Source organism: Sinohyriopsis cumingii, chromosome 1, assembly GCF_028554795.1.
Source record: "Sinohyriopsis cumingii isolate HCF-2022 chromosome 1, ASM2855479v2, whole genome shotgun sequence".
Taxonomy (NCBI): Eukaryota; Metazoa; Mollusca; class Bivalvia; order Unionida; family Unionidae; genus Sinohyriopsis; species Sinohyriopsis cumingii.
In genome coordinates this window covers 125,316,461-125,388,549 of record NC_142961.1, presented here as the reverse complement: position 1 = coordinate 125,388,549, position 72,089 = coordinate 125,316,461, and the positions used below count along the sequence as shown (strand labels likewise).

Below are 72,089 nucleotides of genomic sequence, written 5' to 3'. Positions count from 1 at the left end.
GTCTGCTATTGACAGTTCACGTTTCGCTGGCGTGCAGGAGGTTGGTGAGCACTGCAGCACGGTACACTTTCAGCTTGCTGATAAGACTGATTCTTCTGCGGTCTCATACATTCCGACCTAGTCACCCGAAAGCCGAGCTGGCCTTGGCAATTCTATTGTTGTCCTCAGTGTCAATGTTGACTGCCCTTGAGTTGTTGCTTCCCAGATAAGTGAAACTGTCGACAGCCTGGAGTTTCTTACCTTTCGCTGTGATACTCGGATCGAATAAGGCTTCCCATAGCTGATTGGTACATGACCTCATTCTCTTTCTGGTGCAGATGGTGAAGACTTAGTTGTTGCATGCCTCAGCGAATCGGTCTGTTTGGCCTGAAGGTCTTCTACTGATCTGGCACTGAGGACGCTGTTGTCGTGAAAGAGGAAGTCTCTGATGAATGTTTCCTTCACCTTTGTGACTGTCTGCAGTCGCCTGAGATGAACAACTTCCCGTCAGTCCGGTATCTGATATAGATACCCACACCGCTGTTTTGGAACGCACTGGCTTTCTGGGAGTATACCCTGCTCAAGATAGCGAATGAGACGATTAAGCAGGACGCGAGAAGTATATTGACCGAAGAGAAATTCCTCTGTGTTTGTCTTAGAACTGAAGATTGTCTTTTGCTTGTAGAGATGGACTATGTAGATGTCTTTAAATTCCTGTGGGACCACTCCTTCGTTCCATAGTTCTTGGAAAAGGTCTGTTAACCTCTGCGGCAGTACAGGTCCCCCGAGCTTTGTACACCTCAGAACAATTAGCCTGTGGTCCGTCCAACAATCAGCACCACACATGGTCTTCGTCACTCGTACGTCCTTTCTGTCCGGTGAGCTTGCGCACTACATCAGATTTCACCGCGATTCCGACATTTGGCTCGCGTTTTCTTCACTGCCACTGCCACTCCAGAAAGACGTAGCGCTGTCAATCACTTGTAACAGATGACCCTCATCTGCTAAGCCAATCTCACTCAAAGCTGATATGTACAGATTGTATTGTGTCAATTCCCTAGCAACCAGTGCAGTCCGTCTTTCTGGCAAATAAACCTTGGCGCTGTCCAAAAGAGTTCGAACATTCCATGTGCCTAATTTGAGCACCATCATCTTTATCTTTTTTTGTTGATGTTCGAAAGCAAGGATGTGATTCCCGCCATCCGCGGTGAACTGACCATGGTCAAATGAAGCAGGCAATGTTTAGGGAGATGAGCAGAGCGATATTAAAAACGGCATACGAGTGCGACTGCTGCTTTGGTCCCGTATAAAGCGACTTTACGCTCTGAGCCGCCTGTGTGCAGGTTCTTGGCTGTAGTTTAAGTTTTATCCTCACTTGTTGTTTCGTCATTTCTCCACCACCACAGGAGTTGAAGGTGTGACTTGCGTTGAACTTTAATTATAGTGAGGGAGAGTTATTCAGTTCGTCAGCCTCACGTTCTGGTCCTGGTCTATCTGAGGTTATGTTGACATCACTTACCCCCATCCCATCATATCTTGTAATGGCCTTGTAAGTGACGCCTTGTGTTTCTAAAGATGTACATATTTTTCAGAATAGATAAAAGTGTTTTCCTTGTCCTTCTTTTGTTGTATTGGTGTGTATAAAGATAGTAAAGTACAATTTTAATTACAATGTTTTGTCAGGTTTGTTTATTGTTCTGTCTTCTCAAAATCTATTAGTTTTATTATCCCAAGATTCTTAGACTGGAACAATACTCCTTTCATATTGCATACATAACAGCGGGCCTGGTTTTCATAGTTCATACCTTCGCATATTAAACATGGGTTTGTACTCTCCTTTCTCTTGACACAAGGTCAGAGAGCCTGTTTCCCCGCCGTTTCCATATATGAGAAATTTATTTTTTTAGTAGTGCTTTCTGCAAGACTAGTTGTTTCGTCTTTGAGTAGTACAATTTTGTTTGTAAATGTTTTATGTTCTTCTCTTTGATGTAAGGACTGGTACTATCTAAGTCTTATTCCGTTGGTTTCATTCTTATCTATTGCTAATTATAGTTAAGATAGATATAGGTAATAGTATGGAAGACTGTATCAAATTCAAGCCAAATATTTGAAGATAAATGAAAAAGAATAATAATTGTATATATATGTATGTGTTGTTTCCATGCGTGCGCGTCTGCTTTCTATTTAGTGGGGGTTGTATTCTGTGCGCCTTAGCGTGCGCCTTAGCGCACATCCTTAACTGGTCTGGTCTGAGCTAGTCACCATCATTGTCATACCTCAAGTCTGTTGCAGGTTCTAAATGAAATTTATTCTATATTTGAATTGACGTTAGATATTTTGGTGCATCCACCTTGTGTGACTTTGGTGGTTCCTTTCTTAGGTAACTCTCCTATGTAGATCACCTTTTTATCACTCTGTCTCTACGTATTTCTGAAGTAGGAAGGTATCTTCTATATTTAATAACGGATTAGGCTTTTTAATATGTATTATATTAGAATATAGGTTGAGTTTCTCGCGCGGACGTGATAGAAAATTATATAAATGGAGATTTATGGCTGGCATGGTGATGCGGGTTGCATATTGAAATAGTTTTCATTTAGACCATAATACTCGTTTATCGGGCATAGCCCTTATTATGTTATTGTCTTCTGTGATCCGTGTGTTTTTTCATCTGGTGTCCGTAATTAGAAAGATGTAATCTACTATAGTACAAGTAACATGGGTCATGTATACACATTTACTTATTTTAAATTAAACATAAATTGTTCTTTTAAAATTTAACACTAATTTTCTTTGATTACTGAATGAGCTGCACCTCAACTGTCACCGAGAAACTTCCAGACTAAAATTATCTATCGCAATGGACTTTTACAATAGTGGTCATGTACTAAACTTGGGTCAAAATAAGAGCGCGTTGAGTGCAATCGTAACAATCGAGTGTAGTACGAATTTGTTTATCAATATGCGTAGCTTTCATTGTGACATCACAGCGCGCAACATTCAATGAGGATTGTACTGCATAAAACCTTAGGCTCATTTCGTCCAAAAATGCCTACTTACTTTAACATTGATTTTGCCGTGTGCACCTCTCGGGGCGTCTAAATAATGACCTTGCAAAGGAATATGGATGTATACGAATCTAAATGAAGTGAATACTTGTCACTTAAAGGTATATAAAATCAAATTCTAAAAAGTGACACCCATTACTGAAATAGTCGGTGTTGAATGCCTACATGACCCGTGTGACTTGCACTATATTTCATTACATTTCCATATTGTTTATACCTAAGTCAGACTTCTCTGCGCATGCAAAGTTTCCGTCACCAATATTGGCGCAAAATGCATACATAATTCGACCAATTGACGAAAATAAAATACTGCGATGTTTACCATTTGAGTGTGATTTGAACTGAGTGTGATTGTGTGATTCTGGTTTTTAACGTAGTTGTAACAATTTTTCAGTCATATTGCTACGCTTTCTGCAGTTTATTTTATAGTGATGTCTAGAACTGGGCCATCATGCCACAGACATGTAGCACCATGTCCCACCCAGTCATATCATCCTGACGCCAGGGCGACTAGTCCTAACACTAACCTCTTAATGCTGAACGCACAGCGAGGCAGCTGCTTGTACCATTTTTATAAGTCTTTGGTGCAATTCGGCCAGAGTTCGAACCCGCGACCTTCCGCATCCGAGGCGGACGCTCTAAACACTTAGGCACCGGGAGCGGTGCTTACCAGTTGAAAAACAGCAATTCTTACCAAAATATTCTATTCCAAATAATACTAATTTTGGACACACTGTGTTTTTATGATTCGCGATGTGTCGGCCTATTCTGCGCATTGCTTTGAAAAGATGTAATGCTTATGCATCGAGCTATGAAAATTAAATGCATTTCTTTGGACTCTTTCTGTCATCATTTCGACTAATTAAAATGTCATTATGACGACAATGTGCGTCTAGAACCAACTTAACAATTATACATCGAACCTAAAGATAATATTACGAAGAACAATCTTGACACAACTCAACGCAAGATGTATTATTTTTAAACTGTGGCGATCCAGATAGTCTGGCCGTAAAGGAATTTCCTTTGCAGTCATATTTCCATTTAGTTCTAAAGGCAGATTAACCCCATTCAGTAATGTCTGTCAAATTGATTATTTGTCGGCTTCTGGTTCCAAATGTGTTTTGTGTGTAAAAAGATTCCGACACTTAAGAAAGATATTTCTGCAAAAGAACTGCTGTCATAATTAAAGTTGTTATGAACTGAGTTCATATACTTAAACAAAACAAAACATTTTGAAATGTGCCAACCGTGTACGTGCTATTTAAAGAAAAAGTTCAAAGTACAGCTTTTTCCTGACGAATGCATTACATTTTCAAAATGGGCCATATTAATAGAATGTAAAAAAGACAACAAAAGAAATTAAAATAATAAAAGTAAATTGCTAAGAAAAAGATATAGTCGAAATCTTTCTTGGCTTGCTAAATATATATATGGTTCATCTTTCTTGTTTAGGGTTTCATGAACTAAAAATAAAATAAGATGAATATTGTGCCAATATCGAAGTTGTCGTATTAGTAGACTCATACTTATATGTAGACTCGCATACTTATATGTAGACTCGTATACTTATAGGTAGACTCATAAACTTATACGTAGACTCACGTACTTATATGTAGACTCACATACTTATATGTAGACTCGTATACTTATAGGTAGACTCATAAACTTATACGTAGACTCACGTACTTATATGTAGACTCACATACTTATATGTAGACTCGCATACTTATATGTAGACTCACATACTTATATGTAGACTCGCATACTTATATGTAGACTCGCATACTTATATGTAGACTCACATACTTATATGCAGACTCGTATACTTATAGGTAGACTCATAAACTTATACGTAGACTCACGTACTTATATGTAGACTCATAAACTTATAATTGTACAAACACGTGCAGACAGATGAACATAGGAAAGAACTGAACAAGCCTTTATTTTCAGTTTATATGAAACAAAGTCTATTTTAAATTTGTTATTGTCAACGTTTTGGGTTTAAATCATGATATTTTTTGTATATATTTCTGTCATTTTAATCTATTGATAATTTAATCATCAAATAACAATTCAGAAAATACATATGCCTTGTTATCATTAAATTTTAAGAGAAAACATTGAAGAAAATGGTTCATCTTTACATGTATATCTGGCAAAGAAAGTTAGATGCAGTACTGCAGGGATAGTCGTCCAGTTTGCTTGGAAAGTAGTTGAAGAGAGCACAGTGTTCATTGTCAATTGGATTGTTTGGTTCACCAGGATACCAGAACGCAGAGACGATCTTTTCTCCATTCAGCCAGAACCATGTTCCCACTGATCCAATGTCTGTGGCTCCGACCCACACGTAAGAATTAAAGCAAAACCCTTTAGAAGAAAAAGATAATTAAAATAAATTTTAACACACAATCACAATCGGGTTTTAATTGTAAACATAAAACACAGTTTCAGTCTTATCAGAAATGAAACACTCTGGTTGCTATCTTTTTTGAACGTCCATATGTCGGTCTTCGTATGTGTTTTTGTGATCCAGGCTGAACAATCTTTCATTAAAAAAGATTACGTTTCGTTAATTTTCAACTTACTCTTTAAATTACAAGAATCGATGCATATTTTTATATTTTATCGTTCTGGCGGAAATGTAAAAACACTTTTAGGTGGGTGGGTGGGAATGGAGGCAAGTCAGATTGGTATCGGTGATAGATGCATTACTCCACTGACACAGGTTAGGTACACGGGTCTGCGGAACACTTCTTTAGTTTATCCGATAGAAAGTTTTCGAATTGTAAATTTTATGTCATTTCTGTTTATATAAGATACTGATTCATGTGGTTATAAATATGGAACATTGGATGAGTCGGTCTAACTATAACTCATGTTGTCTACTCATCTGGGATTTGCAGTATGTTGTTGAGTTTTTAACCAAACACAATCGTATCTATTCATCCGTGTGTTTTTCCACATTTACAAAGATTTCATATTCTTTTGATTCTAAACTTTTGTAATACTGACCAGAACATTCCATTTTCCTTGCTATTTAGCTTATTGAAAAGAAAGACTCCGTTATGGGTAATAACAAAACTCAACACGATAGATTGAAAGTGTACCGTACCAGTGTTTGATCGAGCTATTTCATTAAAGAATTCAAAATTGCTGCTTTTGAGGCTGATCAGATCCCCGCCTTCTTGTCGACAGACATCCCTTGCGTCATACCATGATTTACATACTTTGTGTACCCTGTAGCAAAACTTGTCCGGTTGGTAGTACTCGTAACCTATAGGACAAGTCCGGTTGCCTAAAAAAAACAGATGTTTTAAAACTTGTCCAAAAGTGCAGGAGAGACGTGAACCATATTTACATATAAAATATTGAATGTAGTGTCGTGTCACATTCAGTGATAGAAACTCTACATAATTTTAGTATACAGCATAATGAGTATATACAATCTATGAATTCTATTTGTAATGTATATACTGAAACCAATACAAAGATCATGCGATACACAAGATTGGTCTAGGACGTTGTAAAAAAAAAATCGCATGCTTATTAAAACGATTCAATAAGATTATTGTTTTACAAGTATTAAGCACATAAATACTTGGTAAGGTGATCACCCATAAAAAGAGAATTAAACATTTATTACTTTGGCACCCATCTAAAATGGTCGCTATTGTCTAAATATTTTGTTTGATCCTTTATTTACTTTATGATTCATGTACATTTCAGTTAAAAAGGAAAAGGCCTGCATTATCTATACTAACTGAAACAAAAACTTTGTTCCAATATTGTATCTCATTATGTAGTCATAGTAACAACATTCATTGTCATTTTAGCTCATTAGGTGGAAGAGTTTCTAATAAGCAAGAATGATCTATAATTTTGATTTTGCATGTGACCCATAAAATGGATATTTAATTAATACGTACAAGAGCGTGAGCCATCGATGTCAGCAGCCATTTTCTGGGCGATTTTATCAAGCGTTTCTTCGATTCTATTCTCCAAAGCTTCCAGTTTTTCAAGCTTTCCGTCAATTCCATTTGCCATGTTTTGAATCCTCTTGAACAATGTTTGGAATTGTTCACCCACATTCTCTTCACTTCTGTTCTGAAAAATGGATATGTTTTTGACAGCATCTTCCAAGTCCTTTTTGATAATGCACTGGCGTCTCGAGCCACCAAACTGATATACGATATTGCGACACCCTGGCTCATCATCCACTAATTTCGACGTAATTTCATCGCCCTTCTCGATACTGGAGAAAACACACGTGGTCCAAATCCCGCCTACAATGTGAAAGATCAGTAATCTATACCTAGACATTTCACTTTGTTAGTTCTTGAAAAACGTTCTTGCTGAAATGATGCGTTCCTGGTAAACTTTCCACTGATACTGTTGTCGAAGTATGGGGGTTACAAACTAAATCACTGTCCAGACCGAAATCTTGACTAAAGTAGGCGAAAATACTATAAATGTAATTAAAATATCTTGATAACATAGGATTTCAAAACTGTAAATCGGTGAAGCTATTGTGTCAACTTGAAAAATGGTGGTTTAACAATTGAATATGGACTAAGACAAAAGATCGCATTTTTGCAGATATATTCTTTATTAATAAATGCGTAGAAGAAGTAAATTCAGAACTCGTGTTTCCTGTGGAAACAATAAGTCTCTTGTTCGCATTGATTTACTAAAAAGATAAGATTGTATCGTTATCTTTCATCCAGGAATATTTTTAGAAGTAGGTGGGGAAAATACCTGTTGTTTCTAAACTGAACGTTTGACCAATGCCCCTTCATCGTGTTTGTGTAAATCAGATTCCAACATGTATAATGTAAAGAATGTGCAAAAGTGTATCTTTAAAAAGAATTTAAAAAAATAACCCAACAAGATTATTCATAGTTTACTTATAGCTGCATTTATAAATTTAATATGAAATTATAATGAGCTGGTACTTACCTTTTCATTTTGCAAGGATTAAAAACAAAATTCAGTTTAGCCAAAGTATCCTATGAACCATTTAATGGTTTAAATCGTGCTTTTTCACCATGAGATATTTATGAAAAGTTACCCGAAGTGGTTTTAAACGAAATTCGTCAGCAACATTAGTATAAATCCAAAAGAGAAAACTGTATTCGGATAAAGAATAGCATAAAATTCATTCAGAAAAGCCATTTATAAGCAGAATCAAAACATTAAACTCTCTGTTATTCCAATTAATAGAAAGTTCAAATTGAAAGTAAAATCGTTGTATACACATGTGTACCCATTTATCTGCAAACGGTCATTTTGTCTAATTGTGTCACAAGGATTAAATGACTCTTGCACATACATACATACGTACGTACGTACGTACGTACATACATACATACATACATACATACATACATACATACATACATACATATAATACATACATACATACATACGAGAAAAATAATTATTCTTAAGTTTTCATGTAATTGTCTTTAGTAGGTAGACCAGCCATTGTTTTTCTTCCTATTTCATGACAAGGGGTGTGCATGTTAGAAAAGGAGATTCTCATTTATTAATAAAGAATAAAAATTAATCGGATCGAAAGTATATCGTATCAGTTTTTTTAAATCTTTGACATAAGAATTTCATCAAAACGTTAGATAAAAAAGATGCAGATTATTTTTTACGAAGATTTAAAATTTTTATTGATTATTTAATTTAATATTTTTACAGGAAGAACTACTTTAATTGATATTTTGAAAGAGTATTGTTATCATTATTATGAAGGCTGTGTTTTAATATTAAAAATGGGCTTAATGATACGTATTAGCATACGCGTATCAATGAGTACAAATAATGTTTTAATCTTATTTTGATGTGAATCAAAGGAAATACTAAGTTAGAATTAAAAAAAACAACAACAGAATTGCCATTTGGCTTCATTTGTTACTTAATAAAAACTGTATATCTTAAAAATTTTGAACTCCGTCTGTTCAAACTCTAGAGCCAACCTAGTATATATCAAAGTTTAATGCTATTCACTTCATTTTCTTATACGTAATTTTTGTTACGGCTAGGAAACTTCCAGACTCCTCCTTATTCTCTCTCTGGTAAACTTTTCTATATAACCTGGAATGTATTGAATGGCCGTTTAATAAAGACTAGATTAACTTCAGAAAGAGCATACATATGTGGGCTTAAGGTCGAATCATTAAGCCCACTTTAAATAAGAAAACATATTCTTTTGAAATATATGAAGAACAAATTGTTTTCAGTCGAATCAACAAGCCACTTGTTACCACTGATTTATCAATAGAATGTTACCTTCAAAGACGGCACTGTTAGCTTTCATACAGGAATAGTGTTGGAAGGAGTTCACGGAGAATATATCTTGTTTCTGAACCTAATGTTTAGACAAGTTCCCCTCCCACGTGTTGGTTGGACGTAGCCTTATGAGATGTATAGTGTGCGAAAGAGTATTTTTTGGGGGTCAATGTCGAGGTTTTGTTTGGTAAATGTGTCGCATTCTTCTTTGGCAAATATTGAGTTAATTGTTCGGTAAATGTGTCGAGTTTCGTTTCACAAATGTTGAGTTTTTGCCTCAAAAGCACTGAGAGAAAGCTATTTTTCCTGTTGATTCGGTACAAACTTTAGTCCGACGCATACGATTCTTGCCAAAATCCATAGAAAAGCACAGTATCTATAAAGTTGGGAACTGAAATAATTTCGGAGCTAAGTGGAAAATGGGATCTCTAAGATGAACTACTTAAAACAGAGCAACGCGTTTTAAGATTTTTGTTTTTGTCTAACGTTCGTGAGGCCGAAAATGTGTCCTTCAAATATTTTTCTCTGTTGAATGTGAAAAAGCCAGGCGAGGTACATTTATCAACTAGCTCGTGGCATTTTTCTACCTATCTATTCATTCTTTTATTTTATTTGAAATTCATTCTAAATGTGCGTATTAATTCATACATTCCCGTTATTGTGTAAACATTAAATATTACAGAAAATAAGCGAAAATGCTGGTTTTATACCGTGTGGAAAATCGTCCGCGTAAAGTAATTATCATTGTCATTGAAACTGGGAATCCTTGGCTGTCGATCAGAATTATCCATGTTGTATATTTTATTTTGCATGTACGTTTTATACGGAGGTTACGATTTTCAGCAAATGATGCATATATATAATCACTAGTTCTGATCAGTCTAAACACGCAAATGATAACGAGAAAAGCTTACGTCATGCTAAAGACAATGACTAGAAAATAAATGTATTGTCTCAGAGTCCACTCGTGATAATCACACTACAAACAAAATGGACGAACTGAAGACATTATCATGACACGTTATGGAATATGTTTTATGTATAAAATCGTGTTAGTTCTCTCTCCCTCTCTCTCTCTCTCTGACACGTAGAAATACATTAAAGATGATTTGGCTCTAAATATTGGAATACGTGTTATGACGACATACCTTCTTATACACTGTACGAGATGTTGATGGAGATATGTAAATCCAAAATCAAAATTGGAGAGGAATAAACACTAACCATGCATGCTAATACAAACGGAGAACTGATTGTCTCTTTGTTGTTTATCTAGGATGGAAGATTTGCACAATCCGAGAGAGAGAGAGAGAGAGAGAGAGAGAGAGAGAATCGTGATAACATGGAAAAATGTTTGGAAGCAGGTCTCGATTACAAGCGGATTGACATTAGATGTGTTTACAGTCTCATATATTGTATTGTAATCTGTACAGTTGTTATGCAAACTTTGAGAACAAATGAACCTCACTTATTACTACCACACTAGACTTAAGGCTGTTTGGTGGTAATATCTACGACCGATACCATGATGTATACTTATTGTTTTAGGAAACATGTTAAAGATTGTTTTATGCAAATAACTTTTTTCAAAATAACTTTTATGCTACTTGTATCGAATGGCTGTCGGCTGCGAAGAAAAATACATAATATATATATATATATATATATATATATATATATATATATATATATATATATATATGAATCTTTCATCTGTAAATCTGTATCGCTATCTTTTTATCTGTCTTACTTTTTATATTCCTTATATTCTCTCTATTGTAGACATATTTCTAACAATTAAATAAATTTGTGAATACTTATGATTTTACCTTTAAACCTATCCATTCGTTTAGTTGCCTACGTTCTCTACAACGTATCTACCATTCAGTAAAAGAAAATAAAAGCTATTTTCACTATCTTTGCGTTCCCACGACATACATACATGTACACTTTACTATTCACCGATCTTGGTGCAAATTTGTCTGAACTAATTTTTACATATTTTCTCGAAAACTTTCCGATAAAATCCGTGTGATGCAATGTTGATAATTCCACGACTTTAAAGATTTTAGATCGCTTTATAAATGACATCCTTTTCAGTCCAACATGTGTCTCACCTGTAATGTATGAGTTGGGATCCGTGGACATTATGTAATCGTTACCTGATGAATATCAACCACTGCGGCATAACAAAGCTATTTTGTTTATGACGCTGAATATTTTCAAAACAAACTATTCATGTCCTTCTGTCAAACCTCTTTATATTTCATAACTTTTATTCAGTTAAATAACACGTAGTTAAATTCATCGCGCAGTTTTACGGCAAAGCATCACTTTGAAGGTCATATCGTGCCGACGCAAGCAGACTGAAGTGCTATGTCCAACGTCACACTACGGTAGTCATTTTGGCCTGGTCGGATGGTGGGAATATATGAGGAGAAAATATTGAACACAGTCGTATAAATATTGACAATGCATACAACTTGAGTTGATTGATGTATTAATACATACAAAAAAAAAAAAAAAAAAAAAGCCTCCGTACACGCATTTGTTAAGAGAGGGTAAAATCTTAATTGGAATATATATTGAATCATATGCGAAAGGTAAAGTCGACTGAGTGCAAACGATGACAGATAAAAAAGTAGTGCTGAATTCTTTTCTCAGTTAAATAAACCAATGCCTTACCCAAAGAATAATTTATGTCCCAAAAGGTGAGACTTTGTACGTGCTTCTATTTTTTTGTGTGGTAATTTTCCATGACTAATGTCCAAATGAGAATTGTGCCACTTTTTCTAAAAGTATTGTCTCAGCTGTTTGGAAAATAGGGCTGGCAAACTTCGTTCATAACTTAAATCATTTGGAATAAATGTATGCGTACTTTTCAAAGATTTGCACTTACATAAGACAGTGTGTGTGTCTGCATTGTTGACTAAACTAGTTCCACTTGGGTAAATAAGGAATACCTTTTCCTTTTTATTTTTATTTTGCAACAAATAAGTCATTTTAAAGAGTGCTTTAGACAGCTGACAAGCTAGCTAGCTAGCTAGATCTCTTGATAGACAAATAGTTCAGTCCAAAGGTATTTGATGTAATGAAATTCTGTAAATGCATGGGCATTTGTACTGATCATTTGTTGTTCTCAATGTATATAACTTTATAGAATGAAAACTTCATTTCTAGAATAATTATCCTTGAAGACAAAGATACAAAAGGAAACCTTTTTAATACTAATAAAATTAATTTAAAAAACGCTGTAGTTATCTTTACTCTACTGTCATCATCATCATCATCATCATCATCATTTAAAGACGCAAAATCAGAAAAAATATACTTTTTATCAATAATAAAACAATACTTCGATCCATACTGTGTAGCTGGATGTAGTCAGTATAAAGAGTTACAAGTCCTGAGAAACACAAAGAGAAAAATGAAAGTTTGTCCACTTCGCCTTTAGACATAATTTCTTGGCACATTATAAGAGACATAAAATAAAAAGTTACAAAAATAAAGCGGTAAAAACGGAAGAGAGGCAGCAGTCAGGAGCACAGATGCGGTGAACTGATTGTGCCTTTCTGTGTAAGTAGACTGGGGAAATCTTCGAATACTTCTAATCTTCTACCAAAATGGACAGGCCATGATGTGACTGAATAGTGCGTAACGTATTCCTTGCGTATTAAGTCCAACTGGTTGTTGTTGTGGGGTTTAACGCCATTCTTCAGCACACGAAAGGCAATACATGGCGGCCATTATTAACGGTGGAGGAAGAACTCGGGAAAACCCCGGGAAGAACCACCGACCCACGAGAAGCTACTGGCAAGCATTCTCACATATTCAGGACTCGAACCCACGCAGACAGAGGTGAGATGACAATGATCCGTAACGGAGAGCGCTTTAGACCACTCTGCCACTAGAGGTCCCAAGTTCAACTGGTAAGTACTTGTGTTTGATCTGGCCCAGCCTTCCACGGTTGTGTTTAATTGCATCACATGCAGTTCTTGCTTATTTGAACAAGGCAGCATATTAACAGCTCACACACACACACACACACACACACACACACACACGTAAAAAAATAAAAAAAACTATATATATATATATATATATATATATATATATATATATATATATATATATATATATATAGAGAGAGAGAGAGAGAGAGAGAGAGAGAGAGAGAGATGTCTACAGAGACATGGAAAAAGATCAAAATGGTATTTGTAGACAGGTGGCTGGTTCAGCTCTCCAACTTGGTTCATGACAAAGCATGCACTATACACCAAACAGCATAAGCATTATTATTCTTATACTAGTACCATTAATGTTTTGTATGTATTGTTCTTAGCATTAGTAATATGATATCAAGATACATGTATGTGTTGTAAACGACAATGAAAAAATAATAAAACAAAACGTTCCACACAAGATTACTGTAATTCCTCACTCTAATTCCTCATGTACGTTACATCATCACTGATTCTTCTATCGTTGTCACATGTATCGATTTTTGATAAATTTTTTAGCAGTTCCTTTACTTCGCATCCAAACATTACCTATGATTGAGAAACACAGGACTGACTTTTTTTAGTTAGGTCACCTGATGTAATTGGGCATGAGTACAGGTGCTCACACTTAAAACAGTTGATGGAAAGAGCAGTTGCTCAAACTCACCAAGATCAAAAGTCATTTGGCTGTTATGAAAGACATTTCATGGCTATGTAATGAGAGGAAGCTTCCAGTGACTAATATATATACTCTTGGAGCGGTTACTGTTGATTACTGTTGATTCGCTCAAGAACCGTGAAGGCAGGATAAAACCACTGCTTGGATTACATAACGTTTATATAGGAAATTTGCCGGCGGGATTACACACACACACACACACACACAGGGTAATTAGATGTTAAAGTTGTACTCAACCAGTCGGTTAATACTACTTTATGAAATAAATAACTGTAGCAACTTCAATCGTAACAGCAATATAAAAAAAAATGCGCAAGAGGAAAGCCTGCAAATGTCGTTGAATCCCACAGTAAATTTTATGTGATATTTGACGGTACATTGCATGCAAATATCGTTAAATCTCACAGTAAATTTTATGTGATTGCATGCAAAGTCGTTGAATCTCACAGTAAATTTTATGTGATATTTAACGGTACATTGCATCCCACAGTAAATTTTATGTGATATTTGACGGTACATTGCATGCAAAGTCGTTGAATCCCACAGTAAATTTTATGTGATATTTGACGGTACATTGCATGCAAAGTCGTTGAATCTCACAGTAAATTTTATGTGATATTTGACGGTACATTGCATGCAAAGTCGTTGAATCCCACAGTAAATTTTATGTGATATTTGACGGTACATTGCATGCAAAGTCGTTGAATCCCACAGTAAATTTTATGTGATATTTGACGGTACATTGCATGCAAAGTCGTTGAATCCCACAGTAAATTTTATGTGATATTTGACGGTACATTGCATGCAAAGTCCATGTAATGTGGTCAAGACGTACAGTTTCGCACTTTACATAGACTTTTTTTGTTTTAACAAAACGAATTTCCCATGTTTTCCTTACTGGTTATCCTGCTTATCTCAACAAAAGACCTTGCATAGCTTACGTATTGTTCAAATAACGTTTAATTACATTTATATGTGTGTATGATTGACTGGTATTATTTGTGTTTGTCTTGTCGTTCAGTTTGCTTACATCAGTTTTGAAATAATGTTACACTGATTTATTTAATGTAGTTAAGAATCAGAAAAGATACAACAAATATCTTGAAACTTATTATTTATTTAAATCTTTACTTCACAGACACTTCGACCACGCTGAAAAAAACTGATGTAGACGAAAAAAGTTGGATATCGTGCGGAATTCTTGAACCTAATATCCCATACAAAATTATGTAAATCAAGGAAGAGAATCGAGATATTTTCGACGTCATATTGTTTGAAACGTAAGTACCGACAACAATAAACTGAAATCGATATAGGGAGTTATCGTGTCTCCACTGATTAGTCGATAAGATAGGAGTTGTATAAGTAGTAAATGGGGTCACCCTAGGGACAATGGGACTTAGCATTAAAAACACCCCTGGGTCACTCTAGGGACAATGGAAATTTAACATGGAGAAAAATCGTGGGTCACTCTAGGGACAATGGGAATTTAACATAGAGTTTGGGTCTGTCTAGGGACAAGGGAATTGAACATGGGAATAGAGTTTGGGTTTGTCTAGGGACAAGGGGAATTGAATATGGGATTTTTTTAAAAAATTTTTTTTAAAATTTAAATTTAAATTTAAAAAAGGGTAGGCAATTGAAAGGCTATCTCTTTTCGAGAAATATGGCTGGCCCTGAAAAGGGCCTTTGGGTTTATGTTAATATTAATATTAACATAGATGGCATCTGTCACATCTTCTTCTTCTTCTTCTTAAACTCCTTCTAACTGCCGGTCCATACACAAGTACCCTCTTGAGACATCCTTGTCTTTCTATGTAAACTCTCCTCATCCTTTGACTAGTATCTGTCCTATCAACAACAGTCCACTTGGACCTGACATGCATGAGCATGTCCGTCCTAAACATCATGGAAGACACAAGCGTAGAAGATTGCACATCGGTCCACATCTTGAAGCGACGAGAACAAGTGAATCAATGCACTGAACTGCGCTTATTTATAGGTAGAGGTAGGATTGAAACGGATTGAGTTCATTCACCAATCCAAACACGCGTTACAAAATTCAGTCAGCCCGCATCCAATCCGAAGAGATTAGTCTGTGACGTCAGTTGGTCTATATAGATTCGCTAGCGCTTGTGTGCAGTCAATCTATGCGACAGTGATTCAACATGACCGAAATTCAGAAAACGATCCATTGGGGTGCACCAGCAGGGGAGACCGCCCAAGGGAACCCGGACTTACTTTCAGAAGAGGTGAATTGGGATTTTGTGGATTTTCTTACCTCGCAAGAATTTGTTCCGGAACCTTCGTCTCATTCTTCATTACCGCAAGTGGAGAATTTTAGACAGAGACAGAAAGAAGAATTGGAGAAATTTATGCAACGACAAAAGGAAGCGGAACAAGCTTTTCTCCTACAGCAACAGCAACAGCAACAAGAAGAGGTAAGAAAAAAACAACAGCAACAACAGCAAGAAGTAGCAGCAAAGAAACAAGAGGGTGAAAATCAAACGGTCACGGTACTGTTGGACATTTTAGCGGAGTTAAGAAGTCTGAAACAAATGTATCAGACTTCTTTATCACGACCGAAGAGAATACGACCTTCCCGAGCTAAACACGCCAACCCTGTGACTAAGCCTATCGTACCACCCTTAGTGATTTCAACCCAATCATCAGAAGTAGGCCTTGGCCGTGGCAAAGGCTTAAGGCAGTTAAAGTTGATTGGTTAAACTCACTCCTACACCAAAAAAGGCCCTTTTCAGGGCCACCCACATTTCTCGAAAAGAAATACAATTTCAATTGCCAATAACTCAAAAATGAACCCCACCCATTTTACCCTTATAGTACGTGTCTGTGTATGAGTGCGTGAGTGTAGCTTCTTATTTTAAAATCAAAACTCAAAGACACTTACCTTGTATCATTAATGTATTCTTTTATCCATAGTTACAATCCAATTCACAATTCACAACACTTTAATTAAAAGTTCATTGACTTCTTCTGTTTCCTTGTTTAGTCTCTCTGTTTTTTGAATCTTTTCACCGTCACACTCTTTTCCTCTTCTTCCTCCTCGCTTTCTTCCCTTCTTCTTTTTTTCTCCTGTTTCTTTTTCTTCACCTGTCTTCTTTCTTCCTCAGAAGAATCTCTCTCTTCCTCTGAAGAATCCCTCTCTTCTTCTGAAGAATCCCTCTCTTCTTCTGATTCCTCTTGTTTCTTTTTTGGGCAATCTGGAGACCAATGTCCTTTTTCTTTACAATAATAACAGGTATCTTTACTTTTGTCTTTTTTAGCCCCTGTTTTCTTTCTTTTTTGACGGTCTGGACACTCTGAAGACCAATGCCCTTTCTTCTGACAAATATAGCAAGTATCCTGACTTTTATCTCAAGGAAGGAGAGTAGTCCGTCGGCTGGTCTGAAGAAAATTTTCTAATGACCCCTCGCAAAGCTCTGATGAAACGTTCCATCTGGGTAGTCTCTTCCATCGTTGTGCTCGGCTTGAGAGTGAAATGAATAATGAAAGGACAAGACACGCACCCTTTTATATACGCTGGTCTGCCATGACTATAAATTAGTTTATGCTGTTTACACTTGAGTCATTTGACGTTTTGCACTCAAGATGAAACGATCCCATTCATTCGAGAAGAAAGAAGAAGAAGAAAGTAAGAGGCAGAAACGTGATCTATCGCCTCGTACCAGAGCTGAAATCTTGGCACAAATTCATGCCAGTGATTTTGAAGAGGACACGAGTGAACCAGAATTTGAAACCTCTAAACCAAGTTCGTCACCCTTAGTCAACCCTGAAAAATACTATTCCATTCGCGAGACGGAAAAGCGCTCCTCTAGAAAATTTAGAACCACGGCTTACACCTACACGGTGAAGTTTAAAGATTTCAAGGCCGACGTACCATTGGAGAAAGCAGAAGGGTTTATCACCGAGATGTGGGATTCTTTGCTCACCGCACTCAAGCGACAATGTCAACCCAAAGAAGACGATCGCTTGACACTATCCATAGATCACGACGGTTTGAAATCCCCTGTTTGGATCGAGTTTAGCAGACCCGCAGAACTAACCCCTTCCAAAATCATGGACAAGATTCAACACGTACAACAATCTAATGACCAGTTTGACATCACCGATGGTAAAGCCACACTGAAAATGGCTCACGTCTCTCTTCCTCAAGGGACAGGACGCAAAAAGGTCTTATTGGTGGACGACCTTCGCAACACCAAAACAAGTCTCGTCCGAATTAACAACCCTCATGACCAGATGTGCTTAGCCCGTGCCATCGTGGTGGGACGAACCTATGCCAACAAGAACGACACGGTAGAATGGAAAAGAACCTGGGAGAACATTCGAAAATCGAACCGAACCAAACAACGAAACGAAGCAGAACTCCTGTTGCAACAAGCTGGCCTGTCCAATGACACACCCTGTGGCATTCCTGAGATGCAAAAATTGCAAGATGCCCTAGCTCCACGCTACACCTTGAAAGTGCACCCTCAAGAAATGCGCGGACCTCTGTTGTTTCGAGGCCAAGATTTTAAGGACGGAAAATACATTCATGTCTATCATCACGATGAACATTTCGATACCATTACCAGTATCACCGGATTCCTGGGATATGTTTATTATTGTGAGAAATGTGACTATGGTTATAATAATCGAGAACAACGTAAACATTGTGGATGGAAATGCCCAGGATGTTTAGCCTCTCCACCCTGTCTGAGCGAAGAACCAGTGCCTTGTTCAACTTGTCTGCGCACGTTTGTCAGTCCTACCTGTTACCAACAACATTTGAAAACACAAGGTTCACAGAAGAAATGTGCTTGTCAACTGCTGAGAATGTGCCCTACCTGTGGACAAGGCATACGTACCAATAGTACCAAGGCACACGTATGTCGAGGAAAGAAAAAATGTCACATTTGTCACCACATCGTGGACTTGGAACACGAATGCTACGTGCAAAAATACCAACCCCCACCAGAGAAAGAGGACGGTCACAAGAAGAAAGGCAATTTCATCTTTTTCGATTTCGAATGCATGCAAGAGACCGGCATTCACATTCCTAATTTCTGCGTGGCTCATCGAGCGTGCGAGAAGTGCATTCAAGAACCTATCTTCAGTCATTGCCCTCACTGCAGCAAGATTCCTGGAGGGCGTGAAAAAATCTTTCGGGGACCGAACACGTTAGCCGATTTTGCCCAATGGGTCTTAGACCCCATCGACAAGACGTGGAGCCAAGAGGACATCGAACGTTACGGAGATTGTCATCGTCATGCCACGGTGATGGCTCACAATTTCTCCGGATACGATGGACAGTTTCTTTTGAGATACTATACGGAACAAAGCACCGAGCGTCCTAAAGTGACTTTGAACGGAGCCAAAATCATTTTCATGCAAGTGGGACAAGTACAGTTTAAAGATTCGATGAGCTACTTGGCCATGCCTTTGAGCCGAATGCCTAAAACGTTTGGAATGACAGAAATGGCTAAAGGGTACTTTCCACACTTTTTCAATACGGTAGCCAATCAACACGCCGTTCTACCCCATTTGCCTGAGGCTCACTATTACGACCCCGACAACATGCGTACCGAACAACGAGAAGCTTTCTACGCTTGGTACCAGGCTCACGCCTCGGACCCTTTCGACTTTCAGGAAGAAATGCTAAAGTATTGTCGTTCCGACGTGGACATTTTACGACGTTGCTGTGGAAAATTTCGAGAACTGTTCATGGAACACGGAGGGGTAGATCCTTTGAAAGAAGCTTGCACCATTGCCAAAGCGTGTTCCTTAGTGTATCGACAACGATTCATGCCTGAAAACACCGTAGCTGTCATCAGCCCTCAAACGACTCACTATGTCAAGCGTCAATACTCGGTCAAAGCCCTACGCTGGTTACATTACTTGTGCGACAAGGAAGGCAAATGGATTCAGCATGCCCGCAACGGAGGGGGTGAAAAGACCATCGGAACGTATTCGGTCGATGGCTGGGACTTGGAGAACCCCAAGATCGTGTACGAGTTTAACGGCTGCTTATTTCACGGATGTCCCGTCTGTTACCCTGACCGTAGCACTAAAAATCAGTTTTTACAACGAACCATGGAAGACTTGTACCAGGACACTTGTCAGCGGCGCCTAAAGTTAGAACAGCAAGGATACCAAGTGGTGGAAATGTGGGAACACGAGTACGATCACCGTATGAAAACCGATCCCGAGTTTAAACGCCTCGTGGAAAGTTACCAGTTCATGGACCCGTTGAACCCGAGGGATAGTTTGTACGGAGGAAGGACCAATGCCACCTGTTTGCTGTACCAAGCCGACGAAGAGAAAGGAGAAAAAATCAAATACTTGGATGTGTGTTCGCTGTATCCCTACGTGTGCAAATATTGTCGCTTTCCTGTAGGGCACCCGCGATTGCTGACGGAACACATCGACCTGAAAAACATTCGCCAATACGAAGGCTTGATCAAGTGTAAAGTTTTGCCTCCCACGAACCTATACCATCCCGTCTTACCTCACCATTGTCAAGGCAAACTGATGTTTCCCTTGTGCCGTACTTGTGCCGAAACGTGCAACCAGGACCAACCTTGCCATCACAGCCAGGAAGAACGTGCCTTGACGGGAACCTGGGTCAGCGTGGAATTGTTCAAAGCTCTGGACATGGGATACCAACTGTTAGAAGTGTACGAAATTTGCCACTTTCCCAAGACACAACAGTACCACAAGGGTGACCCTACTCAGAAAGGCATTTTCGCCGACTACGTGGATGCCTTTTTGAAACTGAAACAAGAAGCCAGCGGCTATCCTTCCTGGTGTCACACTCCCGAAGACCAAATACAATTCAAAGAGAAATACTACGAACAAGAAGGCATCTCTTTAGACCACATCGAAACAAACGAAGGCAGGCGATCGTTTGCCAAAGTGATGTTAAATTGCTTGTGGGGTAAAATGGCACAACGACCGTGTTTACCCAAGACGAAATATTTGACAGAACCTTCCCGCTACTTCCAGATGATTCACGACAAAACCAAATACATGAAACACGTGGACGTAGTTCGAGAGGATTTGATCTTGGTCAATTACGAAGAAGATCTGGACTTTGTACAAGACGACCCTTTTGGAAATGTCATCATTGCGGCTTACGTGACAGCTCATGCTCGCTTAAAATTGTACGAAGCTTTAGAACTGTTAGAAGAACGCGTCCTGTACTTTGACACGGACAGTTGCATTTACATCCATCACCCGATTCAACATCACCCTGACATCGAAGGAGACCGTTTAGGAGCCTGGACAGACGAGCATCCCGACGACAAGATTCTAAGTTTCGTCAGTGGTGGCCCCAAAAATTACGGCTACGAATACCGTGACAAACAAGGAGTAGTGCACACGACGTGCAAAGTGAAAGGACTGACTCTGAATCATCGTACCAGTCGAGTGGTCACCTTTGGGGTATTGAAAGAAGCCTTGCAATCGGGAGAGGATGGAAACTTTAAAGTGACCACCTATCAACCGAACAAGATTGTACGTTTACCCACTCACCACATCGTCAGTCGACCCTTGGAAAAAGTCTATCAAATTGTATACCAGAAGCGAGTGCGACTTCCCAATCACTTTACGTTGCCGTACGGTCACGTCGGTATTGGTCTGTATATAAAAAGGAACCCTAGGCAAGATCGATAGTTCATTGTTCATTGAAGTAACTTACCATGTCGTTGACGAAGAAGAAACCAGATTGGTTTGGCTTGGACCCAAGAGGTGGCCCAGTATGCACGAGAGTTATTCAAGGAAAAAAGTTACTTTTCAACCCGTGTTAGTGACGGTGCCAGAAGAACCCGTCACCCAGGACGGGACTGTCGTGGACAGGCCTGAAAGACCCTTTCGGGAGGACACTTGTGTGACCTTACCCCCTACTATAGAACTGGTTAGAACTTTACCCAAAACATGTTGTACAGACACTTGTGTTTATTCCACGTTCATGGTTATCATGTGCCTTTTATTCTTGTACTTAAGCCTTTGGCTTTTATGTATTTTTGTCTTTCGTATTCATGTTTGAAACAATCAATAAACGTGTTCTGAAAAAGTATATAAACTCTTGTCTTGTTTGTTTTCGTGTCACAAGTGACATTTCTCACACAATGGCTACCTCTGCTGTCTCTGCTCCCTCTTCCTCTACTGTCAAAGTCATCGACGAACACTTAGATCGTGCCAGTTGGGAGGCTTTGTATCTTCGCCATCCCTTTAACATGCTCATTGCTGGACCTAGCGGTTCAGGCAAAACCGAATTCGTCAAACGTTTGATCGAACATAAACATCATTTGATCGATCGGCCACCTCAACGGATCGTGTGGTGTTACAAAGAGTGGCAATCGGCGTACAGCCTCTTGCGAGAAAGTCAAGGCGATTCCATCGTGTTTGTGGAAGGCATTCCTAAAGAAGACGACGGTATCGTCTCTGACTCCCGTCAAACCCATTTGGTCATTTTCGACGACATGTTAGGAGAAGACGAAGAAGAAATTAAACTGTGGTTCACGCGCAAAGGGCATCACCGTAATGCCAGTGTCGTTTACATCACCCAAAATTTGTTTCAACAAAGTAAAGCCCATCGCACCATCAGTCTCAATGCGCATTACGTGGTCTTGTTTAAAAGCCCTCGAGATAAATCGCAAGTGCAAGTCTTAGCCAAACAGTTAGGAACGCCTTGGCTGACTCAGGCGTACGACGATGCCACTCAAACGCCACACGCCTATTTACTCGTCGATTTGAAACCTACGACTCCCGAGGATTTGCGATTTCGTACCCACTTGTTTCACCACTGGTGCCAAGACGGAGGGTCTGTCCTGTACACGTCTCCGTCCTCGACTTCATTTCACTCCCCATAAAAAAATCTATAAAAACCTCAGACCCTTTTCGTCTGTCTCACACAGTGTGAACATGACGTCCCTTCAGTCGCATCTTCCCATCAAATTGATTCGTGCCTTGTATGGCATCAGTCGAGAAAAAAATCCACAAACACGAGCTCGTGTCTTAGAAGCTAGTCTCAAAGAAGTCTTACGATGGTTCACGGTGACGGCACGTCAACTACTCCAATGAATCATTCAGATTCCTCATCAAACCAAACGCTTTTTCGATCGAAACAAAGTCGCTTTGGTCCAACTGGCTGATCCCCGCATCGACACTCAAACCAAAAAACAAATCATTTTGAAACCTGGAGGGAGCGGTACTCTAGGAGGGGTCATCATTCGCTCTCTCTTAAGATGGGATCCTAATGCCTCCAAAGTTATCCCCAAGACAAAAGTCCAACGAAGCCCCAAGAAGAAAAAGACCAGGTCCCCAAGGAGAACTTCTCCAGTGGCAGGACCCTCCTCTGACCAGACACCACCACCCCGAAAAAAGAAAAGAAGCCCCCAGAAAAAGAAACAGAGAAAAAGTCCCTAGAAAAAGAAAAGTCCACAGAAGAAAACTAGTCGCAAGAGAGGCACTTCGGCCAGGACGCAACCTTACACTCGCAAACCACGACCTGCCACGGCAGTGACTGCGTCTCCGGCATCCTCACGTTTGTCCACTTCTCCGTTGATGACACCAGGAACTGAAGAGTACTTGGAGACGTTGATCACACCAAGAACTTCTCCGTTGATGACCCCCAAAAGAACTTCCCCAGTGGCAGGACCTTCCAATTTAGTGGCAGTGGCTGCTGCTCACAAAGTACCTTCTCCCAAAATCAAAGTTCAAGAAAGATCGGGCATGTTACAAAGTTTACTGGATTTGTCCAAGCAAGAACTGGCTCGATTTAGTCCGTTACGTACCCCTGCACGACGTGTCATGCCTGTCCTCAAACTAATACGACGTAAAGACAATCAGTGGCGACGCGTTCCAGTATAAAAAAGGCCTGTGACCAAGTCGGGTATCAGTGTTTTTTGGTGCTCCTGAAGACATAAAGATGTCACCCTCCAGAAAACCCCAAGGAAAGAAAAGGAAAGGACTGCCACCACGTTTAGCCAAACATGGGGACATGTTATCTGTCCTGTCCAAAGCTTCTCCACCCCTACGAAAAAAACTCATTCAAACAGCCTCCAAAGAGGTCATCGATACCGTGTGCGAATGTTGTTTGAACGTCTTGAAAGGCACGATCCCTTTGTCCAAACACCAGAAACAATGCTTAGGCAAACATCGTCACGTTCTTCGCCAAATGGTTCAAAAGAAAATTCCCATTCGTCAAAAAAAGAAGATGTTAGTGCAACGTGGAGGTATTTTACCTCTCTTGTTAGGCCCCATACTGAAAGGAGTCTTGGGAACCATGTTGGGAGGACTGGTGGGAGCAAGATAAAAAGGCCTCGGAAGTTCCAAGATCTCAGAATCGACCCCTGACAACCCCATGGAAGGACGAAAACTAGCTTTAGTGCCTTACAAACGATGGATGGAATACCATCGGTGGCAAGAACAACACACCCCGCATTTACCTCCCAATCCCAATTTGAGCGAGATGTCCCAGTTACAACACGAATTGCAGTCCTTGATGGATCGCCAAGATTTGTCCGAAACAGAAAAATCGCAAAAGTACGGTCAACTCTTGCAACGACTGCAACTCTTTCACCAGAAAGCTTTAGACGAAACAGCTTTACCCACTCTGAAAGATTTTAAGACCTTGATGAAAAGTCCAGCACCATCACCAGTACCAGTACCAGTACCAGTACCAGTGACCAAGACAGAAAAAGGAAAAGAAGAAGAAGAAGAAGGGTTTCAAACTCCACCAGAAAAAGTACGCAAGTTAACAACACCACCTACCTCCAGAATTGGATGGATTAAAAAGATGATGGCCACCCCTTCTTCATCACAAGAGAAAAAGAAAGTGAAGACAGAAGTGAAGACAGAAGTGAAACAAGAACCGATATCCCCCGCTCAGACATCCTCCTCCTCTTCAACACCTATTGCCGGTCGCACACGCAAAGCATTGCAATCCAAGAAAATACCCCAAGAGAAAAAGAGTAGCATCCTCCAAGAGTGGGTGCCTTATTAACACACCAACCAACACAAAAAATGGAAAAAGTCTTAGCCAGCATTTACTACGATCCCTCCCATCCTGCAGGTTACGCAGGAGTTCAAAAATTGTATCGTGCTGCCAAAACTCGACTGAAAAGTCTCCTTTTACCTCAAGTGCAACGATGGTTACAAGAACAAGCTACCTACACTTTACACAAACCCATTCGACGCAAGTTTGCCAGAAGTCGCACCCGAGTGGAAGGCATCGATCATCAATGGCAAGCCGATTTAGCCGATGTCTCTCATTTGGCCAGCTACAATCGTGGCTACAAATATTTGTTTTGTGTCATCGACGTCTTTTCCAAATTTGCCTGGGTCGTGCCCTTGACTTCCAAATCCAGCAGCGAGTTAGTGCGAGCCCTGCAACGGGTGTTGAAACAAAGCGGTCGTCACCCTCTTCGATGGCAAACGGACAAAGGCACCGAATTTCTGAACCAAGCTTTCCAAAAAGAATTAAAGAAACGTGACATTCATTTTTTTACCACCGAGAATCCCGAAACCAAAGCCAGCATCGTGGAACATTTTCAACGCACTTTGAAAGAATGCATGTGGAAATATTTTACGCATCACCACACTCTGAAGTACATCGACATCTTACCGCACCTGGTGCAAGCGTACAACCAATCTTACCATCGAAGCATCGGACGTGCCCCGCAAGACGTGACTCCCGAGAACGAAGTGTTGGTGTTTGAGCGCCTGTTTGGTACGTCCCCGACGAGGGCTGTCCCCAAGAAAAGTGGTGAGTTGGCCGTAGGAGATTGGGTGCGCATTGGCAAAACCAAACGCACTTTCGACAAAGGTTACTTACCTAACTGGACGACCGAATTGTTTCGCGTCACTGGACGAGTGCATGGCCGTCATCCTGCCGTCTATAAATTGGAAGACATGAACGGAGAAGTGCTCAAAGGAACGTTTTATTTGCCCGAGTTACAACGTGTCACCAAAAAAGAAGACGACGTGTACGACATCGAAAGCATTCTCGAACGCAGAACCCGTAAAGTGGGCAAACGACGTGTCAAAGAAGTCAAAGTACGTTGGAAAGGATATCCACCCAGTTTTGATTCTTGGATCGACGCTTCGCAAGTCATCGACTATAAAAAGAAGTGACCATCATGCCCTTTCACACAGCAGACGCAGCTACGTCGACCACTCCTCCTTCACCTAGTTCTTCTGTGCAAGATTTACAAAAACAACCCTTGTGGGTGTGGTGTGGAGAACGTGTGCCTAAAATGCAAATCGTCTTGTTCTGCCAAATCTTCGTGGTGTATTGTGTCATCGGGGCAGCCATTGCCAATTTGAGTTTGCAACAAGGAGACAAACAATTGTGGACCATTTTATTGAGCAGTTGCATCGGTTACCTGCTTCCCAATCCCTCCCTGAAATTCTCTTCCAACGGGAACCTTGTTTCAAGTGCCAGTGTCAGTGCCAGTCACCAGTCCAACCACAACCAGAACCCCATTTTGAGCGGAGACACGCCTCTGACGTCCAGTAATATCCCCTCTCGGACAGCCACAGAACTCTGGAATTATGAGTCACCAAAACCAATTTTACTTAACCTTACCCAGTGACAGTTCCATGGAGATGTTTCCCCACAACACGTTGTGCTGTTACACGGCCAAATTACCTCAAGCCATCCCCTTAGATCAAGAAGCCCATTGGGAAGTGGCTTTAGTAGAAATGATTCACCCTACACAAATCCAAAACATCACCGGAAAGCAAAACACTTTTGAGGTCGAAATCCTGAACCAACAATTACAAGAAGCCATGAATGACATCGGGTTTTCAGGGGACACAAGACCAGCCAGCAATCCAGCCTTCAAAATCTACACCTTGAAAATTCCGGCAGGGTTTTATTTTAGTGGCGAACATTTGGTGGACACTATTGCGGACAGGTTCGAGTTCGCCTTTGGCAAAGCCCTGAACATAGTCAAAAAAAGTGTCACCCTAGAGTACCATAAGGTGGCTCGTCGCTTACTGATGAAATTTCAGGATACCCAAACGTTGTCCATCAGTTTTAATCGTGACTTGTTTGATATTTTAGGTGGAGACACAAAAATGGCTCCAAAGTTTAAACCGAAGATCAACAGCAATATGGAATTTTACAAGTTTTTTAGATTCCCTGTAGAACTGAACCAAGGACTGAATTTGATCTTCGTGTACTCCGATGTGGTGGAGTATAACGTGGTGGGACACACCTCCGTGCCATTACTGCGTGTCATTCCTTTCAAAGTGGATAGTACCACGACCAGTGACCAGGAAGGTGGAAACACCTATCACGTCCACCTGGAATTTGTACATCCTCATTATTTGCCTGTCAGTAAGTCGTATTTGGACACGGTCAACATTGCTAGAAAAGGAGATTTGGGACAAAATATTCCATTCACCAAAGGAAAAGTCACGGTGAAACTCCATTTTCGAAAGCGGTTCTCTCACGACTCGTAAGTAAGTCATGTATCCAGTGTACCGAGGGGTTGCTCGACAGCGAGGACACGGTTTAGGAGATATGTTAAAATCGGCCTTTCGTTCGGTGGCCCCGGTGTTGAAACCGATGGTGACACGCGGATTGCACGCCTTGAAAGATGCGGCACTGACGCAAGGCAAAGAATTTCTCCAAAATGTCATCATCGACAAACAAAACCCTAAAGAAGCCTTCATGAGGGCAGGCAAAAATGTCTTGCTGCAAACAGGCAAAGACCTTTTGGGCCGACGCGAAACACCTATAAATGCCCTGCACGCTACCGAGTCAGGCATTCAGCAAGGACAAGGCAGAAAGAGACGACGACGAAGAAAACACCCTTTCACCAGACTTCAAGCTAGAAAGGCCAAGAAAAGAAGAACCGTTCGAGACTTAGACGTTTTCGATTATTGAGAAAGAACAAAAAATGATGCACCGAGAGTCTTGCGCCTGTTCCAAGACGGAACTGGATCTGTTTGCCATGCCCCCCACCATGATGACCATGCAAGAATCCCAGTGGGTGGAATTTCACCCCGTCTCCTCATTGACCGATTCCGCTCCCATCGAGTTTGAAATCAAAGGACAGCCGAAGATTACATCGATCTGAATAGCAGTTACTTGTACCTGAAAGTCAAAGTTGTAGATAAGAATGGAGGTCCTATAGACGATGATACTGAAGCAGTAGCTCCCGTCAACAATTTCATGCATTCCTTGTTTAGTGGAGTGGACTTGTACTTGAATAACAAACTAGTCAGCAGCAGCATGGATACTTACCCTTATCGTGCCTACCTGGAAAATCTCTTGACGTACGGAATAGACGCCAAGAACACTCATCTCAATGCCTGTTTGGTATGGGAAGCTGACGATGCAGGCCAGTTTGAAGAATTCGAAACTAATCCAAAGAGTACAAACAATGCGGGATTTGTAGAACGAAGAGACAGAATCAAAGGAGTCAACACAAGTTTAGAACTGATGGATCGTTTGCATTTGGACATGTGGTTACAAGAAAAATATTTGCTGAACGGAGTGGATGTCCGCCTGAGACTGAATCGTAGCAGTACCGCTTTCCATTTATTGGCTAATGCTGACGATTACAAAACCAAAATCCAAGAAGCCAGACTCTACGTACGACGTGTGGAAGTGTTACCTAAAGTAGGTAACGACATCAGTCAGACGTTGAGCAGAACGACCGCGAAGTATCCCATACGGCTCGTGGAAGTGAAAACTTTCACCATTCCCAAGGGACAGCGATCCATGATCCAAGATCATCTGTTCCAAGGACAGCTACCCAAACGTTTAATCCTTGGTATCGTCGAGAATGAAGCCTTCAACGGAGCCATCGCTAAAAATCCTTTCTATTTTAAACACTTTGACGTGTCCAAGATCGAAGTCAGTCGCGATGGCAAGACCTTGTGTACCCGACCTTTTGAACCTAACTTTAAAGAGAAGAATTACTTGAGATCGTACTTGTCCCTGTACGAAGCTACCGGTCAGTTAGGAACCAACACCAGTCACGGCATTACGTACGAGGATTATGCAGGAGGCTATGCTTTGTGGGCTTTCGATTTCACTCCAGACCAAGGCAGCGACGAGGGACATTTCCACCCTATAAAATCCGGCCAGATTCGTGTGGAAATTCAGTTGTGAATCAAAGACCCCGCTGCTGATGTTAATCCAACGTTGAACGTCATCCTGTATGCAGAATTCGACAATACGATAGAAATCAACAGTTTGAGAGAAGTCATTCTAGATTACTAGAAGCCATGGAAGACTGTTATCCCTCTTTACCTAGTGGAGAAACTTTGGACATGAAATGTGAGGAGACTGTGGAAAAAGAAGAAGAAGTGATCATGATGAAATCAAGATGGCCAGAACAAGAAGCCCATTTAGTCTCCTGTTTTGCCAAACACTTGGCGGAAAAAATGACGGAATTGATCAAGAAAAATTGTTATGGATGTCAAAACGATCATCCCAGTCAAATTCAACACGATAAATGCCTAATGTTAAGTCAAGAAGAAAAATTGGACGAGTATCTGGACGAAGCTTGGAGTCTCATCTCGAACAAAGACGTGTTGCATCAGTGGTATAAAGACTTGCGTGAACATTCTTGTCCACCATTAACCACTCAAGAGATCCATCGTATCGAAGCTCTCCTGAATCAAGTGAGGAAACAGAACGAATAACCGTTTATTCGTCAGACATTTTCAAGCAAAAAGTCAGGATCGAATTGACGACGTATTATTACATGTAAAGAAGAAGAAAAAACAACACAGAAAACAATGGATACCTGGGAACTTTATTACCTTTTGAGCCACAGTTCGTATACGGCTTCTTGGAATCCTGTCGTCTGTGCTAAAGATGAACTCCCTCATCGTAAACCTCAAGACCATCTAGCTTACGTGATCAACACGGACGACAGTCATCTCCCAGGAACCCACTGGGTAGCCGTTTACTTTCCTCAAGAAGGATGTGTGGAATATTTCGATTCGTACGGATTGCCCCCTTTGGAAGACGATATCATTGACTTTATGAGAAGAAATGCTCAGACCACCCGATTCAATAATGTGAAATTACAAGGCACAGATTCCTTGGTGTGTGGACAATATTGTGTGTATTTTCTGCATCATCGCAGCCTGGGCTAGTCCTTAGAACATTTAGTGACTCATTTTGATCCTCGTTCTTCTTCTAGAAATGATGTGAAAGTAGATCGATGGTTTTGTGACCATTATGCTTATCTTTTGTCTCAAGCTAGGAAACGTAGTGTCCATCAATGGCCTAATGATTTCCAACAGTGGAAATCACAATTTCATTCACAACGTTGTCAGCCCTGTTTAAAGTAGATTGTCCATTGAGAAAAAAATGTTTGTGATTTGAAAAAAATTTGTTTGATGTTATATTGTTGGATTATTGTTAAAAATGTTAGAGCTGTTGTTTAGTGTTAAGTGATTTTTGAATAAAATATGTTGTGTTTTGAAAAAAAATGCCTTTGTCTTTTGTTTAGCTATAAGAATGTTCGATTGATGCTCTTTCATTTCTTACTATCCCTCTCATGACACTCACTGAACGTTGCGGCTCGAAAACCGTGTGGGGGATGTTTTCCTTCACGTCCGCGCTTTGACTTTAAGAACCGGGTTGTTTCCAGTCTAACCATCCATTGTCGACTCATCCTCCTAAGAAGATGTGCTCCAAACTAGCTAAGCTCAACGAAGCCTACGTGAATTTGCATAGGGTCAGACACAGTCTGATACCGAAGCCAGAAGAAATAGAGAATGTGAGAATGCTAAAAGTCACTGAAGACCTAATAGAAGAGCTCTTCAGAGAAGAAATGAACAGGGAAAAAGAAGAATGGACAGAGAAGTACAGACTTCAGAGACAGCAGCAGCAGCAACAGCAGCAACAGCAACAGCAGCAGCAACCTGAAGCTGACAGAGGCTTTGTCGATTGCCGTATCGACACCAAAGAGGTCTTCTTCTCTTTCCGAAGAAGCAGACCTATTGCCAGAAAGTCTATAATCAGAGGACATCGCATTCTTAGAAACTAAAAAAAAGAATGCCATAGCAAACAAAAAAAGCCCTTTTCAGGGCTACCCAATACTCTAGAAAAGAAATAACGATCGATTTGCCAATGTGTGTAGGTAGAGTAGTGTGAATATAAACACTAACTCTTTATTGATAGTGAGAGTGTATGTGTTTGTGTTTGTAAGAGTTTACGTAAGTTTGTGAATAGTAGATTAAAATAATGTCTTTTTTGGTGTTTGAGGTGTAGATTTGGGGTTAGATTGGATTGCTTTGGGTATGTAAATAGTCTATTGAAGTGATTTAAAAAAAATTTTAAAATAGTGATGGGTAGCATAAAAAAGTGAGTGAGTGTTTCTTTTAGGTCCGCGCGTTGTTTTTTTTGGTCATGATCTAGGTAAGATGAATTTTATGTTTTTAGGGGGATGTTTTCCTTCACGTCCGCGCTTTTACTATAAATTGAAACTCGTTCGGCAGTCTAGCTATCCTTGTTGATTGATCAACACCAAAATGAACACGAGACTGTCTAAACTGTTGGAACTTCATGTGCATCTGGAATATGCCAGGCGCATATTAAATGAACTGGCCGCGGAAGCCATTGTGGAGGAGGGAAGGATAAAAGAGGAGGAGGAAAGAAGAAATAAAGAAGAGGAGGAGAGAAGATATAAAGAAGAAGAGGAAAGAAGATACAAAGAGGAGGAATGAAGATACAAAGAAGAGGAGGAGGAAAAGGAGAGAAGGAGAAAAAATTTCAGAATCCCAGAAACCGAAAATTGGGATTCTGAAGCCACATATCCTGCCTTTGCTCTCTCCCCCAAAAAGGTAAAAAGTAACTGGGGGACAAGATGTGTATGTGGCGCCAGGCCTGGAAGGTGCCACCATTAACCAGGTGTCCATGAAGTTCCAAAAAAAACCCAGCCCTTTTCAGGGCTACCCAATACTCTAGAAAAGAAATAACGATCCATTTGCCAATGAGTGTAGGTAGAGTAGTGTGAATATAAACACTAACTCTTTATTGATAGTGAGAGTGTATGTGTTTGTGTGTTTTTTGTTTGTAAATGTTCAAGGAAGTTTGTGTGAATAGTAGATTATGGGTTTCTTTATTGTTTCTTAGCGTATGTGAAGAGTATAGTTTGGGTTTGATTATATGAAATGAGAAAAGTGGGGGATGTTTTCCTTCACGTCCGCGCGTTGCTTGGTCATGATCTAGGTAAGATCAATTTTACGTTTTTAGGGGGATGTTTTCCATCACGTCCGCGCTTTCACTATAAGAACCCACCACGTTCGTCATTAGAACCATTCTACGGAATAATAAAAAACGAAGATGGTGGTTGCAAGTGACTTGTTCAACAATTTGGTACATATATACAACTGGATAATAGATGGTATCTATGTAGTGGAGAGACTAGAAAAAGAATGGAAGATAGCAGAGTACCTGGACTACGCTAAATGTCTAAACATAGCAAAAGAACTGATAGCAGGAATGATAGAAGAGGAGGAAAAGAGATTGAGAGGTATGATAAATCCCACCTATGTCAGAGTGGGAAGCCTAAAGGAAGCACTTGACAATGCAAGCAAAGTCAGGTGTTTTCTTGAAAAAATGTCACATGGGACAGAGTGCTCTTATGTGGAGAGAGGTCAGGAAAGACTTAGGAAAGGAGAGGAGTTGATGAGAAAAGTGATGGAGGTAGAGGTAAAGAAGATTAAAGAGAGATGGTATAAAGAAAGAAAAGATCAGGAAAACAAAACGAGACAGGCTGATTTTGGTAGGCTAAATCAGAATTGGATCAAAGTCCAGGAAAAGTTTAGAGCCTTGGGCCATCCAGACTGGATGCCAGAGGAGAAAAAGAAGAAGAAAGGAATAATGGAAAAAGTGAGGACTTGGTGGAAGAAGTTAAGGAGTTAGAAGAAGAAGAAGAAACCCAAAGGCCCTTTTCAGGGCCAGCCATATTTCTCGAAAAGAGATAGCCTTTCAATTGCCTACCCTTTTTTTAAAAAATTTAAAAAAAAAAAAAAATCCCCTTGTCCCTAAACAAGCCCAAACTCTATTCCCCATGTTAAATTCCCCTTGTACGTAGAGTGGCCCACAATTTTTCGCCATGTTCAATTCCCCTTGTACGTAGAGTGGCCCACGATTTTTCGCCATGTTAAATTTCCATTGTACGTAGAGTGGCCCGGGGGGGGGGGGGTCTGTAATGCTAATTCCCATTGTACGTAGGGTGGCCCCATTTACTACTTGTATAGGATCGGAATGTTTCTTTCAAATAAAAACAATTTAAGAAAGAATGTTTGATGAATATGTTTTGTTTTTAACCTAAAATACCCACATCTTCAACCGCCAATAATTATTCCTTTGTTCCATGTACAGTTAAGAGATGTTTGATGTTTGTTTGATTTGAATAGCCAGCTTGAGAATGGGGACGCATATCCTGGTGTGTAAATGCAAAAGTTATGGGATTATTATAAACACCTGGATGTGTACTAACATGTGACCCATCGGTCATCATTTGTTTTTATTTTGGGGAAAAATTACTTTGAAAAATATGTACGAAATTACCTCTTTACTACCCAAGCCCCTACCCTCTGTTAATTGACCTATGAAAAACAAAGCAAAACATTTACTCACAGGGAAGAAGTCGCAATTCTAGGCGTATCTTTTTTCACACTCTCCGTTATCGAAATTGTGTTTTTTTTCTTGCTTTATGTGTGGTATTTATTTATCTATCTATTTATTTATTTATTTATTTATTTATTATTATTATTATTATTATTATTATTATTATTACTGAATGTACGAGATTCTTTTTAATACTTTATCATATTTCAGCAGAATGTTTTTCTTGTGTTTTTTTTGTCCCTTGCGTGGGAGTACTTTATCATTTTGCATTTTAATTTTTATTGAAACGTTTTCATTTTTGCGGAGGTATATTTGCTTGCTGTTATGTAGCTAGATTCAATTAGTAAGTTGGCACTCAATTATATGTGCAAAATATTTTAGGCACGTGGTTTCTTGCACAGGTAATTAAATGAATAAAACCTATTCAGATTTTAAACTCATTCAAGACCAATCAAACACATCGTTGTTTGGAAGTTTAAAGTTGTTGTTAGTCGTAGTCATTACCCAGTTTTTAGCCTACTAGTTTTTAAATGGTTTGATGATTTTAGCAAATTAACCTCTGAATTTTATTTTTGGTACTGTGATGGATGACATATCTGCTTTTGTCACACACAAAACAAAATTATTTGTTGCTGGTTTCCTTTGTTGGTTATGTGATTTTAGTATGTTGTTATTTTATGTAATGTTTGAACGGTGACAAAAATTATAACAAAAATCACACAGAGATTGTACATAGTACTTGGTGTCTTAAATAAAATCTATACGCCCCCTCGCCTCTCTATCCGGCACAACCGTGTTTGTGCAGCTATTCCTGCAATTATTAGCTCCAACTGCCCTAAGGTAAAGTGATCTTATGGTGGTGTTCTTTGCACGTCGTGCATACTCCATCTTGAGTTGTGCGTAGTGTTTTGTGCGTCGTTCGCCATGCGTCGTTTGTCACAGATGCTATTAAGATCTACTCATAACCTGCACAACAGAGTTAGACAATATTTGAAAGAAAGCAGGTAGTCATATGGTTATTTCAAATTTATTCAAATGATGCTTATCCGCTATCAACTGTTATCCACTATCAACTGTTATTCACTATCAACTGTTATCCACTTTCAAGTGTTATCTACTATCAACTGTTATTCACTATCAACTGTGTCCGCCGTTACTATGAATTTTTTAAAGATGAATTCATGCCGAACTGCCTCAAGTTATAGACAACTAATGAGAATCTTTAAGAACGGTTAAGCATTTTTAATGTTTGTTCAATAAAAACAACTTATTTACAAAAAGGACGAATATATGAGTGACGCATGCTATTTTAGCGATGTACGACTAATAAATAATATTGATGATTTCGTTTTAAATTTACAAAATATTTAATAAAAAGCTAGTTGCTAGTTATAATTGATTGAATACTTGAAAATAATATATATATATATATATATATATATATATATATATATATATATATATATATATAGACACACACACACACACACACACACACACACACACACTAGGTTCACTGCATTTTTTCAGTGGTTTTGGGTCTGGTAATCTTTTAAGGGTGGGGTGGGGAGAGCGTCACTAAAACTGACCCATCTTTCTCTCATTTATTGACCTCATTTTAGACAGATATTGTTGGAGGACTAATTACTGCGACGAATGTCATTCAAGCTGCACCTGACCCTCGTTTGGTCCAAACAGAATTTCCAAATTACTTTGAAAGGTTGACCCCATATATAGTTTATTTATCTTTCTAGTCAAACAAACAGGGTGTGTCGACGCTGTGTAAAATCAGCTGATCAGACACCCAATTACTATAAGACGGCTAATTTAAATAAATATCTAGGATATCTAGGATAGCTTAGCGTATGACATATTTACTTTTGTATTGTTCATTACAAATAAATTTAATCAAACCTCCATAGTTAAATACTATCATGTGTCACAAGTTAGCCTAGTGTATGATGACCACACCAGTTTTATTTCGAGAGTACGTATCAAATACAACTCAGCCTAATCAGGATCAGTTCAAAGAATGACATGGATTTTCTGACAGAAATCGTATCAGAAGAAAAGTGTTTATAGTGAAGCTCGGTCGCTGCAATCTGACCAAAATGAGAGTAGCCACTGCTTTCGGGTTAATGTTGTTAAATATTTATCAAGGTACACTTTATTAGTACCATTTGTCTTATGCCTGACTGTTCCTTTTAGACATGTTCTTCTTCTTTCACAAACACCACTATCACCATCACCATTATCTCTTAGCTCTTGTAATTTCTTGTTGTTTCGCTGCTTCAACCATTTCGGTAATTATTATTATTGTTATTATTATTATTATTATTATTATTATTATTATTATACACAGCCTTTTGATTATATTGCCGCTGGTGTGTTGTTACCTGCGATCGTTACACTCTCGGGATCCTTACCCCTTTCAGTTGTAGGTCTGATTCTGTCCTAGATTATGTAGACTGTCTCCTAATTTGTGTGGTAGTGATCCTACCTTAGATGCTACCATATCCGTCTGGGTTGTCAAATTAAGTTATAGTATTTCGCCAGTTTATTTTTCTTTATTTTTGTTTTTATTTTTTGACCACATGGGACTTCTCTGATACTGCAATGTCAATGACGTAGGTCGGGTCTATCAGCACCAAGTCCCATCCTAGGTGCAGTATCTCGTGGTTGCTCTGGATGTTGAAATCACAGTTCTAAACCACATTTTCTGGTTTGGGATGGTATATTCTGGTAGTTCTCTCAATCCAGTATTTCTTGGACAGCTGCTAAAGTAGAGCTATTTATTTTTAATACCAATTATTTTGCTCATCCCGGGCAAACTATTTGTACTCATTGTTCGGGTGACTATCTAATCCTTGAAAACATTCTGCACAATGGTGAGACGTCATTTTTGGCAACATTGGCTTTCACCTTGCTGCCCATGAGTGTCTGGTCCTGTGTCAATATGACAAATCCTTTTTCTTCCTTATTACGCACCTTTAGGTTGTTGTTCTGCGTCCAAGATGAACTGTTGAAGCATATAACGTTCTCCTCCATTTCACTGTTATTTCTTGTACCTTCTCTGTTGGTAGTCCATGTTTGGTTGATTGCTTTGCGAGGGCCCTCTTCTTGGATAAAGGCTAGGAATTCTCTACCACCTTCCCTAATTTAGTTTGTTGGGATCCTTTTTCTTTGCCTCAACATACTCTTGGACACTTACCAAGCCTTTACGATCTATCTTTCTTGGCAGGTACAGTCTTTTAGCACTGGCTTTTGTGGGTAGTCTCCCACAGATGGGTTGTTGTTGTTGTTGTTGTAGGGTCTAACACCATTTTCAGCACAAGATAGGCTAAACATGGCGGCCAGAATAAATGGTTGAGGAAGAACCAGGAAAAACCCCGGAAAGAACCACTGACTCACGAGAAGCTAATGGCAAGCTTTCTCACATACCCACATTGGCCGAACCTGAGACTCGAACCCACGCAGACAGAGGTGAGATGGCAGTGATCCGTAATGGTGAGCGAATTAGACCACTTGGTCATTCGGCCACTCAGCCCCCCCCCCCACAGATGGGTACTAAGTTTATGGTATTTCTATCCATAACTTCCGATTATTACTATTACTATTATTATTATTTGTAGTGCTCAGTGTGTATATACGAACGCCTCCATCAAATGTATCCGTCATGATAGGAGAGAACGCAATATTCGTGTGTGAAGTTGGGGAGCAGGAAAGAGGGCAGTATGTTGTTTGGGAAAAGGTAAACTATTTTTCTAACTGTTTGAGATGATGATGATGATGATATTATTATTATTATTGTTTAAACTTTGCTTCCGATATTAATTTCCTTCTTTACCAAAACAAATGACTGATAAGAATTATTGAAAATGGCTGACAATTGTCTGAAAAAAGTATCCTTTTGTGACTCCGATTTGACAACAGTGTATGTTCATGATTTCACTATTTTCTGATGTTGTGACACCTTGTAAGAAAGTTTCAACATTTAAAATTATTTTTTGTCCAAACCATTCACCATACCTTCGTGCATCATAATAAAAACCATGATTATTCACGTCTCTGTTTTATTCCATGTAAATTTTAACCTTAATTGTTAACAAATTATTAGTCAATTACTAGCCACAGAATGAAGAATATCAAGACTTGAAGCCTGCAGAATCCTAAGTATATTTAAAGCTAGGCTGCACAGTAGTGCAATTCTTCAATGTATATGATTTAAAATATGGTTTTTGTTCTTTGGCTTCGATTTCTACGACTGTGGCAAGGAAAAGTCATTAGGATTAAAGACTTAAAGTGCCCCCCCCATGATCGTTATCATCACTATATATATATATATATATATATATATATATATATATATATATATATATATATATATATATATATATATATATATATATATATATATATATATATATATAGTTAGACAGATATAGACAAGTTCTTTCGAAAATCATTTTCGTTTATAACAGGAAAAAATTAAATCCACAGTTTAACATAACAAGAAACTGTCCTACCATCTTATGCCTTATCGCTGACCTCTGTACTCTTATATACAGCCATAATATATTATTTTTTCATTTTAAGCAATAACATATTTCTTCCAAACATCTTTGTTGCCGCTTTTTCCGCCACGTGACTGTTTGTTCCAATGATATACGCTTATTTATTTATATTACAACGTCATTATGAAGCATACATATTACAACGTCACTATGAAGTATACATATTACAACGTCACTTTGAAGCATACATATTACAACGTCACTATGAAGCGTAAGTATTAAAACGTCACTATGAAGCGTACATATTACAACGTCACTTTGAAGCATACATATTACAACGTCACTTTGAAGCATATATATTACAACGTCACTTTGAAGCATACATATTACAACGTCAGTTTGAAGGATACATATTACAATATCACTATGAAGCGTACATATTACAACGTCACTTTGAGGCATTATAGGTTACTGCATTCGTATGGGAAAATATGAAGAGTTTTGGGATGGAATGCTACACGAACTTGTGAGTGCAGAATATCCTTCCGACAAAACGAGTTCATATTTTCCCATACAAATGCAGTAACCTTTTTATTATATGCTCATTTTTCTATTCTACCTAAGGTTTAATTATATAAACAAAATACACTACAAGAAACAACGTAAATGAATGAATGCCGTATTCCAAACTAAATACACAAGCGGAGATTTGTCATTACACAATGACATCATTATTAATGCAAACATAACTCCGCCCAGATAAACTTGAACTTAGTCGCGCGCTCGACATAACTTTCGAAAGAAAATGGCGTGTCTAGTTAAAATTGAAATTTGCAGTCATATTGTGAATGAATGCAACAACTGTTCCATTTGATCTGGAATGAATATATTTTGGTATTTTGTTTTGATTCGACGAAAGTTTGTGATTTTGGACTGGATTCATCTGTGCAAATAATACATGAAATACATCGGATTGAAGTGGCGCGGGAGAAGCGCGTTTATGTCTGCAAATGTGTTTCTGTTTCTGTTACTGAATATTTGAAATCATAATGTGGGAAAAATATGAAGTCTTTCAATTGCAATTATCAAAAAGACGCTATGGAATTTAATGCTTATTTCATTTTTAGTGCAGTAAGGAGGATGCAATTGCACTTATCATCGAAATTACAGCACAATTTCGAAATGTGTAATCCAGATTGAAAACCGATGACATGGCTCATGTAATTCGGATTTGCAGAATTAAGAAAACATATTTTGAAGAAATTCATGATGTAAAACTGTAAGTATATTTTATTTTGCCATTCTTATCACCAGCTAAAGAAGACAGCATATGCCTTGTCACTTGTATGTTATTTGTAAGGACCTTATCTTCCGTCTTTTATATAATGTAGCTGGCCTAAATCCGTAACATTGTATCAACGCTGAATGTGCCAAAACAGTTTTTTTAGCAGTCCACGAAACATGTTTTAGTTCATTCAGAAACAAATTTAAACAACCACAACGTAAAGAGCCTCTTACGCGAGTGTACATGATTTGTGTACAAATCAAAAGTGCTGGCGTCTGCGTCATTGTTTGTTTACAATAGAAAGTAGTTCCTTTATGCACGTGAATGCTATATGTGTATTGTCGCGCGCGTTCAGTATCGGGGAATACTGAACGATTCTGACAATGTAAAGTTAACGGGGAAAAAATGAGCATATAATAATACATACTACAACGTCACTTAAGCATACATATTACAACGTCACTTTGAAGCATACATATTACAACGTCACTATGAAGCATAGATATTACAACATCACTTTGAAGCATACATATTACAACGTCACTATGAAGCGTACATATTAAAACGTTACTATGAAGCATACATATTACAACGTCGCTTTGAAGCATACATATTACAACGTTACTATGAAGCATACATATTACAACGTCACTATGAAGCATACATATTACAACGTCACTATGAAGCATAATATTACAACGTCACATTGAAGCATACATATTACAACGTCACTATGAAGCATACATATTACAACGTCACTATGAAGCATACATATTACAACATCATTTTGAAGCATGCATATTACAACGTCACATTGAAGCATACATATTACAACGTTACTATGAAGCATACATATTACAACGTCACTATGAAGCATACATATTACAACGTCACTTTGAAGCATACATATTACAACGTCACTTTGAAGCATAGATATTACAACATCACTTTGAAGCATACATATTACAACGTCACTATGAAGCATACATATTTGTCTAAATTCCGAAAATGTTTAATATCTACGTTAGTAAAATGAGTTTGTTTTTAAAATGTGTTGCAAAAAAAAAATACAGCTGGGCATCAGTTTCGAGTTAACAAAAAAAACTTCTTTTATTTTGACTCGGTATTTATTCATTTATTTTCAGATAAGCGAGGACTCTATAACTGAGATCGTAGCCTACAATAACCAGACAATAAACTTCACCAAGTATGAGGTGACGGGGACGTACAAGTTGTCCATCTTTCACACGAATCTGGATGACGAAGCATTGTACGAGTGTCAAACAGAGGGGAAAAAAGCAAACGCTACACTCAGTGTATCAGGTCTATCAGAGAAAGAGTCTTGAAAAGCGGTTTTCATTTTAAAATTTTAATTTTAATTTTTACCCCCATTTTAACACAATATCTATTCTAATTAGACGTTTTTGTTAAACGCTATAATAATTTACAATCGTCAGGAGGCGGCATAAAAGCAAATTTATGTATTATACTCGGGGTGTAGGGTTAGTTTGTGAGTAGGGATTTTCGAGAGTTTTCAACTCATATTTTAACTTCTGTGCTATTATGTGATTTTTGTATGTCTTAATTTTGCATGTTTTGAAGCTCTTCAATTTCGAAACAAAGTAAATCTTGCAGTTAGTCCGAAACTCCATAATGCATAAATAGAAGTACCTAATTTGTAAAACATAGCTACTTGTGAAATTTGAAGGACCGAAGTCATAATTATGAATGTAATCTACAGCTCCACGTGTAATCGGAAAAAAATCCTGAGTGTAGGAATAACGTCTAAGATCTCTGTTCAGTTAGACTGACATAGATTTCAGCTTTCCCATAGCAATGCTGTGTATGCGATTATGAACTAGTCATAAAGGTGAGCATAAATAAGCGCGTTTACGTTAAGTACATAAAGCACCATAATTGACAGAAAGCGAGATATATACCTAATCTCGTTCAACCACACATCTCGTGTGGCTCCATGAGATTTCCATAAACGAATCTGTTGAAAAATAAAACAAGAACAGACTTATGCCTACCTTGTAACGCGGCTTTCAAGATATTATGGAAATATAATCAGATTGGCTGATGAGATGAGATGACGTAATATATCTTTGTGATGATTAGATCATTTCACGCTCTAGTGTGAATTGGGTGATTGTTTTTCTTTTTGCAGGGCGAGACATGCCTACTGCATCAGTGTCTGATGAAAACGTGGTGTTCAGTGATATTCATTTAAGCGTGAAATAGGCCTAGTATATTCTGATAAAAACATGGTATTCAGTCATATCCATTTAAACCACAGGTTCTCGACTCAAGCATGATGTTGAGAAGAAAAGAAAAAAAAATCTGAAGGAAAAAAAGAGTGACAACAATACCTCAGATTACCCCATGACCCGTTCTGACACTGGACCATTTATATCATACTATATAAGAAATCATACTAAATTCGCACGTTTCGGAGCGCGTAACTTCAGTTTGGTGCAACGCAGGAAAGACAACGGTGGCTTGATGAATAGAAAAATATCTCAGGAGTGAAACGAGCCATGGAGTACGGCCGTGTACCTTTAAAGACGGAAATAGCAGAAGGAAGTCTAGGGTCATGAGTGGAACAAAGTATTTGGAAGTTATGAACCTTCTCTCTTATATAGAATGACAGAGAGGGTCCAATGTCAGAACGGGTCGCGGGGGGGGGGGGATCTGAAGTAGTTTTGTCACTCTGTATGGTTTATTTGTGTTTCCCTTCAGATTATTGTTTTTTTTTTCTTTCTCAACATCAAGCTCTTATCGAGCACCTGTGATTTAAGCGTGCAACATTATATTCTCATGAAAATGTGGTGTTGAGTCATATCCATTTAAGCGTGCAACAGTATTGTAATAAATATGGAGTATGTGCATTTGGTTCTAGCGCCCCCTTTTAAGGAATTCTTAGATTTTTGTGATTACTTGTCTGATTATTGGAATTCGGCGCAATGGAAATATTCCTTCGCACGAAATAATTAGCCAATTACTAGGAACAAACGTTTCGAGTGAAGTGTTAGTAAATTTCCATGATGCCATGGTTCACTAGTAATGAATTCGGGTCGAAGCCGAATGAGTGACCCTGTCGTACCGTAGTCACTATTAAAATCTAGTGGCGTACATTGGTGGTGCTGTGACTGCAGTGGCAGTATTTACGGTAGGAATCCGGTAAATTATACAAAGGAATAAAATAAGAAGGGACTCGGCAGATACCGTTTATGTCGCCATGGTGCAAATGTGATGCAGTTGTACTGGCGAAATGTGTCTGGAAACCATAGTTTTACTGGCCTAGGGTGGTGTAGTTAAAATAGTTCCCTGTGTTAGGGGATAGTTGTATAGTTTCTACGGCGTGAACTGCTGGCGATACGGAAACCGAACGAAGAGAAACCATGCAGATGTGCGGTTGATATATATTTGGCTGGCTGTGAGATCTGTGGTCTTGCATTGATTAGAGTATAATTTATATATAGAACAGACACGTCGGGCTTTTTAATTTGCAACTGAAGTTGTATGGAAGTCTTTGGAAATTTGGGGTAAACTTGTGACTTCTAGCGGGAATCACGCCAGGGTTTGACACCGCTAGGCCAAGCAAATACCCCTGGCTTGTAACAGTATATTCTCATGAAAACGTGGCGTTGAGTCATATCCATTTAAGTAGTATATTCTCGTGAAAACGTGATGTTCAGTCATATCCACTTAAGCATGAAATAGTATCTTTTTGCTTGAATGTTGCAGCTGTATGTGTAGTTGCATTTTGAGAGTGAAAAAAAAATCCGTCTAGTTTCGTTTCTACAAAGTTTGATCAAGGCGCCTTCTCTTGGTAATAGCAATCAATGAAGCATTTAACCATATCATAATGTGGTTGTCTCACAGAGCCACGCGAGAGGCTGTTTGTACAAGTTCCTGCAACTAGCATTTGTATTCACTCGAAATAATGTCTCCATTAACAGGAAATGTTATCGGGTTAGTACCCCAATAAAATCACATAAGACCTCTTAAGTCTAATGACCTTGCACATTTTCAACAGTACATATTTTGACCTCCTTTACTGAGATGTTAGCAAACCAGAGAGCTCGGAAACAGCTCGTTTAAAATTTGCAATCGGAAAATGTGCCCACAACAGATATATTGCAGACTATTACACATAAGATCGCCCAGTCCATTACAAACTACTGCTCCACCACTGAAATGCAACAGAAGTCGATTAAAATATGATAACTAACTGTAAACACACAATTTATGCTGGCAGTGCTATAGCTTACATTATCAAAATCATGAATGCATAAAAGTTATTGCAATCATTTAAAAGTTATGGAAAAAAATAAAATTGTTTTAGATTGATACAGACTCAATAATACTGGAAATATTTACAGATGATGTATATGAAAATATGGAAAAAGAATTCCAGCTGAATATCCCAAAGATCATTTTCTAAAGAGTACAATAAACTTTAATGGTGGTAGATTTAAATAGGAGCCAAATAGTAAAAGCATTACAAAGTTTAAAAGTAAAAGTTATTAAAACGTATAAACCAAGATTTATTGTCCATTCAAAAAATTGGTTTCCTGGCTTGCTAATTTATATTACAGAAATAATTTTAAGACATATTTAGATTAAATACATCTTTTTAAATGGAAAACAAATTGTCATAAATACTGTTTTTTTTTTACAAAACATATTAACCTTATTTTAAAAATAATTTAACTAAAGCACCCTTAAGTTTTCATATCATTAAAAATAACAATATAAAAAGTTTTCAAAATAAAAAAAATGAAAAATGGATTAAAATGTTTAGGAATAAGATTTTAAAATAATTGTCATGGTTCTAAGAAAGGTTTGTTTCCTGTGTTTAATAACAGAGTGTTCTAAAATCGACCTTTTATCTACTACAGGTTTTTGTTTTAAATTCTCGAACAGGAATAGCCAAATGAAAGAAAAGAAAATGTGAAGACCATGCAAAGTCGGTCGAGTCTTTATTCTTCAGCTACTTAAATTTGATGGTTTTAAAATATACCATAAACTTTGGAATATTTTGCAGTCCCTATGGATAGCATGACAATTACGTGGAATGCTCAGACGCCCTTGACCTACGACTCAGAGGTCGAATTGACTTGCAGATCCTATCACAGCCGACCTCCAGCAGAGCTCAGCTGGTACTGGGGCAATCATGACGTCACACTGGATGCGCACTACTGCTACAAGTCCTACAACATCGATGGTAATGTATTATTTCTTTTTTTTTTGGAAAATACTTTTTTACAATTCTACTACAAGTACTTCATCATCATCATCATCATTACTCTACTAAAGAATCTCCAAATAAAGCGGTTTTCGTTTTCTATCCAGTCTAATTTATACAAGCAGTTCACATCAGTCTTGTTGTACTTCTGTAAAACTTCGGCAATTTAACGAAGTTTTAGACATCTTTGCCATCGACATATTATCATTTGAAACCGAGATTTAGAAAAAAAAGGAAGAAAGAAGGTTACTGGGCTTTGAGAGGCAAAATAATGGATATTGTTGAAGTTCGAGAGTTTTCTACGGTAATTGACGCACCCAAGTTTTTCAGTTGCAGACGCTACAAAATCAGCTTTTATTGCAACAATTGTCGCAATACATTTTAACAATTAATATCCATGTGGCCAAAATCAATGCTGAGAACCAGACCAGTTCTGACGTAACATCAAACGATACCAATATCAGAGTTCTATTATATCAATCTCACCACCGTATGTCGCAAACACTCAGAATATCTTTGGCTTATTCTTAGTGTCTTCCTGATAAATCAGACCAAAAACCCGCCGAAATCAATTATTATTATTATTACAATGTCTATTGCGCGTTACATCATTTTCGCGAACAATTGGTTCTTGTAAAATTACAAGTATTAACTGGCTTCAAATTTGACGCCGTCATATTGAAATACACGACGTGTTCTTTGCCTGAATTCAATTAAAAAAAATGATTTTGTCCAAAAATATTATTGAGCACATTGTATTTCCAATGAATAAAAATGTGAATAAACAAATCTACCCAATGTACAAAAGACAAATATACATACATACAGTCATGGAGAAAAGCTAAAAAAATAAAACTAATTATAATATACACAGCAATATTGAAAACAATGTTCGATTTACATACTAATTCCGAATATGAGCAGTTGTATCAGAGTCCTCCAAAGCGGTGGTCAAATTTCACATGAATCTGAAATCATCAATACGCTTGAAAAGATTGCAGAAGCGTTCTAAACTGTTACAATTAAAAGCACCTGTTGTATACGGTTATCATGGAGGCTTGTTGATAACACTTAAAGAAAATTTATGAAGCATAAAGTAATCTCTGGAAGTTTTAGGTTGTTTTAAATGAGCGAACAAGACTAATTTAAAAGACCCATTTCACTCTAAAATGTATCATACAAAATTGCTTCTGCTTGTATTGCAAGTAGGATTAAAACTGCTTCCCACAATCATGGAGAGAATATAAGAAACTCATATGACCAAAAAGAACAATACACCGGGACTATTCCTTTTAACCGACGTTGAAAATCATTTGAATCAGTTGCATGTCAAGTTACTGATAAAGTTAGGACCAATTGGATAAAACTTTTTGTTGGAACTTCAAATCTTGTGTAGTTATTAATGGTCAAGTCTCCAATTGGTTTGGTATTGAGAGAGGGTGTATACAGGGAGATCTTCTCTCCCATACATGTTCATCTTGTGTGCTGAGATTGAAGCACATACGATGAGGAAAAATAAATATATTAGGAGAACAAATATAGGTGACATAACATACATTGTTTCTCAATATGCTGATGTTATATCATGTACTCTTGATTGTTCAGAGGAATCTATGATGTCTGCATCGCATCTTGTATATCAATACTCAAAACTTTCTGTCCTTATTGCAGATATTGAAAGGAAAAAACCCCCAAAAGTGCTTGATTTCGAAAAAAGAACTGATTTTAGTGTGAAATATTGTCCAGAATATAAACTTAATAGTGAATGTAATGAATGTGTTGTCTTAGGTTGTGAAGTTTTCAACTAATTTGGAAAATGATATCTCTTAACTACCCATGTAAAATTCGAGAAATTTAGAACCCGCTAATTCAGTTCAATACAAGGTTTTAAGCTCCATTTAGAATGGAAGCAGTTATAAAAAGTTATGAGCCGGCTAATCCAGTTGAATAAAAGGTTTCTTAACTCCATTTGGAAAGGAAATGGTTATAAAAAGTTTAGCTGTCTCCAGAATGAATAATCTTTTATAGCCATTATCAAATCCATCTATATAGGTTCTTAGTAAAATAAAGACACTCTTTCACACCTTTTTAATGCAAGGAGTCAAATCACAGAATTAAACGTAATATTATTAGTGTAAGGATTATCATGAGTAGGGATTAATTAAGATTAATATATTTAATATTTTTTAATACTTTGAATCTTACATGGATTAGAAGGTTTGTGCAGTCTATTTGGAAAGTCAGTTACAATTTTCAATATAAAATATTGAAAATTTCTTTTTATTTGGGATGATCAAAAAAATATGATATAAATCATTTCTGTATACAGGATTGTAGGCAATTATGAAACTAATTAGATCATGCAAATGGTCAAAGCCGAACAGTTTTAGAAACATAGTTTAATCCTTACATTACAATGGATAGAAAAGTGTGTATTATAAACCATGGTTTCAGAAAGGCATTAGATTTGTAAACGTTTTTGTGAATCGGGTTATTTCCTTGATAAATGTATATAATTATAAAACAAAGTTTCCTTATAACATTACTGTCATAGATTTTCAAAAGGATGCTTACAGCGGTAGAGTGCTACAAAAGTAAATTTAGAATCGATTATGACTCAGTTTACAACAGCATTATATAATAGTGTTGTTATTTAAAATACAAATGATGTCGAGTTAAACAGAAGATGAAAAAGTCATTATAAATAATGAAATATCAACTTCAAGAAGGATGTGGAATTTTGAATTCGGCAATCATGTTTCTTTCTACCATATGCAACTACAAAATGTCAAAACTTTTATAGTTCTAGTGTAAACCATTGCATATAATTTTGGCTCTGAATATATTCCTCAAAGGAATTAACATTATTTCAAATGAACTCTGTTCTTTTTGTGTGTTGCACGCAGACACAGTATCTCGTATAGTCTGGGATTGTCTGGTAACACCAATCTTTTTTAAATAGTACCATACAATGGAAAATAGTAAGTTGTTCTCACGCACATAAGTTGGTGTTTAAAAAATAGATTTTACTTTTGGAATGTATAAAAGAAATACAGATGTGACCAAAGCAACCGTGGGTGAGAAAACCCCATTTTTATTTCTTTGGGTTTTCTCTTATTGCTCAAATTATTAGGTTTACAGAAAATACTTGCATTTGCTTTCAAGACTGTTATAGTCGCATGAGAATTTGGTGAAAATATGAGTTCGATTCAGCTCTGTGCAAACGTTTAATGGACGACCAAAACATTTGTTTTATAATGGACATTCAAGTCTCCAGTCTCCACGAATATAATGTGTACCTATCTTGCTTGAATGAGACTCAGGTCCTCTAGTCGTGTTGTTGCTGCGACAAAACAACAAAATAACGCAACACAGCGACTATGTCCCAAAACACAAAAATAGCGCAATAAAAAAGTACTAGCCGACAAAACAACAATATAATTTATCGCACTGTCGCTTTATTTATGTCGCGTTGACACTTTATCGTCTTGTAGAAGTAATAATTTTTCTTCCGCGTTGTCGACTTAGTTCGTAGCGTCTGTCGTCGTAATATTTTCTTGTTGACACTTCGCATCTTTCTCGCATTGAGGGTTTGCCGCCTTGTAACATTGTCACTTTGGCGTTTTGTCGATTTGCCGCCTGGCTACGTTACCGGTTGACATACTCAGTGTAGGTAGTGTATGTTGTCTAGTGTTCTTAACTACAATGCTATCAATTTGTTAACTCTATTTTATTTAGTAACACTTTTCATTTGTGATGTAAATTTAATTTGTATTATAGTTTCACTTTTCATAATGGTATATATTTTTGTAATTTGTAATTGGCCTTTGTCCAAAATCAGCTGCACTATGTACCTGATAAGGACATTGATTTTGCAAACAACATAATACATGGCGAATATTTCGCTTTGAATATAGATTAAATATTAGAATCATTATCAATTGAGTTAAATACCTTTATCATTATCTGGGTCTAATATAATGGTATTCCCCATGGAATAACATGGTGCATTGATATTTGCCATGTTCATTATTATAATTTTAGTACCAGACATTGCCTTCTTGACAATGTAGAATCTTCTATAAAAGAACTTTTGACCTTCATCATGGTTCTGTTTTGTGTCTCATCTTATTTACATAATGTTTTGTTTTTTACTTTAGAAATTACTAATTCTTGCCCTAACATCTTGCAGTAGAATCAATCAGTGTTATTGTTGTGTTCTGTTTTTTTTGGGGGGTGGAATTTTTTATTTAAATTATTTATTCACTGGAAATACAAAATGCTCATCAATAACATTGTTGAATAGAAACATTTTGTTTTGGAAATATATTCGGATAAGAATATTTTTGGATTGTATTATTGTGATAGATCAAAAGATTCTTAGCATATCGCGACAATCCAGGTTACTGGTTCATTAGCGTATTTGAGACCACAATCACATCAAAGCATTCGATATTGGAATATATTTGGGATATCACTTAAATTCAGTTGGAACTTTATACATCTGGACTTGAAATAAAAGTTTTAGGACTATTTGGGATATAATTCACAATACTGTGGTAAGTTCTTTTTAAATTGTCACTTTTATTCGAGAGAAAATAAATTATTTGTTGAATATTGCAAAACTTGTTGGTTGTCACTTTTCTGTTACTTAGTTTAAGATCACAAAGTCGTAACATACTGTATCTCCAGTAAACATATTTTACTTCCGTCAGTAAGGTTTAATTTCGTCTACTGGAATCAATGGCGGCACTGGACGAAACTTAACATGCATGAAAACCAGAACGCGCAAACACGGTAACGCCACAAAATTAGTGTGATCAAAAGCGAGAAAGAACAAAGTTATTATGTGGCTTGGTCATGCCGATTGCGCACCTCTTGCCTCGGTCTTTCTTTCTTCTATTTTCGCTTTGTTGCAGTTGTATGTCGATTTGTGCCTTGTAGTGGCTACATCGTGACAGTGCGGTATTGTACAAATCACTGTCAATATTTAAGGCCACTATGGTTATGGAAAAGAATTCATAGTTCTCATTTAGGTCTGAAACATATCTGTTGGTGGAAATGAAAGAGAATGGGACCATATAAAAGTTTTCAAAACGGTCCACGGTTATATATTTACTTTGTCGTCTGTTTTCACTAAAGAAAGTGAGACATTTTCCTGATTGCAAAAACCAATCTCGATGGCTCATTCCTCCTTTTGCAGGCTTTGGAGATTCTGTCAGTGTTTTGCGGGTTTCAATGAATCATCACAATTCAGAAATTCCTTTCCGATGTGTGGCCAGCCTTCCTGCGAATGATCATGTCAAGACAGAATACGTTTTTCTGCCTATCACAAGTATATGTAAGAAGCATTTTCCTTATACACATTGATTGCTAAAATTCTAGTTTAAGTCAAATTTATTCGTACATACCAACTTAATATTTTTACAAAATAAACAAAGAAAAAAGAATGTGTGTAGCAAGTTAGCAAGTTGTGCATCGTGTAATAAACAGGCCTTTATATATCTATCTATCTATCTATCTATCTATCTATCTATATATATATATATATATATATATATATATATATATATATATATATATATATATATATATATATATATATATATCACAACAAACACGATCATGCTTATTTTTAATTCGTTCTAAGCAGGAATTGAATGAGCACTCCGATTCATTCGACCATTTGTTCATCCTAAAAAGGGATCGAGCAAGATTGAATAGCTGAAGTGAACGCGAGTCAACTCACTATGCAAGCGGAAAAAGAACACTTCGGGGAATTATGGGTCATAACTCCTGCAAGTGATGTCGTCGAATACTGCATTTGATATCGCATCAATATAAAGCTGCATGCCAGCTTTTAGTATGAAATCCAACAAACCTTGGTAACGTTCAGCTGCAAAAACCGAAGTCAAGATGTCAACCACTCAGGGGGCATAACTCTTGTAACCAAAACATGAAACTGGTGTCATAAATATATAATCACAAATATTTACCAATATTATGATTGCTTACAATCGCATCATGTGACAGAAAAGTAGCAGTTATCAGTTCATAACTCCATAAAGATGGTACCACTTAATATATTTGTAAAAGACTGTCAAGGTATAATTATATTATTAACACAGAAATATAGCACTTTGATAGACGGACAAACCCACTAAATTTCCATTTAGATATGCAAAGTACATTACACACACACACACACACATATATATATATATATATATATATATATATGCAATTAATATTATTTTGTTTGAAAAAGCTGTGATTTACAAATTATATTGGGTAACTGAAATCATGATATGATGTTGGCTGTAAGACATGTTGACCTAATATGGAACTATCATGCTCTTGCCACAGTTATTAGATCAATTCCCGAGGTCGATAACTGCAGAGTGAAACCTCGATGGTTTGAATATTAGTCACTCCAATATAACCCACTTTACTGTACGAGTCCAGTCCGGACATGAAGCCCTATTACCTACTGTCTCTAAAATTTGAATAACATCAACAAAAAATAAAACTAGAAGTTAAAGTCTACATCCTGTTGATATCGATGTTATTTGTTTCTTTTTTTTTCCAGCTGATGCCACGATGGAAAGAATTTTATCTCTACAATTTATGATTTATAACGTCATCTTCTTCGCTATCTTGGATATCGTCACCTGACGTTCGAATTCTACATTACAAGCCATTCGAATACGCTTGCCAAAAGGCTTATGTTAAAAACTACCCTCTATCGCCTGAATTGATGACTATTAAGCACGGGGCGGGCGTATAATGTACCATTCACTTTGCTCTTCTTTAACGTTTGTGAACGATTTTTTGAAGAATATCTAAAGGATACTGGCTTATAGACGCAATATTGCTGATATCAATAAAAAAATATTTGGCTTGATTTATATTTCGTTCCTTACACAAATGATATTGAAGCTGAATTTTGATAAGTCCTCTAGTATAATCTACAAGAAAAAAATAAATGTATCCACCATTTTTTTTGGTGGTCTTTTGCTTGATTACAGTTGGATTTCTACAGAGGTTCTTTGCTGGAGACGACTTTGCCCCTGACCAAAGTTTTGAAACACAAAACCAGTAGACCCATAATACATTCTGTGGAATCTCAAATTTGAATGGGGTTAAACTTTCGCTGAATTGGATTACATTACTATGTTTTTGGAACGACATTTCTTGGATGTAGACTTGATAACATGTTTAAGTATAAAATCAATTATATTTGTGCAGGTTTCAATTTTATGGATGTTTAATATCAGCTATAAAAACAAAGAAGTCCCCAATGAAATGTTTGGATTCTAGAGTGTATTCCAACTATTAATATTTGGGAGAGTTCTATTTTTCTAGTGAGCGAAAATGAGTTTTAAAAATAAAATTAAATGCATTGTGTAACATCTAGTGCAGATCTCATTCATTAGGAAGTAGCTCTAGATTAGTGCTGATTATGAGTAGATGTTACCTACTTTCCATGATTTTGAGGCAATTTGGAATCGAAGTTCCATTGAAGATTTCCTTTCTGTTTTTGTCCAAAGAGAATCCGAATATGTAATAATTTTTGTAAATCACATTAAAAATGCAGTTGAAAACACTTCGATAAATTTATCTGTGTTGAACGTATGGCGAATACCTGTTTCGTAGTTTACAGTTTTGTGGTTTCACTTTGGCAGACTAGAAAGTCGAAATAGCTTTTATTGGTGCTAGCTGTCGTTTTTAAGGTTTTTGTGATTATTCTCCTCCATAGCCGCACACTTCTAAAGGCATCCAAGTTTATTTACTCTGACACGAGTCATATAACTGTTTTCAGATTAATTAATGTGCGTGTGGCATCTTTGGATTTTACGGATAAAAGGGGAGTGTGTCATCATACATGTATATAAAAATGTGGTTACCTATTACTGTCATTAATATTATTTTATAAATACTGAGCGTGTTTCATACATTAAAAAGTTTCATTGATTGGTTGATTAATTATATAATCGATTGGTTGACTTTATCATTCAGGTCTGTACCTTCTCGGTACACGGTTTAAATATGATGCAAGTTTCGTATCTCCTTTACAATCGGAAATACAAACATAGTGGACATATTTGGGAAATTATAATGTTGAATTGAGCTAAGAAATACAAGGTCATAAAACCTTAATACACTTCCCTTCGGGTGGAGCAAGAATCTGACAACCTGAATTTGTAATAGATACACACCTAGTAATAAACTTGTTGTCATTATTGTGGTCAAAAAGAGAAACAATGTATTGAATGAAATCCACTACGTATTGATTAGGCATTAGTTCATACTTTTTTATCCTCCATCGAGTTTCAAAATTTAATTTGGAAAGTTATCAAGCTAGCTTTCATGCTGAGGTAATACCAAATTAAATGAAATCAATCCAGTGAAGTATCTACTACTTTATTTTATAAAATGTAATCTTTGATTCGGTAATTCATTTAAATCATCAATAAGTATATATTTAGCAAAGAGAGATGTTACTGCATGGATAATGAAATGGAAAATGGTATTTAATTTGATCTTCAATGTACAAAAATCTCAAAGGTTTTCTTGATTTATTTGTTGTCCATTTGGTCCGACTCCTTGCTATTTAAAGTTCTGTCAGTTATCTCATCTGTGTCCTATTTGCTGTAACAGGTTTTAACTTGTACACCTAAATTTCAGGGAAAATACAGCTACTAAAATTATCATCTACTATGAGGCCCATTTCTTTTTAGTTGCTCTTGATCCATCTAAATAACAATAAAACGACAGAAGGATATGAACCAACTTTGATCATATATTAGAAATCCTGTTTAAAATAAAGATGGTTATGATAAGCAAATCACAAATGAAATTACATAAGACCCTATCACAGATATAAATTTATCTAATTGGGATTAAACTAATTTTTGTCAGCTTTATTTGATGCATGCAAAACAGAATAATAAGATTAAGCACAATTTTAACACGGATAATGTGAAAGATCAAGTTATTTCATTTAACAATAAATAGAAAAGATATATTGCTATGAAGCAAAGAACCAATACAAATGTCTAAAAATTGTAATCTACAGAAGATGTTAGCACCTAGTTCTAGCAACGAAATTTGGAAGTAGTTCCCACAAGTCTTCAGGCTGTAAAAAAGGAAAGAAATACACATATCCAACTAAAAGGTGAACATCTAGACAGACTTCTACAATAGCCATCAGAGACCAATGTTAATTAAAGACAGCAAAATAAGAGTTTCTGAAGAAATATAAATGCAAATGATCAGCAAGTGGTTTGACCATTAAGTAAGAGAATCAGAGACAACGTATATAATCATAACAAAATAATTCATAACATCCACCCGCAGAGTGAAGGTTATTTACTCCATTAGAAAGAGAAAGATCATTTAGAGAGTGTGCAAATGCTGTACAATTTCTTGAATATGTGAAACATAAAACCCGACATTAACATAATTAAAGTTTACCATTAGAAACAACATTGAAAAAGAATTTTAAAAATTCAAATTGTTCAAAGAAAATGGTGTTGCCATTGCTGTCATAATTACACTATGGGCATGACTGCAACAAATCCTACTCTATCCATAGCAAATTTGGTAAAACATTTAGCATGCTGCACGTAGAGCTAGAATAGTCATTCATATCCAATGTTCAACAACGCATGAAAAATACTGCTCGATTTTTGTTTGAGCTGTCCAACAAGGCAGATGCAGTATTGTCTGGTATTCATGGCAGTGTATTAAGTTGGCTTTTATAAATAGCTTGACAGGTGTCTTGGTTTATCATATTAATTGGCTTCTCAAATTAGTTGACTTTTAAATTCAACCAGCTGCAGCAGATAGGATTAAAATTACAGTTTGTTTCACAAACTTTGGTTCTCAAATTATGTGCAGTTGTGATTAAGCAAGGCAAGACTATACCCATTGCTGCCATTATCTACAAACTTCGTTCCCATGTCCTCATCCATTCTCTATTTCTTGATGAATTGTTTTGAATTACTTTTCAGCTGCTGAAATCTTTTCCTTAAATTCATATCAGTGTTATAGCAGTCTTAAGTCCAGTAAAAAAATTATCTTGTGATGTTTTCAAAGTTATAGTTGTCGCCAATGCTATCCACTCTCATCATTATGGTACCTGACAATGAACTTGTGCCATCACCACCAACTGCATTGTCAAACAACATTTAGCTGCATCCTGAACAGTGAAACAGATTTTTGTTTGTGCAATCACGATGGAGATTATGTGTGACCATACACTCTGATTACATGTATTCAGTCTTGCTTTCATTCTACTGTCAAACTATTACCATCCTGTACATGTATTCAGTCTCGCTTTCATTCTGTCAAACTATTACCATCCTGTAGAAAGATCTTACATTCCGGCTATAGCCTTGACTATAGTAATCATCTTGTTGTAAGCATCATTTAATTTTCTCATTTGAAATACCAAAGTAACTACTCTTAATCTCCAATCAGAATTTGGTGACCATCTTTACTACCTAAATCAGGCATTATTGCAATTCAGCAAGTTTGTTTATCATGTGAAATTGATCTACATTTACACATTATGCATCTACAATCAGGTCATTTTCGAATATTAAAATCATTAAATATCAAATAGCTATGTCTGTTATTATTATTCATATTATGTGCTTGTTCATCAAAGGTATTACAATTTCTGACAATATTTTTGCACATTTGAAATTAGGCATAAAACTTATAAATTAATCTAACTCTGGCATACTTTTTTCTTTCCTGCAGCAGTTAATGTATCCCATGTCTGGCTATTGACATCCATACTGCCTAATTAAGTCAAATCCACTGGAATTTCACGTGTATTAACATTTGCTCACTTTATGTTCTGTTATATATGGATGATTTTCAGCCACTTTCTACATGCATACCCGTGTAATTTCTGCTGGGATACTTGTAGACATTTTACTGGCATACCTCAGCACTTTCTACTAGGATACATGTATACATTCTGCTAGCATACTTGTAGATTTTCGAAGGTCAAAACCTTTATTTTAAGGTAACCTCATGTAGCTGAAAGTGAGTGGATTTAAATCTTCAAAAGCCAAAAATGGTCATCAGCCATCTCACTACTCTTAAGAAATGTTTCAGTGGAAACCACATGTTAATTAGCTTTTTCACACACTACACTATAGTCACATGATTGGTTAGTTTGATCATTACCTTGATAGTAGAATAAAGAAAAAGTGTTGAATGGGGTGATATTTGTTTATTTTGATTAAAACTATTATTCCAGTTTGTGCTGTGTTGTCATCCTGGCCAATCATGCAAAATCCAAATATTTCGAAGATTTTGAAGATGACCACCTTGGTGGACACTTTGCGAGGTCAAGATGGCACCTTATTTAAATAGGGCAATACACATATATATGAAGGGATTTAGTGAAAACCCCATGACATCTGTATAAGAGGATAAGTGATATGACTTTCAAGATGACCACCATGGGAGACATCAGGGTGGTGAGACCAGCACCATTTTCATGAAGTACCACGAACATTTGTTGCTTTTTTAAGGAAGTCCCAAGCCAAGATAATTATCTGGTTAGAAGAAACCATATGACCTTTCTAGAGGTCAAACAAGCACAATTTTCATTTAGAACCGATTACCAAACAAAACGATATTTAGGAAAAACCCTTAAGTCAATACATCCATCCATGCAGTTGTTTTCTTGTATGGTTTTTGAAATGAACTTCTGGCACTTATTTTAGCATAGTATGCTAAAGAAATGGGGCCAAAGTGTTTTTCCAAAAGGATACATCAAGGCAAGTGACCCAGGATGGTCTGAACAAACAGTGTAGGGATAACAAGATTCTTAAGATGGCTAGTTCCATGGCAATACTGGCTGTTATATCAGCACCCTTGTTCTAAAGGGCCAGCTATATGTCATAGGTGAAAATTCCATCTCGAAAAGACCATACGTTTTGGATAAGAAGCAATAAGATTTTCAAGATGGCCACCACACTGGTCATTTGATTAGCACCATTTTTACCTGCATCAAATTACATAATCTAAGAAGTATTTTGGTTAAAATCCCAATTCTGCATGATCCTCCCTTCAGAATGAGCAGCAACAAAAATATTTTCTACATGCTACCACTGGCGCAGGAGACACCATCTTTCTAGACCAAGGCCTCAGCATAAATTTACACAAGTTTCAAGATAATCCTCCCAATAACTGAGGATTAATAGTTGTAACATGTATCGGACAGATAACAGTAGACTGAAGACTTACCATGTCATAAGCCTTCCTAGTCCTAAGAGCAAAATATGGATTTTTAACATAGCTTTAAAAAATTTTCAGTCATATTGCTATGATGTCTGCAGTGTGGCAGTTTATAGTGATGTCTAGCACTGGGGCATCATGCTGCAGACATGTAGCATGATGTCCCACCCAGTCACATTATCCTGAGACCAGGCTGACCAGTCCTAACACTAACCTCTTAATGCTGAGCATCCAGCGAGGCATCTGTTAGTACTATTTTTGTAAGTCTTTGGTATGACTCTGCCAGGTTTGAACTCATGACCTTTCGCTTCCGAGGGATAATATACTGATGGACTTTAGGAACATCAATAATGCTGAAGAAGTGACACAATGGGCCAATTAGAGCAATGGAATGTTTTTGTGACAGATACAATATCCTTAATAAAAAACATTTTTTTGGTTGGGGGGGGGGGGGGCACAACACAATACATGTATGTTAGATCCAACAAGCCAAACTATCAAGTATTTTCAGACCAGTTAGATGTTATTAAACAGAAACAAAGAAATGAATAGTTTTTCCAGATCTGATGGATTATTGGAAAAAAATCCTAACATCCTATTGTTGCATTATTTAAGTTGATCAGAATAAAGTGCATAACATTTTTCTACTTTCAGTTTTTTTAGCTGCTGTGGAGAAACAAATAAAAGGTTTTAAATGTCTGAGCCTAACATGGTGGAAACTGTCAAATATAAACCGAGACATCAAAAGGTGAACAGTGAAATTTTACTGAAATATAATGGATATCAGACATTAATGGGAAAAGACAATTTGGACTAAAAAAAGTTAAAACTGCCTTAGCGTACACCACCATTAACAGAACACCTGCTCTGAAAGAAATGCTGTGCATTTAAGTTTACTTACACATTTCCCAGGCATATAAAACTGCATTCAACAAAAGATACATAATGTATGTGGTCTTTTAAGTGTCCTTAATAGACAGATAGAGGAGTTCTACAATTTTGTGGTCATATGAGTGTCCTATATAGACACAGTTGTAAAATTTCATGGTTCTCTGAACACTGTTTAAAGTGTTTTACAATTCTGTGATCCTTTGAGCATCCTTTATAGACCAAGTATGTGTGTTTTGGATTTTAAACATAGGTTTAAACACTTTCAGTCAGATCACTATGATGTCTGCAGTGTGGCAGTTTACAGTGATGTCTAGCACTGGGACATCATGCTGCAAACATGAAGCATCATGTCTCACCCAGTCACATTATCCTGACACCAGGTCAACCAGTCCTCACACTAACCTCGTAATGCTGAGTGCCTTGTGTGGCAGCTGTTAGTACCATTTTTATAAGTCTTTGGTATGACTTGGCCAAGGTTGAACCTGTGACCTACCCCATCCAAGGCTGATGCTCTAACCACTTAGGCCACCAGAGGTATCTTATTGACAGAGAGTTATATAATAATGTATAGACAGCTGTACAGACAGCAGATTTGTATAATACTGGGTGTCCCTGACAGACAGGAGTTGGATAATTTTGAGATTAAATTAGTGTTCTTTATAGACAGAGTCATAAAATTCTCTGTTCCTTTTGAGCATCATTTATCGATACATAAAATTTGTAATGGTCATCCTCTGAGTGTCTTTCATTGAGTTGCACGGCTGTATAATAATAGGGTCCTTTGAGTGTCCCTAAAAGACAGAGTTGGATAAAAAAAATTTTATAATTTGGTATTTTTGAGCAGCAATTAGAGATATGCACAACTTTTGGGGTAGGGGGTACCTTTGAATATTTGTATAGACATAGTTGTACAACTTTGCGGTCCTTAATAGAGTCAATAATAGAGTTGTATAATCCTATGGTTTTCCTAGAGTCCATTATACAGCTGTATAATTCTGTAACCCTTAGAGTGTCCTTTATATGAGAGATAGCAGAGTTGTATAATATTGTATTGAAGTTGTATAATATTGTATTGATAGTTGTACAGACACATAGCAGAGATGTATAAAATTGTATTGACAATTGTATAGACACATAGCAGCGATGTATAATATTGTATTGACAACTGTACAGACACATGGCTGAGTTGTATAATATTGTGTTGACAGTTGTACAGACACACAGCAAAGTTGTATAATTTTGTGGTCCTTTAAGTGTTCTTCAAAGACATGTAGAAAGTAGAGTCGTACAACAAAATGCTGAGTATCTCAGTCATTTCAAATCATCTCGTATAGGAATAAAGTTGTTTTTGAGTCAATGTTCAATTAAAGGAAATGCTTTTAAAGTTAACATAATCTAGAGTGGGGACTTCTTTGTACTGCTGACTGCTTAAGTGAAGGGACAATTTTCAAGGCAAATACCTGGTATTAAATGGTTGATGAACTGACTTCCAATGCATATTAAACTGTGTGAAAATTCTATCTGTCCAGTGTTCATAAAGCCAGTCTAACCAAATTCAAAACTCAGGTACCAAAAGATCGAAGCTTGCCCATCATATTGTTTTATCTCAACACTAAACATAATAAAAGTTATGCCAGAATTCTTTCATCTCTATGGCATAGTGCTCATTTTCTGCTTTAAGTGGGATGGTACAATTAAAGCACTTCTGAGGTTCTGACCTTTTATTGGTCCAAGTAATGTTGAAATTCAACTACTCTCTTCTTCGTGTGTTGAATATATTTCACTTTGGTCTTCTTTTGGTCACCCCCTATTGAATTTATGAGGACATGATTCTCAAGGAAAAATATACATTTCCCAAGAATCTAGGTGTTAATTTGCTTTGGTAAGTAGCAAACTTCATTAACGAATTGTGCTAATTAAGAAAGATTAGACTGTCTCCTGCATGGGGATGATGAAACATGTGACATTATTACATGTAATATTGTCATATTTATTACTAATCCACCTTCCAGGCTGAATTCTCTTTGCATATAATAGGACACTGTCCTGAAAGATGTTTTCACAATGACGTGATTAAATGATTCATTTTTATCACCTGATTGTGAATTTTTTAAAGTAAAGAATTCTATATATAAAGAAAAAAGAATACAACCGCTATTCACAGTTTATTGTTTTAAATTCCCCCTCATATACTTATAATAACTCAACAATGCAAAGTATTTAATGCTCTTATCTTGATATAAGGCATAATTACTTAAGTATAGTCCCATATACATCACACTAGCCTTAGTCTCTTTAATAAACACACTACAACCAGCATTCAGTTTCTGAAACTTTCTGTACATTTTTCAATGTGTGGCTTCTTTTCCTGTGTCCATAGGTTGTGGCCGTGTTGTCAAGAATCCTGTCTTGTAAAACCATAATGGCCTCTCTCTGGGTGCATCCAAACTCACTTTAGCCGTCCACCAGTCATGTATTGTGCCATGCTTAATAATACTGCATATTATTCCAAAGCCTAAAGCCATCCAGCAACCCATCTGTATTTTCTGAGCTGTGGGAAAAAGATTTTAAAAGAAAGACGATGAAGTTATCAGTCATCAAAGATCATGCTTACAAGTCCCCCGTTTACAGTGAGGTATCACCAAAACATCCTAAATCTAGACTTATCACATTTGCTTGACGAAACTTAAGTCTGTATTAAATTTATTCTATTCAGATTGCTGTGTATTTTATTCAAGTTTATGTCCATAATCAAAATACAAGCCAGAACTCTCAGTTTTCAAAACAAGTCGGGGGGGGGGGGGGGGCACTCCTAATTTTTAGAAAACTTGGGCTCTGGTCTAAAATTGCAAAACTTTGATAATAAGCTTGGAATTAATTTATGTTTCGGTTCAAGTTTAGATGGCAATAATTCAGTTGCTCTATCTTAAGTAGTTTTTGCATTATTGTGTGGGATGTTAGCAAGCGGTGACAAAGCCAGCTTAAATGTTTGATGATAAGATGAGTCTGGCCTAAAATGTAATCTCTCTCCATTATTTAAAGATTTGTCGAGCCCATGTTTTGCAACTGTTTTGATTCTAATGGACATGTAGCAGAATGTAAGTCTGAACATATAATGTACAAGTATGAGAAAACACAAGACAATTTAAGTTGGTGGGGACAGTACAAGAAGGACTGATAAGGTAATATTTGTATTATCTTGCCAGGTACTAGATATTGCATAATGAAGCAAAGAACAGGGAAGGTGAGAAAACTGTCCCAATCTGAAAGTGCACATGTGTGTAGACTGTCACCAGAAAGACTTTCTAGTTGTAGTCCCTTAGTCTATAGAAATAGAACAAGAACTGTAATACTGGTGGCAATGACAAGGAAATAGGAAATAAAATGTAGCTACTCCAAATATCAGCAATTGCAGGGTGTGTGGCTTTTAGGAAACTTGAAATATCTCAAAATGCTCAATGATGACATCATGTCATCATGCAGATTCGTGAGTGGTACATGCTGAAAAGTAGAATAACCAACATGGATTAGATGGCAAGAAATGCAAAGATGTTTAAACATTTTCTAAGCTAAAAGATGACATCTGTAATGAAAAGGGTTGGAGGTGATAAACCACGCATATCTCAAAATTTGAGCCTGACAGGAAGTTATCAGACAGATTCCTCAACTGTAGGTATATTGGATATCAGATAACACCATTTTCATTCATGACCACCTTGAAATCATACGAAGTAATTCAGTGAAACTATCATGCTGATAAGGTCATACACTGAGAAGAAGTAGGTAACTTTTATCATGAAGGCTTTTTGTGTCTGACATACTGGATTTCCAAGCAGAACCAGTTTTATTTAGGAAACAACCAGACATAAAAGTTTTCCGGTGAAAATCCTATGTTGACATAACCTTCCATTCAGGAGAAGTTACAATAAGATTTTCAAGATGGCTGCTGTGGTGGCCATATTGGATGTCTGAGCAGCACCATTTTTATTTAGGACCAACTAGACCTTGGGATGAATGTGTGTACAAAGTTTTATGTGAAACTTTTTACATAGTTTAGAAGGAGTAGTGATAACAAACGTGAACTAACCAGTTCCTATGTCAATTTCATAGAGGAAAGAAGCATGTGGGAGAGTGAAAACATTAAATATTTTAAACTTCTCAAGACTGTCATCTGCCTGAGTTTTCAATTGCGTACCCTTGGAAGAAAGAATAACTTATAAAATATGGTAAGGATGGCTGGCAAAGTAGTGCATGAGTTAAGAAAACATTGCCAAAAGCAGGATATATTTGGGATTTAGACTAAAAAGTGACCATGACATGAGAATCATAGGTCCAATACCCCCCCTCCAAGAAGTCTAATTCTTACCCTTTTGCACACGCACAAGCAAAACAGCCTTTCAAAAACATCTTTTATACAGCTAGGCATCTGGTTCAACAAAATTCCAAAGCATGTGTATTTGGGTGTGTTTAGAAGTAACCACAAAAATACATTTCCAACCCCAACTTGGGTGAAAATTAAAAGAATCTCCAGGGGTTAATACATTAAAATTTCTTAATTTGCTTATATTTCAAAAATACCTTAATGGATTTTGATTATTAATTAGATAAATAAAAATGAAACTAAGACAAGTGATTATGTGAAATGCTTGCTTCCATCACTCTCACCTTGGAGTCAAGATCACACATTTTACAGCAAAGTTCTGATTGTTAGCTCAACATGCTGGCCATCTTCTTTGAACTTTTTATGTTTATGTATGTAAGTATGCATCTATGTATGTGTGTGTGTATATATATATATACACACACACACACACACCAGCTTGTTGCCAATGAATTTTCTAACCACTCTGGTGGCCTAGTGGTTAGAGTGCCCACCTCGGATGTGGGAGGGCGTGGGTTTGATCCCCGGTCGAGTCATACCAAAGACTTACAAAAATGGTACTAACAGCTGCCTCGCTTGGCGCTCAGCATTAAGTGGTTAGTATTAAGATTGGTTGGCCTGGTGTCAGGATAATGTGACTGGGTGGGACATCATGATACATGTAGCGACATGACTGAAAAATTGTTAAAGCTACGTTAAAAATCCAAATCACACACACACACACACACACACACACACACACACACACACCAATGAATTTTCTTAGCTTCATAATGATTAGTTCCAATTTTTTAAAAATCTATCAAGGGGAAACAAGCAAATTGAAAAATAAATCTGAATGCAAAACGATCTGAGACACTGTCCTCAAGATAAATATGACAGACAAACATGTTATAGAATGATCCGTCTTAGATTCAGGCCAAATATAATGAAATGTTGTCCCTATTGGAAACGTGACTGCAGTGGTTCACTAAACTGAGCTCAGCAAAATTATGGTAAAATAAGGGTTTTTATTTTTTAAATATATAAACAGCTTTTTAATTTCTTTTTATATACTTGCAAATTAAAATCTTCTAGCACTAATTAAAAAGATATCAAAACATATGTATCAAAAAGGAGACAGCTAGATAAAAGACATTGAAAAGTTAAATTTAACTAATAATTTGAGATTAATGGGTTTTATTTTTCTAACACACAAACATCTCCAATGTCAGTAAGAATTATCAAACAGGTCACTATGAAATCAATGACATGCATCAAAACATTCTCTGTCCAGCTGACCTTTTTGAGTCAGCAAGCTCAGCACATTTCATAGGACAAGAAAGCCAGCCAGGTAATTGAACAAGATTATGATCAGAGAAGAGCCCACTCAGCATCTGCTTGTGGCTAGATTAAGACCAGAAAGAAGTCATTGTTCAATATTTGTAAACTTATAAATGTTACAGTTAAAATGTAACTGTTAACAAGTTAAAACACAACTTAGCATTATGAATTGAATACAACCTCTCTAAACATTTCTTACTTGCCCACGAGCATGAACTTTAAAAATCTGAGCTTGTTGAGCTGAAATTAAGCTTGTATCTGGTGTCAGGCAAGTGGATTTTTCCAGCCTTGCTTACTACTCATACAAGTTCAGTGATGCTCTTCAACTACAAAAGACAAAAACAACAGACTTTTGTATCAGAACAAATATTTTCTGACCATTGGCAGATAAGAAAACCTGTCACTGCTAACATTTTTTTTTTTAATTTCTGAATCCTGCTTACATATCTTTAAGACATAATACCTAACTTTATGATGGAATGTGATAAATGGCAAGATTTTTAAAGAACTATTAGACCTTACTTGAGGCTCCTATGATTGCTCCCATCATGGCTCCACCGAAAGCATGGTTGAGTTCATCGCTCTTGTTGCCTCGAAGATGCGAAGCTATACATATTGTAGTACCATAGGCTGCTCCCATGGAAGCTGTGAGCAAAATGTAACTTGCACAATTTTACATTTACATATAAAGAAACATTTTCTTGCTATTTACAAGGTCTACTTGTTATGAGTCTATGCTCTTAAAGAAAGTAACAGAAAACAGTGAAAAGCAACAAGCTTTGTACAATTCAGCAAATAATTTCTTTCCCTAGAATACAAAGTGAAAATGAAAAAAATTATGGTATTGCAAATTAAATCCCAAAATATTCCTAGAATTATAGATACCAGTTCTAATAATAAAACTTCTGAATAAACTTGAGTGGAAATCCAAATAAAATCTAATACTGTTATGACCTGAATCATGTTGTTGTACCAACAGTCTTCTGCTGAAATACAGTAATATAATTCCAGGTCTGAATTCACTGTCAATCCCAGTCAATGTCTCTGTTCGAGAATATTATTACTTTATGAGTACTCTGTAGTTCCAGAGAAAATTATCACTGAATTAAATAATTTGAAGAAATAAATTCCAGCCCATATGAACTTCTGGACACAACAATAATATAAAATTGATTTGCTAGATCTTAAAGCATGAATGAATAATCTTTCCAGTAACAAGATTATATAGTAGTCTACTTGACCTCAGGTCACAATTAGCATTTCTATTAAAATAAACCATACCGAATGGAAAGTAACCTTCCAGAAAGTAAACAAAAGTAGCTACATTTGGGATTTTCATTATTCTGCACAAATTACTTACATTCATTTTAATTTTTATAGCAGAGCTGTAAAAGAAATTGTGTAAATGCTACAATAAAATGAAACCTGGTAGGCATATTTTGTGTGCATGTAGATGACCTGATTGTATTTTCAGGCCATTACAATGTTTTTGCAATTTTTTTTTGTATACGCAGGCCATTATGACAATTTTCAAAATCTACCTGAAGGAGTAAAACAAATATAGATAACCTGATTGCAGTTTCAAGCCATTTTTTCAGTTTTATGCCATTACAGTAACTTTCAGGTCTCTAGATAAGCAGCACATTCATGCACACAAATCAAATATTTACATGTGTTCAAAATGCGCAAAATAATTTTAATCACTGGGTACAAAATTATCGGTGAATTGTTTCAACCATATGCACAGTCCATGTGCTATAGCACCTTGATCAGTATACTCTGCTATCGGTTCACGTTCCAGATATTCCATGTGCATTTGAAATGATATTACAGTTCACCCTCAATATACATGTAGTAAGATTCATTATCATTTGATTCCAGATATAGTGTAAACCACTATGGATCCCATGACTGAAATCATACTAATACAAAACAAAATGGGCTGAAAGAAAAAAACATGAAGCTTAGCGTTATCTTTATTTTCTCTTGTAAAACTCAATTATTTCAAAAAGTTTTATCCTGTTATACCATGGCTTGGTAAAATGCTGTACTCAATATGTCATGGTTTTATACATATGCTGTTCTCAATATGTCATGATTTTACAACACAGTCTGCTACATAATGTGGTCAGCAGTTGTGGATCCCAACTATAGCTTTATAATTAAGGATGTCTGCACCTGATCAATGCAAGAACACTCACACAAACTCTAACTGAAACCAAACTAAATTAGTCTTAGTACCATGCTGATTGATGTATTCAAAAAGGCATGATCACTAACCAATTACATTAGTGCTCTGAATTTTCCCCAACTCTTAGATGTTTCTGAACTTTACTGAATCAATACAGCTTGCAAAACGGGTGGGGGGGGGAGGGGGAGGATAAGTGTTCTCTATGCACAAATCTAGTTAAAGCTTTTTACCCAGTGTGGTAATGTGTGTTACAAACACAAATGATCTAGTTATTGTTAACCATTCCATTAGAGACTCACCAATTGGAAAAGTCCACTTCACAAATCTCCCCAGAGCCAGCATATTCGTCAATGGCGTGCCTTTGTAGAGAGTTAAGTCGATCATAGATGCATATGCTCCTAAAATGTATAAATATATGAACAGCTTCATGAAGTGACTACTTTTTTGTTTCAAACATATATACTTACATATAAGTTGGATCCAAACTTCACAGACTCAGATTTACTGTTGCATAATGTTATGGCAGATCTGGGTCAAAAGATGCTTCCCGATAAGGTCACTAGCGGACAATATTCTGCCCATTTTACCTGGATGATGGGCAACCTGGCAGTTTCTCCTACTTGCGATCACCAAAATTTTATTTTTAACAAGCAAAGTCAAATCACAAATATGGCTACTAAGCATGATTATATATGTAATTTTCACAAAAGTATCTTGAGATTCAATGAATTTATTTCAACTCCCAATCACCATATAAAGCCAACAGTAAATCTGCCCGCTGACCACAAATATGGCAGATGATGACATCATTCGGGAACTATATATACTGTTTGCAGCTAGACTCAACTTATGTTCAGATACAGACAGTAAATATAGAAAGTAAGAATTAGATGGTCTAATTTCATGTCTCTAGCATTTTATATACATGTCTCTAAATTGTGCAGTTTCAAACAAAAGCAACTACAATGTCTTGCCATCACATATACCCCACTTTTCACGGTATATTTGAACACGCACACATGCTGTTGTTGTTGTGGGGTTTAACGCCATTTTTCAGCACACAATAGGCTATGCATGGTGGCCAGTATTGATGGAGAAAGAACCCAGGAAAGCGCTGGGAAGAACCACTGACCCACGAGTAGCTAATGGCAAGCTTTCTCACATACTCACATTGGCAAGCACACACACACACACACACAGATCCATGAGTCACGATGCAAAATGTGACATGTACCTGAAGCATCTGCATATTTTAAGTTTTGGTGTGAAAATATTTCAAAACATGTGTGAATTGGATTTTTAATGCATCTTCAACAATTTTTCAGTCATACTGCTACGATGTCTGCAGTGTGGAAGTTGATAGTAATGTCTAGCACTGGGGCATCATGTTGCAGACATATAGCATCATATCCCAGCTGTTGACACTAAACTGATCAGTCCTAATACTAACGTTTTAATGCTGAGCTCCAAGCAAGGCAGCTGTTACTATAATTTTTACAAATCTTTGGTATGACTTGGCCAGGGTTTGAACCCACGACCTGCTGCACCCAAAGCAGATGCTCTAACCAGTTAGGCCAATTTTAAAATGTAAATGTAACTGAAATTTTGGCATATTTTAGTTGTTTTTTTTAAATTTATGTTAAATGCTAATTTTCAGCAAAAGATAGGCTTTAAATGACAGCAAGAATATTTGGTGGATAACGAAGCCAGGAATATCCAGAGAAGAACCAATGACCAATGAGATGATACTGGGAAGCTTTCTCTACATTGGCTGAATGAAGACTAGAACCTATGCAGACAGAGGTCTGATGTCAATGCTCTGGAAAAGCATGCTCCTTAGACCACCCTGGGGCACCTAGTACATCTGAACTTTGATTCTTTGCTAAAGGGCTACATAGAGGCAACATAACAAAAGATTCATTAAGTTCCACTCTGCGATCCCGAGCGATATATGGTAGCAGACTGATGCATGGACACAGATGGAGGGTAACACAATGTTCCAGATGCATTATCACTAAAGATTAGTGATAATAAACTCGAAACAAAATGTATTCATGTCATACATCTTACCACTGATAACTTTAACAAATTATACATATTCTTGAACTAATAGTGTGCATAAAATACAAATATACCTAAAAAAATGCCAGAAAACTAACCCAAATGATGGATAGACAGATGGTCAAAAAATTGTCTCAAGTATATTTGTGCTGGGACTTCAAGATATCAAATCACTTCTACTTGGTATTACAGTAAAACTTGACTTGAAAGACCACTTACATGGGATATTACATTTCTTGAGAGACAAGGCCCAATATCCACTAAGCTACTGAACATGTGTTTTGGTGTGTGTGTGTGTGTGTTTCATTTTTAATGTAGTTTTAACAATTTTAGTCATATCGCTACCATGTCTGCAGTGTTGTAATTTATAGTCTAGCACTGGGGCATCATGTGGCAGACATACAGCATGATGTCCCATCCAGTCACATTATCCTGACACCAGGCCGACCAGTCCTAACACTAACCTCTTAATTGCTGGGCACTAATCAAGGCAGCTGCAGAACCATTTTGTTAAGTATTTGGTATGACTTGGCTGGGGGTCTGAACCCATGACCTCCTGCATCCAATCTAACCACTTAGGCCACTGACAGCACTTTACACTTGTTACAAAATAAACCACCTTATAGATATTGAACAGACATCTGCATCTAAATGTATACTCTTAAATCTCCTGAAATTCATTTAGTTATTGTACACTATCAAAATTTAAATTGTAGTGTGCAATGACGTTAGGGAATTTAATGAAGATGGGAAAAGATTTATAATAAATTGATTCCATCATTGTATAGTGTCACAGATAATCTCTTTTGAGAGACAGTCTACTGTATATTGAAAGACCAGGAGGGATTGTCTCTTGAAATAGGTTTTACTGTACATCTCTTTGCAAAATGCTACTCTTCAATTATGAAAACAATTTTAGTCTTTTTGGAACTGGAATATATATGTGGGACAATGTTTTCCACATTATATAAATGTTGTTAACATTTAACTTTTGTGAGCAATTTAGTTAATGCTGAAAACATGAGATATGCATACTAAATCTTTATGGAACAATCAAGTCCCTTCTCAAAAATCCAAGATATATCTTGTCAAAAATTATGCAAGTGGTTTAAGTTGAACATATTAGTTATCAATGCAATCCCACCCTTACACAATTTTCATGAAAAAAAACTAAAGTTGTTAGTGACAGGTACATAAAAAAGTGCAATAACTCCGTCAAAAATGGTAATGAAAAGACAAAACCTTTTCAAGTTACCAGTTCTACATGTATAATCCAGGCAGTTTACCTTCCAGATGGCATATATTTATAGGAACTGGTTACACAGCTAATATGGTTGCAAGAAGTGTGAGTGGATGGACAGAAAGATGAATGGAAAAGGTAATTATATGTATGGTAACTCAATGCATCTCAGTGCAGGTCCCTTATAAATTATCATCAATGAAAAACCTAGAAATTTGCAAGAAATATGTCCCCATGAAGAAGGTGTAGCTTTTAGGAAATTAGGCAAAACTACAAGCTAAAGTCATTATTCCTGAAAAAGTACCATGAACAGTACGTAATGCACTTGCCCCATATTTATTAGTCCACTATGGAGATAACTGAAACTTACTGTGCAGAAAAGACCTTTTTCTTTCACAATGACTCTGACCTCTGACCCTAATACTGACAGGCTTCTTCCTTACAGCAAGAGCAGGCTATCCACAAAGTCTGGCCCAAGTCTGTGATGTAGAACTAATTTTATTGCATGGAGATGTTCATCTTTCAGTCAGACTGACACTGAATGTTGAAAATCAAAAGGCTTCTACCTTTACCGCAAGTACAAGCCATCCGCAAAGCTAAGTCCAGGTATGTGATAAAGATGTAGTGTTATTGTGTGGAAACTATTTTTCTCCTTTCAGTCACAGTTGCTTTGACCTTTAAAATTTTCTCCCTAAATTCGAATGAGTTTATTCCTTACCCCTAGTATAAGCCACTCACAAAGATTGATACTATAGCCGTATGGAAACCAATTTTATTATTTCAGTCACATTATCCTTAACCTTTCACCTTTTGGCCTCAAATGTTACTGGTTTCGTTCTTACCCAAAAAACAAGCCATCCACAAAGGAGTAAAGGAAAACTAGAGTTATTATGTAGAATTAATTTTTCTTCATTTATGACTTTTAAGCTTTTGATCCAAAGTCTTCCTTGCCACATGTGCAAGCCATCCACAAAGTTTGGTAACTGTAGATCAGGGGGCCCTGAGTGGCCTACTGGTCTAAAGTGCTCACCATTAAGGATCACTGGCATCACACCTCTGTCTGTGTGAGTTCGAGTCTCGGAATCAGCCAATGTGGGTATGTGAGAAAGCTTGCCAGTAGCTTCTCATGGGTCAGTGGTTCTTTCCAGGGTTTTCCCTGGTTCTTCCTCCACCATTTATACTGGCTGCCATGTATAGCCTATCTTGTGCTGAAAAATGGCATTAAACCCTACAACAACAACAACAACAACTGTAGATCAGGCACATGCAACATATGGTCCACTAGCCAGATCAAGCCTGTGACCTGCTTTTATCCGCTTATTTACATCATAGTGTGCAAATTTAAAAATCTGGCCCAGGTCCTGGATGAAGTTGGACATGCCTGATGTAGATGGTGGATGAAATGTTGTGTAGAAATGAAACTGGTAACAGATGGATGTACATCATTACATAACACATTGGAGTACTTGACCTTTGTCCATGACTGAGGATAGAGTTTGGGTGCATACCTGCTCTTTGGCTTGTTAGTATGCTATAAATAGGTTGTTTACTTAGGTCTTGAGTTCCAGACCCAGTCTTGATTAAGATCTTAGAAGATTCTAAAAGCAAATTTGCTTACAGTTTGGAATAATTTTCCATTAAAATGATTTTTTTCCCCAGAAAAGTTTATTGTGACATAGGTCAAGTGAGGATGTGTACAAGTTTGAAATCAACAAGATTATTCATTCCTATCTTCATCTGCTGAAGGATCCATCCCTATTCACTGCATATCTGATGGTCCTGAAACTCTGAGCTATCACTGCGAGCAAACTAATACCATCCTCTGAGATAATATTGCTACTGAATGCAATGGTTGCATGAAACCACCAGAGTTCTATGACACACCATCACAAAAACAACTAAAAGTATAATGGATGAGCCATTTAGTACATCAAACACAGTATAGTATGCATGTGTGCACATGAACTAGTTTCATCTGACATTAAATCATTTCATCAGAACTACTGTACCATTAAAAACCAACTTCAGGCATGAATTGGTGTCCCACAAGAATAATCTCATTGAATTAAATGAACCTGAACATTACTCGTCTTATAATGAATGCAACATAAAACTGAATTCAATTTGTGTTTTCACATGACTAACTTGAAACAGACTATAGTCTATCTGATTGCATGGCATTATGTGAAATAGAAGGAGGAGTAGCTAGCTGTAACAAGATTTTTCAAGATGTCTACTTTTTCAGCTATATAGGAGGTGTGAGCAGCACTATTTACATTTTGGAACAACCAGACTGCATAACAAGACTTATTTCAAAATGAGTTTATAGCAATAACATGACTTTCAAAACTTATGCTGTGGCAGTCATATTGGATACCAGGTTTGCACCATTTTCTTACAAAACAAGACATTATAAGAGGAATTTTTCCATAATCAAGTTAATTTTCTACTTGACCTGAATCATTGATTTTTTAAAATTTCTGTCAACAACTAACACATATCTAAAATATTTTCTTTTGAGTATGTGTTAACTATTAGAATTATTATCTTGGCCTGAGTCAAGGACATGTCTAACATGTTCTTTATTATAATTATCTAGTAAACATTAGGAACCTTCTAGAAGGTTATTTCCATTAGGTAATAGGTTTATTAGACAATGCTAATTGTGACCAGAGGTCAAGTAGAGAACTATATAATCTTGTTTTTCTATAAAGTATTCATTAGTGCTTTAAGATCTGAGCTGAATCAATTGCATTATTGTTGTGTCCAGTAATTCAGTTGGGCTTGAATTTTATTTATTAAAAGTATTTATTCACTGCATATACAAAGTGCTCATTAAAAATAACTTGTTTTGAAACAGAGACTTTAATTTAGAGTGAAATTTCAAATAAGGATATATTGTTTGATTGTATAATTGTGATCCAACAAAAGAATGTTGGTACATAAACAGTACACAGGCCACCACAGAGACATCAACACTTCTAGCATTGGATTTAATTTGGATTTCCACTAAAGCTTTTTCAGAACTTGAATTATT

At 37.0% G+C, this 72,089-nt stretch overlaps 3 protein-coding genes across 3 annotated transcripts in view; 1 reads left to right on the top strand and 2 right to left on the bottom strand.

Annotated features, from left to right (window-relative positions):
• Positions 1 to 4,978: 4,978 nt before the first annotated feature.
• Positions 4,979 to 7,491, bottom strand: LOC149807820 (C-type lectin galactose-binding isoform-like). The gene is made up of 3 exons (XM_089946709.1): positions 6,980 to 7,491; positions 6,166 to 6,348; positions 4,979 to 5,420 (listed from the first exon to the last, which is right to left on the bottom strand). The coding sequence occupies exons 1-3, from the start codon at positions 7,371 to 7,373 to the stop codon at positions 5,194 to 5,196; spliced, it is 804 nt and encodes a 267-aa protein (XP_089802835.1). The 5' UTR covers positions 7,374 to 7,491; the 3' UTR covers positions 4,979 to 5,193.
• A 5,674-nt stretch (positions 7,492 to 13,165) lies between these two features.
• On the top strand, positions 13,166 to 51,605 carry LOC149807819 (irregular chiasm C-roughest protein-like). The gene is made up of 7 exons (XM_089970938.1): positions 13,166 to 13,279; positions 15,169 to 15,310; positions 37,281 to 37,399; positions 40,593 to 40,770; positions 44,501 to 44,680; positions 49,905 to 50,042; positions 51,291 to 51,605. The coding sequence occupies exons 3-7, from the start codon at positions 37,325 to 37,327 to the stop codon at positions 51,374 to 51,376; spliced, it is 657 nt and encodes a 218-aa protein (XP_089827064.1). The 5' UTR covers positions 13,166 to 13,279; positions 15,169 to 15,310; positions 37,281 to 37,324; the 3' UTR covers positions 51,377 to 51,605.
• An 8,403-nt stretch (positions 51,606 to 60,008) lies between these two features.
• The window catches only part of LOC149807818 (NADH dehydrogenase [ubiquinone] 1 alpha subcomplex subunit 11-like), a 16,107-nt gene continuing 4,026 nt past the window's right edge, over positions 60,009 to 72,089 (bottom strand). The window contains exons 2-4 of the mRNA XM_089970951.1: positions 66,051 to 66,149; positions 64,083 to 64,205; positions 60,009 to 60,407 (exon numbers count right to left, since the gene is read on the bottom strand). Of these exons, the coding sequence (XP_089827077.1) occupies positions 60,205 to 60,407; positions 64,083 to 64,205; positions 66,051 to 66,149 (425 nt within the window). The 3' untranslated portion in view covers positions 60,009 to 60,204. The remainder of the gene's footprint in view (positions 60,408 to 64,082; positions 64,206 to 66,050; positions 66,150 to 72,089) is intronic.

Excerpts from the sequence above, each read along its gene's own strand:
- LOC149807820 (XM_089946709.1), bottom strand. The coding sequence starts at position 7,373 with ATGTCTAGGTATAGATTACTGATCTTTCACATTGTAGGCGGGATTTGG. Across the intron at positions 6,349-6,979 it reads CATCGATGGCTCACGCTCTT|GCAACCGGACTTGTCCTATA; the intron begins GTACGTATTAAT and ends TGTTTTTTTTAG. Across the intron at positions 5,421-6,165 it reads AATAGCTCGATCAAACACTG|GGTTTTGCTTTAATTCTTAC; the intron begins GTACGGTACACT and ends TTTCTTCTAAAG.
- LOC149807819 (XM_089970938.1), top strand. The coding sequence starts at position 37,325 with ATGATAGGAGAGAACGCAATATTCGTGTGTGAAGTTGGGGAGCAGGAA. Across the intron at positions 44,681-49,904 it reads CAAGTCCTACAACATCGATG|GCTTTGGAGATTCTGTCAGT; the intron begins GTAATGTATTAT and ends CTCCTTTTGCAG. Across the intron at positions 50,043-51,290 it reads TCTGCCTATCACAAGTATAT|CTGATGCCACGATGGAAAGA; the intron begins GTAAGAAGCATT and ends TTTTTTTTCCAG.